We start from the raw sequence: 71,388 nt of genomic DNA, 5'->3' as shown, positions 1-71,388 counted from the left end.
AGCGGGGCCGGGCTCTCCCCTGCCTTTGCCCTTCGGCTGCTGCCAGAGCAGACTCCAAGCTGGGATCCATCCCTGCTCCGGGGGCTATGCAGATCCAATCCGCTGCCCCACCACTCTCCGCCAGGACCCTCTTGCCCCCCCTGAGCGCACCCCCAAGAAACTGCAGCCGCGGGGTCTTCCCCCCAGCTCTCTGCTGAGATCTTCCCTCCTCCTTCCTGGTGGGTTCCCCCACCCGCCCATGTCTTAAGGACCAGCTCAGAGACAGCAGTGACAGTACAGAGGCAGGTAGGGAAAAGCAAGGAGATGAGCAAAGCGGGAGCAAAGCTGGGCAGGAAAGTTGCAGGGGCCCATTGCAGCCTGTGGATGCCCTGGTTTGACTGTTTAGGGGAAAGCCAGGAGCAGGGATGCACTAAAGCAGTGGTTCTCAACTGTTTTTGTACTCTCGACCCATTTGTAAACCTCCATGACCAGTCCCACCCAGTAAATAGTTTAAGTTGAAAACACACAAGTATTTTGGCCCCAAAATACATATAACACAGATACACAGGAGACCCAGGTGCAATTCCTGGATACTTATACAAATACAGGCATGAAGGCACCAAACCTAGACTCAGTCTGGCCTTTGGATTCTGTCTCAGTGGCCTAAAGCGGGGATGGAGGGTCTGGGCAGCCTCCACCCCTGCAAAAACCCCTGCCCAGGCATATGCACTGCAGATCTGGGTGACCTCTCATGCGTACACCATGATCTGGAAGGATCAATGGTTGACAGACTTATTACACACTACAAGTTAAAGCAGTTCAATAGTCTTAATTTTAAAGACAGAAATCCATATCAACAGAAAAAAATTAACAGCATTATCAACATGTGGCCCTACATTACTCCTAAGTGACATTTACATTTTTCCATGTTTTTCTGTGATTGTTCACGATCCTTTCATATATTCTGATCAGAGACAACTGTAACAGGGTGCAGGGTGCGGGGCAAATCAGTCTGTGTGTGGCCCAGAAGTGGTGGCAGCAGGGGGGTGGCAAGTGGTTAGACGCGAAGCCAGCTTGGCTCCACAGGGCCTCCCAAAGCACAGGGCCCAGGACAGTTGCCCTGATCCCCACCCCCCCCGGGATGGCCCTGCTTGTGACCCCAACTTGGGTTGCAACCCACAGATTGAGAAATGCTGCGCTAGAACAGTGGTTTTCACCCTGTGGTTTGCAGTCCCCTGGGGGACCACAGACTGTCTAAGGGGTCCATGAAAGTTGACTGTGATCAATCAAAAGTATGTAAATACCCACACTCACAATTCAAAGGGGTCTGCATCTCCATTTGAGATTGTTTAGGGGTCCACAAATATAAAAAAATTTGGAAAACACTGCCCTAGAGGCATAAATTCAGTAATAAACCAGTGAGAAGCAAGAGTTTCTGGGGGGTTTTTGGTGCTATCTTTTATTGGACCAATGGTTGCACTTAGAAACTGAATGTCTAAGCTAGTACTTTATGAATTGACACAACACTTGGTTGATGAATAGCACAATGACTTGCTTTAGTAACTACCAACAAGTTACAAAACTAAATGACAGAAAAGGCTCTTTCCCAATATAAAATAAGCTATTAGTCCTTAGTATTATCTTAGCTGCACTGAGATCTTTACCCAATGCAGGAAACAGTTTTGTACAGCCTCAACATGTGGGTCCTTCACTTCTTGGCTGGGTGACAGGATGGCTTCTGGTCTGGACTGCACACACCTTTTTGACAAATCTGTTTAGTTCTTATACTGTTTCTTCAAAGCATGTTCCTTGATGGTTGGGCAATTAAAGTCCAAACAAAACAGGGAGGAAAAGGTTGATCATAATATCACGACTGTTAATTGCCTGGCTCCTGTTCTTGATTGTCTAGGTGTAAGGACTGTGTGCTTCTGCAGCTTCTGCAATTATAGGTCAATCACAGATGTTGGGCCTTGAGTGTCAGACAGGATACTTAGAGATGTCACCACCAAACCTGTTTTGGGGTGTTTGTTTATCAATGGGGAGCTTATACTGGTGATGGTCTATTTACAGAAGTCCAGACATACAGTGAATGGTTCAGGGGTGTACTTGGTAGCCGTGTTGGGCTGAGACAAAAAGACGTACAAAAAAACTAGAACTCTTGGTTCCAAAATCATACCTTTTATTTGACCAACTGGAAAATGACAAGAAAATTGTCCTTTTCTGCAAGCTTTCGGGATCAAAGTCCCTTTGTCAGGCTCTGGGAAAAGTGTAGATGGTACAAGATGGTAAAAAGTCCCCATAGGTAGAAAATAAACTTCATTTTTGCACAGAGAGAGCTGAAGATGGAAGTCTGTCCCTCTGGGCCCATGAGTGTCTTTGTGAACTGTGTTGAGTAGCTCTTTAATGCGTTGATCAGGTAGAATGGTTCAGATATTTATAACACCTTAGAGTGACATTGGATGCCTGGTTTGAGAAATGTGAGGATGTCACATGCAGAATATCCTCCCTACATTAAGCCCACCTTTTACAGGTTTCTTTTGAGATGCATATATAGCCTTTTGGTTTTTTTAGCAGCTAGGTCACTTGAAATGCATATATAGTTTCCTTGCCTTTGCTGGCTCAGCTGTTCTTTAAAGGGCTTTCTTAGGTACACACACATGATAAGGCCTCTGCCAACAATTTTAACCACTTTTATTATTTGATGGCATGGGTCTGGTATTGGATACCGCAAACACTCCACTGTCTCAATGCCTAATAGGTTGCAAGCCATTAGCAGAGTTTGGTTTTCTTGTGGCAGTGTTGTTACCACAACCCAGTCTTGCCCCAGCCACTGTCCTTCATTTTTATGCAAGAGACACTGTCCAGGCTTTATGCAGCACCAACTATATCAGTCAGTTCTGATTCTGCACTACCTTTGGGGCACCTTTGAGGTAGCACTAACTTTCCTCCATTCTCTCCAGTCTTTTGCAATCCTTGTAAAATCAGTATCTGAATCCCATCCAGGCTTTGATGTTGGTGGTCCCACTCATCTTAGATCTTCCTCCTCTCCTTCATCTGTCCACAGCACCCTGCAGGATGGTGTTGGTAAACTTGCGGGGCCTTCTTGTTAGATGTCCAACCGCTGAAGTGACTTGGACCAACTATATACTTGTGAGAAACGCTGGATAAGCTTTCAAGCATAAAAACCCTTGCTTTTATTTCTAGGTGAGAAAAGGTCCAAGAACTTGTCTAACATCTCTCCCAGCTTTACAGTTGCTCCCATAAGTGATATCACCAAATCAACCCTTGCTTCTGACATGCTTCCTGCAGTCATGCCTACAAAAAGACTCCAACTCTACAAACCAGGAAAGGCAGAATTAAAGGATCTGCAAACCCAGCCTCAGAGAAGTGGTAATAACTGCTCTGCCTGCTGCTAACACGCACTCTTTCTGGGGCTTGCTGTGTTAAGCAGAGCTGTACTGAATGGTGAGGGAACTGGATGGAGCAGCCCGGTAGGACTGTGGTTGTGATATAAGACAAGGATCTTGGGTTGCCCTGTCTCACTGGCTAGGCCCCAAACCCTGCCTCAATGAATGGGAACAAGTAAAAAAGATGCATGGAAGGGAGCTGATAGGTCTCATTTCAGAGCTGTTCTGTAGTGTGTCACCAGCGGGGCACAAGGGTTTCTCACCATGGGGACTGTCAGCAGTGAGCCAAGAGTGACAGTGGTCTGTGGGTTTGGCAATAGATAAGTGAAAATATACCCTGGCATTAGGGGGAGATGGAAAAGGGTATTGTGAAGTTCAGGGACTGCCAGGGCTATTTCTGGGGAGCAGGCTCACGGTTTGAGCATAAAACAAACAGCTGCTGCTGTGTACTGAACACCCAAGCACACATTTTCCCTCAGGAAAGAATGGGCTTTAGATCAACCCCCAGCAAAAGTGCCGAAGTGTGGCACTCAAAGGCATTTTCCTTGGCATGTGTGCCTCTGGGTAAATGGCAGGGAAGGGGGCAGGGGTACACAACAAGGATCAGGCCCCTTGTGGCTCCCCCATAGATTTATAGATTGCAGAGTCGGAAGGGACCACAATGGATCATCGTGTCCGACCCCCTGCCCCTGGCAGGAAAGAGGACGGAGGTCAGATGACCCCAGCCAGGTGACTATCTAGCCTCCTCTTGAAGACCTCCAAGCTAGGTGATAGCACCACCTCTCTTGGAAGCCCATTCCAGATCCTGGCCACCCTTACTGTGAAAAGTTTCTTCCTAACATCTAACCTAAATCCACTCTCAACTAGTTTACACCTGTTATTCCAAGTCACTCCCTGGGGCGCCTTAGTAAACACCGTGTCCCCTATTCCCCGTTGACCTCCCCTAATAAATTTATAGGCAGCCACAAGATCTCCCCTCAGCCATCTCTTGTGAAGGCTGGAGAGATTAAGCTCTCTCAACCTCCCCCCGTAGGGTCTATAATGAAGGCCACTAATCATGCGAGTGGCCCTCCTCTGGACCCTCTCGAGATTCCCCGCGTCCCTCTTGAAGTGCGGCGCCCAAAACTGGACACAGTACTCCAACTGCGACCTGACCAGTGCCGCATAGAGGGGGAGCATCACCTCCTTTGAGCTATTAGTCATGCACCTGCTAATGCACGACAAGGTGCGATTGGCCTTGTTGATGGCCTCATTACACTGCCGGCTCATGTTCATCTTGGAGTCAATTATGACTCCAAGATCCCTCTCTGCCTCTGAGCTGCTGAGAAGGACACTCCCCAACCTATAGGTGTGCTGGGGGTTCCTCCTTCCCAGGTGGAGTACCTTACATTTATCTTTATTAAATTGCATCCTATTTCTCTCTGCCCATTGATCCAACCCGTCCAGGTTGGCCTGAATCTGCTCCCTGCCCTCTGGTGTACTAACTTTACCCCATAACTTGGTTTCATCAGTGAACTTGGAGAGGGTGCTCTCCATGCCCTCGTCCAAATCGCTGATGAAGATATTGAATAATATCGGTCTGAGGACCAAACCCCACGATACCCCACTGCCCACCTCCCTCCAGGCCAAGAACGAACCATGCACCACCACTCTCTGGGTGCGGTCCCTAAGCCTGTTGGCCACCCACCTGACCGTGTAGGCATCTACTCCACAGTCTGCTAGCTTCCCAACGAGGATAGGGTGCAACACTGTGTCAAAGGCCTTCCTAAAGTCCAGGAAGATGACATCGGCCTCAGCTCCCGTGTCCAGGCAGTGTGTGACCTGGTCATAGAAGGCTACAAGGTTTACCGGGCAGGAGCTACCTGTGACAAACCCGTGCTGGTTTCCCATCAGCATCATTTCCCCTGCTGGGCCTGTACAAATGTGTTCTTTGATTATTTTCTCTAGCATTTTCCCAGGAATAGAGGTAAGACTGACTGGTCTAAAGTTACCCAGCTCATCCCTTCTCCCTTTCTTGAATATGGGCACCACATTGGCCCTTCTCCAGTCCTCAGGGACCTGGCCAGAGCACCACGAGTGCTCGAACAGCTGTGCCAGCGGCTCAGCTATGACACTGGCCAATTCTTTCAGCAGCCGTGGATGGAGGTCATCTGGGCCTGCTGACTTGTACCCATCCAGCTCCTCCAGGAGCTCCTTAACTATTTCAGAACTAACCGTAGGAGGACTGGTGCCATGTGGACATCTGTCAATGATCGAGGTGGGGGAATCGGCTTGGTCGGTACTTAGAAATACTGAAGCGAAGAACTCATTGAAGATCTCTGCTTTTTTCCCTGCGTCAACCACCATCCGCCCCTGGCACACCAGCCTCTTACAGGTTGAAATTGGGGGTGTTTTTGGCACTCTGCCCCAAAATGTTCCCAACCCCTGCTTTAGATGATGTCCTGCTATGGTCCTGCACTCTGATTTGTGTGGGTGTGTTATGGGCATCTTTGGTCATGACCCCCGGGGGACGGTTACAGTTGTGTAAGTGTATCCCCTAACTCTGTATCCCCTGGACTCCAGAAATGTACAGCTGAAACAGATTAAAAAGTCCTCTCCTGATCAATAGAGCCTCTAGTGTTACTGGACTCTGCTTTCTAGATTAGAAGGCCATGAAATAGCCATTTCCTCTGTCCCCATAGACTCAGTCTGTCCACTAAGTACATGCCTTTCTTGATGATAGCAGGACTTCTACCTGAATTTATTTCCCTCTACCACATGCCAGGGATCATGTATGCTCCCCAAATCCCCTCCCAGGCTCCTTGTGGCAAAGCATGCTACACTTTGCATGCCTCGAACCCTTCAGTCCCCACCTTTCCTTCCAGCCTGCTCATGTCTTTTGCTCTTTCTCCCCTGAAGGACATCTGCAGGCACATAGCACATTACCAAGACAGAGAAATGCTATCAGGTGGCCTGATTTCCCTTTACCCAGCCAGCACAAGCTTTCAAGGCAGAGCATGGCCCTGGGGGAAGAAGGTCTGGTCATTCCAAATTGGCTCTTTTTTGACTCTGTCTGATGATTGTTAGGGGAAGGAAGGGCAGATTTCTTTCTTTCGTTTTTTTTTTAAATGTGTTTCAGGCCAAATCAACCAAATCAATTATGAATTCTAACAACTGCGCAGTTGTCCAAGTCTGTGTGGTGCTACCACCAGCAAGGATCCTTCCTCCCAGACTCTTCCGCCTGGAGCTTCAGATGCCTCCAAATCCATGGCAGGCATCCTGCATGCAAGCCCCTAGCCTGGAGGCCTTGGACTTCAGATGCACCCTGGTCTTGCTTGCCCCTAGATAAAATGCTGAAGGAGCAAAAAGAGCAATCCCCCCTCACCATAATTTGTGCAGCCCAGATCCTTACATTTGGAGGCATTTGTACACTCTTGCAGCCAGGGTCAACCTGCCCACAGTGGAAGGGACAGGCCTCCACCCTCTAACAACACCAAGTCATTCAAGGCTGAGAAGAAGGGGGTCTCCCCTGCCAGGTAAGGCAGGGTAGATATGCACCTTGATAGACTAAGATTTATAGAGAGCATAAGCTTTCCTGAGCTCCTTCACTTCCATCAGGTTCTGTAGGTTAGGGGGGATCTAATCAGGTGGTTAGGGGGGAGCTACCAATGCAAGGGAAAGGACCTGGGGATGAGAAAAGAGCTTTAATATCATACCTATCCTCCTCCCCCCAGTTTACAATGAAGCTATTCAGCCTTTATCTGACAGCTCTTTCACAATTGAAATGACAGTGTCCCAGTTCAGCCCCTTATCAGCTCCTTATCCCCAGGCCCTTCTCCCTGGGGAATCAGATAGTCTGCTTACAATATAGCTGGCCCATCCCTCTGCTTATTCAGCAACTAATGGCCTGAGACAAGATTACTCCAAATGTCTGAGATAATGCTCATTCTCTGCCTTATTCTTTCTGTAACCACTACAGACCTGATTAGTTTGATGCTCAGTGTTTTATACACCAGAGAGAGAGGGAGTTGGGGGCCAGGATTATTTGCTTTTTTTAAAAAAAAGAAATATGCCCATCAAATTCCTCCTGTGCCCCATAAATGTACCTCTGTCTAACTTTGATGCTTCTAATAACAGTTGCTGGTAAAATAGAAGATGGGTGTCAGGCTTTCAGCTTATCCCTCTCTTGCCAGTGCTTTTAACTGTGACGTTTCAAATACAAAATTTCAAGGCTTTGGGTACAATAAAAAACCCATAAAGTCCCAGCAACATTTAGTCATCACACGGACAGAACATACTAGACTCCTTCCTCTGGAAAACACACCTCCATCCTCTCCAACAGCACAGCATGTATTGGCAAAGTCACCAAATTCCAGGCATTTTGAACAAAATATAGAGCTCTCGGAACAATCTGCCACCCACTTGTTCCCATTTCTCTTGAAGATAGTCCAATCCAGGCACCCTTGCTGGCTGTATCTATATCACTGGCACAGGGAGAGAGGAATCCTTCAAGGTAGGACAGCCGTCTAGCAAAGCAAGACATTTAAAGAAGTGATTTTTTTTCCTTCCCGTGATGGGAAATGAAACAGTTCCCATGGCATCGCTGCAGAACTGCCAAGTCTTGAGCAGTGCTAAGTGCAATATTTATCATCATCACCACTGAGATGGAGTCAATAATCTCCCCAGCTCTAGGGTCCTGGGTCCCAGAAGCATGGTGGGAATAGACTCATAGGAAGTTAGGGTTGAAGGGACCTCAGGAGCTCACATCTAGTCCAACCCCCTGCTCAAAGCAGGACCAGCCCCAACTACATCATCCCAGCCAGGACTCCAAGTCCTGCCCCAGGACAGATCTCAGTCCTGTCTCTGCCCAAAAGTCCCCTGCCTCGATGGGCATGAAATTCCTCAACATCCACGACAGGCAAATGACCATGTAGCCTCCCTCCAAGGTAGAGGGAATAGGTAATCTAGCAAGAATAGAGTCTGCATTAACACTGGACACTCCCCTTGCAAAGAGAGTAGGACTAGAAATGAGACTCCAGGAACCCCTATAGAGAGGGAGCTCCGTAGAGAGCTGGGATCGTCACGGGAGGGTCTCTGTGCCCACCTGACTGTAGACAGATCTTCATTAAAGCCCCTCTGTATCCAGCCCAGGAGGGACTTTCTCCAGGGTCCAGAAATCCAGCCCCACACCAACTCTTTTGCTGTAGACTCCAGGTGATCGAGAGAGGCCTTGGGAAAGTGCTTGAGACAGGCAGGACAGGGACTCTGCGCATGTGGCTCTGGGAGCCTCAGATCTGGCAATCCCTAGGGACCTGTTCCATGGTGGGGAATGTGTCTGAAAGAGGGGTCACATTTGTGCTAATAAGTAGTCACTGCTTGGTTTTGCCTGGGAACTCCTCCAAAGGCCAGCTTAGGGAAGCCAGGAGAGACAGGGGAGGGAGAAGTTTCCAGGGGACCATGAACAGGCCCCTGCACCCTTTGTGCTTCTGGAGATGGACTGTCAGGAAACGGACTGGGAAAAATAAGACAAATGTTGAGGGAAAAGGAGTAAGGGCAGGGGAGAAGGTGCATATCCATGGGTGACTGGTGCCACCTTAGTCGGGAGGGGCACATGCCCCCCCAGTGACCAGTCAGCGACCGGGAAGGGGGGTCCCCCACGGCCAATCTCGCCAACTGGGAAGTGGCCACAGCGCTTCATCTGGCGCACCCATCGCCTGGGCAGCACTTGTACCTCCATGCACACCTTGTGTGTCGCCACTGTGCATATCCATTTAAGAAGTACTGTTTTCTACCTGTGGGGTCCTTTTGAATTTCACAGCAGTGACAACATGAGTCTGGCACTGCTCAATTCTGAGTGCAGGATTTTGCAACATTAAAGTCATTTTTTTTACTGTCATATTTGTGAATAAAATCCCCTCTACTTCTGCTGCTCTTCCACATAATTCTCTAATATAATGCAGATATAATCCTTTTTCACCTTGCCCCCTTTTCTCTTCAGCAATAAAACATGACTGTATAATCCCTGATTTGTCCATTTATGCATTTTTGGATTTTTATGTAAAACCCCCTCTTTTTACCCAATGTATTTATCAACAAACATTTTCAGTATATATACTGCTTATTTTTGCTTCTTCTAAACAGCCATGATTCCTCTAAAAATCCTCCCATTTTTCCTTTTTCTGACTTGACAGCCAGATTGCGTAAATCTTTTAATATTTTTCTTCATTTTATCTCTTGCTTAATAAATATTTGACTAACTTCTTTCAAAGTGCATCATCATTTCCCCCTTCCACTTACTGAATGATTCATGATATTAATACTGTAAGTCTCAGTTCCAGAGGAATATGATTGCCTGAAGCTCTTAGCCCAGTTGAGGCCAAGGAGACATCATGAATTAAATTTCAGAATTTAATGACACCTGAGTTGAAAATCACTGGTCTAGCGCCTCCTTCCCTCCACCCTCTTGTGATACTTCATTTGGGTTCCATCGCTTTTTTTCTGTTTTTTAATTTCTACCCAGGTGTCTTCTTTGGTCAACATGAACATTGATTTGTGCAATTTTACCAAATCATATTTTATTGCATCTTGACACTCTGTTCTATCTTTTAAAAACTAGATGGGCTTTTTTTAGATTTGTCCTCTCTGTTTCTTGGTTTATAAATCTCTTGTATTGTAACACCTCTTGTGTTATAAATCATATCACATATTCTTCACGTTGCTGGTTTTACTTTTCTTATGTTGCATTTAGTCTCTTAAATATTCCAGAAGATCATTGTGCCTGATTCTTTAGAGACTCCCTATGCCTGAAGAAGGGCGATTGTGCCCAAAAGCTTGCTAAGAACATTTCCCCAACTACTCAGTAGGTCTAATAAAAGTTATCACACCTACTCAAAGACCCTTGCCTGCCTATGTCCTTAGAACATGGGTACGCAGCATTTTTTGGCCAGAGTGCCGAAAAAACCACAATGTCTACCTTGGAAGGTGCCAGAGTGCTGGCATGCCAAAAAAACAAAAGGTGGGGGGAGGGGTACATCCTCCCAGATGGAGAGAGCCAGACACACACACACGCACACAGAGAACCACGTGCACAAACACAGAGAACCAGAATGCACCCAGAACAGATACATGCACATACACATCCAGAATCAGACATATGTGCGTGCACACAGACACACAGAACCAGACAGTGGCAGACAAACACACAGAACCAGATGTGCAGGCGCAGGGAGTTGGGCTCCTGGGCAACTGGACAAAGTCTGACTCAATGATGCCCTGGTCCCACCAGAGCCCCTGTGGTTCGCTGGGGAGCCAGCCCCTGGGCTGCAGCACAGCTGGCTGAGACCCTGGCACAGAGCCTGCCCAGCAGCCCAACCACCCACCCACCCTGCACAACTAAGCCCGCAAAAGGTGCAGTGCTCCTGGAAAGGGGCAGTGCCAGCCTCATCCCAGTGTGGGGGCTGGGCTGGGACTGGTCTTGGAGCGGGTGGGAGTCAGGCAGACTCAGCTACAAGCCCTCCTGCAAGCAGCCTGGGCTCCATGGTTGGCAGCAGCTACCTGAGCCTGGGCTGGCTGCAGCTGGGAGGCTGCAAACAGCTGCTCCAGGCTCTGGCATCAGCTCCATACTGGCGGGTGCATGCATGCCTCAGAGCGGATGGTGGGGATAGCGCCTGAGGCAGCACAGCCCTCCCGCTGTCCGCTCTGAGGTGCACGTGCAGTCGCTGCCAGCATGGAGCTGATGCTGGGGCTGTGGAGTCTGGTGCAGCTGCCCAGAGCCCAGGCTGGCTACAAACAGCTGCACCGGGCTCTGGAGCCCAGTCATCAGCTCTGTGCCAGCAGCCGGGGAGAGGCCAGAGTTGCGCTGCCTCAGGGCCCTCCCCCACTGCCTGCTCCGAGGCGCACATGCACCTGCTGGTATGAAGCTGATGCCAGAGCCCGGAGCAGATATTTGCAGGCTCCTGGCTGCAACCGGCCCAGGCTCTGGGTGGCTGTGGCCAACCACGGAGCATGGTCAGCTTCCTGCAGGGCTTGCAGCCACCCAGCCACCTGCAGGGAGCAGCCTGGGCTACGTGGCTGGCAGCAGCTGCCTAAAGCCCAGGCTGGCGGTGGCGTGCCGAACAAAATGGCCTTGCATGCTGTGCTTGGTACACTTGCCGGGGGTTGCTGACCTCTGCCTTAGACCAATACAGCTACAACCAAAAACCCAGTTTACTCAACCAAGTCATTCTCAGCGTTGACTTCTTTTACTGCATGTATCCAGTTTTACTACATTAAGCTGCAAGAAAGTAGTAACGTTTCCTATACTGCTTTCCTTTTCCTGGGAAAAAAGCAAGGAAAACATGATGCTTCCTAGTCAGAAGGACATCATTAGAAGCTTTAGAAATGCCTTTTAGCAGCATTCAAACTGAATTGTATGACTACATTTTAAAAAAATATATATAATTTGTCTCCAAGGCCAAATTAGCCAAAACTAATTCCAAATCCAAGAGTCCAGAACCATAAGTGGCCCTACTACCAGCAAACATCCTCCACACACACCTAGGGGTTCAGATGTTTCCAAAACCTTTGGCGGGCATCCTACCTGCTGGCTCAAGCCTGGAGGCTTGGGGTTTGGATGCCCCCAAGTTTTGCTTGCCCTAAGCCATAAGGCCCTCACAGCAAGCAAGGGAGGAGAAATGTATGACTAAATAAGATGGAATCTAGTTGGTAGGTAAGGGTAGGGGGAGCAGGACCTCAACTGGCACTTTCTGCCCCCTCCTTGCCCGTCCTCTGTACCTGAGAGGTGAGCATGCCCCCCGAAGCCGCCTGTCCTTAGAGGTCTTCCTCCCAGCCCCAGGAGCATGGGAGGAGTTGAGAATGAGCTGGACTGAAAAGTGTGGCCCTGCAGTCAGTCCCGTGTCTGGCCATGCCCTTGAGGCAAAGTATGCTGCCCAGAGTGCAGGGTGGCCAGTGCAGGGGCTGTTAGAGGGAGAATTGCTGAAGAATTGCTCTATTATTTTTATGAAGTCAAAAAAATGAGTGAAAGCTAAGAGCTGGCATTTTCTGAGGGCTGTCGTTAGACTAATGAGGGGTGCCTTGGGGATAAAAAGGTTGAGAACCACTGAGCTATAACATGGCATTTAGAAAGCTATACTGCTGTGAGTTAGTACATCACATGATGGAAATCTTTCACGGCCTTGATGATTTGTTCCGGTGCTCAATTATGACGTCAAGATTCTTGTCCTATTTTTTGTCTGAATTTTTCTAGCATTGGCCACCGATTGTTGCATTATTCTGCCTCCTTGGGCTAGAATAAAAGGTTCTTCACTGTCTGTAATCTCTTCCTTAATTAGTTCTTACGTGCTTTGATCAAGTCACCTCTACTGAATAAACTCAGTAGGCTGGGTGCTCTAAACCTCTCACTCTGAGGGAGGTTTTCCAGGCATCTAATTCATTTGGTAGCTCTTATCTGAACCTTTTCTGCTGGTAATGTCTGCTCCATTGGTGACACATAGGGGGTGCATGTGGGTGCACGTGCACCCCCTGAGATCAGCTGTGCACCCCCTGGAAGCGCCAGCCACAAAACCAGAAGTCTACTGGCTCGGTGATCGGCTGCTGGGAGACCCCCACTCACTCCCCTGTCGGCAATCTGGTGCCCCACCAGACTCGGGAGGCACCAGCCGCCCATGGTCTGCTCCCTTCTTTCAGATCCTCTGCTTGGGCGTCGTTTCAGAGTGCTGCTCACTCCTGTGTTTCCAGCTGTACTGGAGTGATTTCATTGAGAAGAGGCAGAGCCAATGTTTCGGTGATGGTTAGGAAGGTCAGGTGGGTTATACGAGTGGGAAGGACAACTGAAAGACAACCTCTGGGAGACCTAGTTGGAGGAAAAGAGCCATTTTATCTGGGAAAAAATGCCGCGTTGTATAGACACCAGTGAAGAAAACCTCCCCAGGAACAGGCGAAGTACTGAGCAAGAGAATGGCAGTACTGTACCTACCCATCTGGTTCTGGACCTGGAGGATGGGGCAGTCATGGAAACCAAGGTGCTAATCGAATCTCAGCCCCTATGATCCAGCTATACTCAAAGGGGAGACCCAAACCATGGAGGGGCCTGCTTCTGGAAAGTATTGCATAGTATTTTGTAAAGCCTAATGGGAAAGAAAGCGCTTCTACAGATCTTCCACCAGATCCTCAACAGTACATAGATGCCTAATTGGCACCCAAATGTGTGGGCGTTAACTTCCTTTACACCCTTGAGTCTCCTGAACTTAAGGTGCCGTAAGGACACCACCATATTTTCACAGAATCTCTATACCCCCCGGACTTTTACATATCCTTACCCAAAATGATAGTCATACCAGAGAAGATAACCCCCCCCCCCCCCCTTGCACTGTCTTTATATGTTAACACTGAGCCACTATGATCTTGCTGGGTTCTTCCCCCTCCCCAGCTTTATTGTACTGTTTGTTTGTGTCTGTATCCTTTTACCTGAGCTAGGCCACATTGCTACACCTTATGGTAACAGCACCGCGTATGCTTAAATGGAGGAGTTTTAAAGTAAGGTACTACTATTGAAGTGACACATACATAAGTCAAGAAACACTTAATATAATGTATGACACCGTTTCACTAATGCCCTCTGCTTTTAGCCAACATGAGCTCTGGGGTAGATCAGAAGAGGTCTGGCTCATCAATATTGCAAAATGATGGTTAATGTTAGACACTGTAAAGTGTTTAACTCATGACATGCAAAAAAAACAAAGCAAAGTTTGCTTTTAGATCATAGAACCCTGTTTCATTCATATTCTCTGCCCTGAGGCAGCATGCCATGTCTATGAAGTAAGTCATCCAAAGCAGGCTACACAAGCATTTCCCAAAAGAAAGGGATTTTAAGGCAACACACGTCCCCTCATTTGGGTTACTGAAGATGTCTCTGTTTTTCAGTGCTTTTTGTCCTGATCAAAAAGGATTGTTATAAAAAGAGTGGTGATAAATTGTGCTCTGTGTCTACAGGGGACAGGGCAAGTAAGAGGCTTATACTGAAATAAAGAAGATTTAGGTTAGATACTAGGAAGAACTTTCTAACGACAAGGGTGTAACACTTTACCTAGAACATCTGTGGACTCGCTGACATTGGAAGCTTTGAAGAGCTGGTTAAGCAGATAGTTGGTGAGTTTTAACTTTATCAGGGATGGATTAGAGAGGACCTCTTGAAGTCCTTTCCAGCCTCATTTCTCTGAAGTTATGGCTGTTTTGTTTCTCTCCCAAGAGCAGCAGAGGTTTTGCTTTGCATGCTTCTCCATCAGGTTTTTTTCCTGATGGCCTGATGCACTTTGCCACCTGCCCAGGGCTCTGGGAAGCTTTCCCCCTGGAGTCTCCCCAGAGCAACCCACGTGCTTTCACTTCCAGTGGCTGATTCTACATCCGCAGCCCTGCTGTCTGTTGAAATAACAGTCTCAGACTCATACCTGAATCATTCGTTGTGTCGGAGGGAGGGAGCAATTCCCAGAAAACAAGAACGGAAGTAGTAGTCATCATAGTACGATCTCAGATTAGATGCTAAGTTCCCCAGAGCAGAGTGGCAGGTCTGCTTCTGCTTAGCTTTTGTACCCACAGGAAGGAACGTGGCAGAAAAGGCGTATTGGCATGTTAGTCTGGTAGGAAGGGAAGCTGTGAGGATGCCCCCTCTGCTAGGATCATCCCAACCTGAGTAAGATGGGATAGAAGTGGAGGAAGCACCTGGGGCTTCAGTTGAAATCACATCTGTTCCCTTCACTGGCCCATACTTCTCCAAGTGCTGGTGCCTTTTAGGGTCTCTCTCTCTCTCTCTTTTGCCTCCAAGCTGCCTATTTCTTTTCCTTGGTCCAGGGAAGAGATCTGGAGTGGAAATAGCCCCAGGTTACATGACGTGATGGCTAATGATGCACTGAATGAGCTTATATGCATGCATATGATGCACTGAATAAGCTCATATGCATGCATATAAGCATATACCATTTTTACTGCTATGACACAGGAAAGCCATCATTAAAAGCAACGAGTGAAGCTGAGTGAAGCATGCTATTCTCCAAAGGAAATGAAACTTTAGTTTGCTCTCTAGTCATGGCTGCAGTGGCAGCACAGCTCAGTACATGGTGCCAGATGAGAGCTGGTTGGCCTAGGGCACCGTTTCTCAAACTGCTGTATACATACCTCTGGAGGCATGTGGTGAACTTCTGGAGGGTTTGGAAGGAAGGACTGGGAAAGCAAAAGAAAAGAAAGAGAAATGCAAAGCTATGAAGAAGAAAAAAAAGCAAAGAGCAATGATCCAATGTCCCTTAGGTCAGGGTCAGTTTTTATTAAAACCATAGCTTCTGACCCAGTCACTTCTATAGACCACCAATCTCTTCCAGCCACCCGCGTGGCCTTGTTTTGTGCAGAAGGCTGCTCTCTCACCCCCATAATGCAGCCTCCACTGGAAAAAGTGCTGCTGAAAAGCATGGCGAGTCTGAATTGCAAAGGCTGCTCTCTCCCCCTTCACAGCAGCCTCTGCTTATGGTTGCTGCCAAATTAGCCTTCTGCACAGAGCAGGGACAGCTGGATGGCAGGAGGGGATCGGCAGCCTGCAGTGTGACTGAGTTACAAGCTGCAGGCCTGTCAGTACAATGTTCCTCCCCCCCGATGCAAAGGACAGGGCTAGGATTCAAAATGCAACTGGAAAATAAATCTGAAATAAAGAGGAGTTCTGGAAGGACCCTGCAATGTATTATAGGATCACCTGCACGAATTTGAACTGGGGATTAACTGGAAAGGCTGCAATGCTGCAGAATGGGACTGGGGGTTATAGTGGCATGCAAGCTGCGCATGTCACCAGTGTTATCTTGTTGCAATAGCACACTGTATTGTAATACACGCTGTATATTAGTATACTTGAGACTAGAAAAGGAGGGCCTCCAATGTGGTGTGTGGGACAGAGCTCCTCTCCTCTCTCTGCTCCAGGACATCAGAAGCACCTTGAGCAGTTGCATGGCCCCTTCTCAATCCTCCTAGTTGTCCCTGAAGCAGGGAAGGGGCTTGGGCAAGAGCATGGAAGTCTCCTCCTGAGCTTTCCTGTTTCCCTCCATCCCCACAGTCCTGGGGCTGCCGCTGTTTCCCCTGAGCCCAGGCTAAAGGGATGGGATTCGCCTGCAGGTGGGAACTGAGTGCTTGTCCCAGCTTTTCCACTGTGCCTGGCTGGACAGTCAGCAGTCAGGTAATGCTTTGTGCCTGATGCCTGTCACCTTGAAGACACTGAAAGGTTAGAGCAGGGTTGTCCAGCTCCTAGGTGGCTGGGGACCACAGCAGGCTGCACGTTAGCACCTCGGGGGATGGATGTGACCCATGGGCCACCAGTTGGGCACCAGTACTGGGTTAGAGGACTCAAAGGTCAACACATTGTATGAGTGACAATTCAGATGCTTCCCGAGACTGCGCCAGTTTACCGGCCGGAGCTGGGAGCTAACCTCGTGCTTCTAATTTTGCTGACACTGCTTTTTAATTGGAGTCACTGAAATGATGCCAGTGGGGGTACTCCTGATTTACACCAGGGGGAGAGAGGAGGAGCCACCCAAGACCCTTTCTAGTCATCATTACTCATCCTGTGTGCTCAACCCCAGTGGGTGGGCAGATGAAGGGAAAGGACAAATGGGGGAAAAAAGGAGTGAGGAAAAGAATGGAAATGACTCACTTGGGGCTGGGCGAGGCCACAAGATGGCAGCAGACCCCAAGACACGGAAGGTGGCAGCTGTTGTGCATGCCCAGACTGGCTGGGAATGGAAGTGCACAGATCTCCAGCATACAGGCTGAGATTGTGTGTTGGTTGGCTGCTAAGCTGTATATGGATGACTGCTAAATGGCAGAGGGGGGTGATTACTACTGGTATATGTTGACTGGCTCTGAATGGCATGGAGCTGCTACCCTGTTGACTGCCCTACTGTATGGACTGGCTCTACAAGGCTCCGAGCTAGTCTATTTGGTGACTTGGCTTGAAGAGGAAATGATCATAGTGTATACAGACTACCTGCAAGTGACCCTGGGGTTTGCTTTGTATGGACTGCCTTTCTGGTCCTTCTCTGGGAACCATGGGAGGGCTTGGCAGCTGCAGAAAGGCTGGGGTGGAGATATTGGGGTAGGGACAGGGGGTGCACTTGAGTCAGGGGCTTTGTGGGAAAGCTTCTCCCAGGCGTTAGAGCATGCTGCACTGTAAACTTCACTTCTGCTTCTGGGAATGGTATTGCTAACTCCTCCAATCCATAGTCAACTTTTCTGTCTCTGATGCTGCCCGGGCTTCCCCAGGGTCAAGTTCTGCCAACTCAGCTGCATTTGGAGTAACGCTACAACTCTACGGTTGGCCCCACAGCGAACATGACTCTGGCCCTAGCCGTGGCTCAGTCCTGATTTGTCATGGCTGGGAAAAGCCACAAAACAGGAACATCTTGAACATCTGGAACATGCTCTGCCCAGCATCCCCAGTTTCCATGACAGGTTGGGATTCAAGTGCTCAGTCATACAATACTAGGGCTGGAGGGGATCTTGGATCATTTAATCCAACCCCTGCACTGATGCAAGATGGGCTTTTCCCAAACCATCCCAGATGCCACGCATCCTCTTCTTGACAACCTCTAACGAAGGAGATTTCACAGCTTCCCATAGCAGGTGGTTACTTTGCCTCTGCAGGGGCAGCTTACTCAGTATCTCCAAAGTACCCGGTACAATGGGCCCCTGATTTCACCTGGGAAGTTTATGTATGATGATAACACAGTCTCTCTTTATACCCACTAAGGGTCTGTCCCAGAAACAGATTATATGGAACAGAGGAAACGTTGTGGTGCAAAGCACAGGGTGAAATACCAGACCCAGATTCACCTACTAGATGCCAGACACATCTGGTTCTACTCTGCTGCTGGACTGCAGTGTTAACATGGGCAAGGGAAAGCTCTGTTTCCGTCTGCTCAGCTTCCCTGTCTGTACAGCTGAGACAAAAACGCAGCAGCCTTTGAAATGGGCTGCCGAGGCCTAGTCATTGCTTTCTGGTAGTGGGTTTTGAAATTCTCAGACAGAGAAGGCATTTGAGACACGTAAAGGACTATTTATTATTGTACAGCTACACTCAGACTTACCTGCCCCTCTGCCAATTGGCAGCATAATAGCAGCATAACCCTCCCCCCCCCCCCCCCCCCAACCAAACCAGCTGGGGATTGGCTGTCCTTTGATTTGCGCAGCAGCCCAGAACCAAATGCAGTCTGCACGTCTGGCTGCATTAAAATACAAATGTAAAACAGCGCGGACAGGTCCAGCCTTCAACCACAGAACTCCAAGCCAGGCCGGAATAGAAGTTATCTATGGGCGCTAATCTGCAAGGATTTATTTAGATGCCTCTGTAGATATGATTTCACTGAACCAATTTCTTACACAGATACCTACCTTTTGGGGTTAGGCAAAAAAAAGGTTGTGATGTCTTTTCTCAGAGTTGCAATGAAAATAACTTGGACACCCATCCACCTTCCTCTCTCTCCTATGGGTAAGGTGGGTTTAAGGGTCCATAGGACAGGGCTTGCTGAACTAGTCTAGAGGGACCACTCCCCCAGCAGAGGCAAGATTATTTTAAGTGGCTACTGATGAAGTTCAACATTTCTACACAGATCTTTTCCAGGGCTGTGGCTGTGACTTTGGGTTTTCTGCACCTACTGTGTTGCGCTAATATGACTGCACCTGCCTGACTCGGATGCTGATGCCAGCTCCAACGAGGGAAGTGGGAGCAGGGCAGGTGTTTGTTGACCTGAACTGTGCTGTCTTTCAGTCGAGGAAGGACCAGCCAATTTAGTTGCACAGATGTAATTACATGATGACATCCACAAAGAGCTGTTGTGATGGCACCATGTGGCAGCCCAACACCTCGGTTGCGGGTAGGACGTAACCACCTCTTACAAAACAGTTGCTGTTGATACATCCCCTGTGGCATCAAGCCCTCATAACCTTGTCAAGAATTTGATGAGACAGGATCAAGCATGCTTCTTTCTGCTGTGAGTCAGAGGGTACAGAAGCAACTAAGGCAGCATAGTTTATAGGACAGGAACATTAGATGCTACCTGCTTTCTCCTCCTAGCCTTCAGCTATTCAGAATAGAAGTTATTTGGGACAGAGTCTGGCAACAGAAGGTCCTGAGAGGTGATGTGCAAGAGCACCTTTTGTACCTCTCCATTATAAAAGGATGGGCTCAGATCTAGAACAAATCTTCCCCTCATATTACAAATGTTCCCTTCACTGCTGTCCTTTTTAGAGCAGTGTGAAAAGGGACCTGAAGAATGGTTTGCATTCAAAAGCTTGTCTAACTGCATCCCAATTGTGCAGTTGGCCCAATAAAAAATATTGCCCAAATAAATCTTTGCCTCTTCTATTACTGTCTCTGGGCATTTTTCACATCACAGTCACCCAGCCCTGCTTCTTCTTGCATGTTACAGCAGAGGTACCAGCAACCATGAACCATTGCAGTCCCTGGCTCCTCCTCTATCGAGTAGGGCTGCCGCAAGATCAAACCAAGAGAACAAATTCCCTCTGATCAGCTCCATTCCAACCATACGTGACACTGCTCCCTGTTGGAGCACAATTCATCTCTGTGTCCAGGGTTTTTGCCTGTGCTCGATTTTAACGTTTAATCATTGACTGGCTCTCTTCTGCTCTTCCCCAGGCTCGGGCAGGGATGAAAAGGGATCCCACCACAGAAGACGCTGAGCGATGGTGCTTCAAGTTGGGGGGATGTTTAGAGCATGACATGGACTACTAGCTGTGCAACAGTGTGCTTTCTCATGAAACAATTCCCTCTAACTCTATTGTTTGGGATGTTAAACGTGGGTATCAGGGGAAATGCATATGAACACAATCCAAAGCAGAGACCAAAGACATGTTGAGACGGAAAAGATCCGGCTTTTATTTTATTTTGGAAAATAACTTCTGCAGCTTAAAGTTTTCTTTTGCAGAATGAAGTTTTGGACATAAAAACAGCCTCTCTCCCCCTCCCCCCCACCCCCCGGTTATCCCCTTCCAAAATTCCTTCCTCTCCTCCCCTCCCTCTTTGTTCCACTTGGAATGGCTTCTTAACAAAAGTGTAAAAAGATACCGGGATGAACTTGGCACTGGGTGATCCTGAACTGGCCCAAGCATGTGGCTCCCCTGGTAGCCTGGGAGCATCACCAAGAGCCTATCCCCCTCCACCAGAAAACAGAAAGCTGCTGGAAAGTCATCCCAGACTAACTGAAAGGCCATGAGATGGGGCAAGCATGTGGTGTAGAAAAGAAAAACGCAAGCAGGTTTCTATCGCCATCACCACAACAAAGGAAGGGTTTCAAACTCTACTTCCCTCAGCAGCAAACTTTCCTGTATGGGTAAAGGGAGCTGCTGGCTTCCTAAATACCTGCAGTCTTTGGTTGGGGGGCATGAGAAGGGACTGGAGTCATCTCCTCACTTGAGAAGAGACACCCAGCTGGTGACACCTATTCCATTCCTGCAAAGGGGCAGTCAAGTTTGGAGGAAGTGCTAGGCCACCTTACCCTTACTTGTGTGGGGGAAAAAAAAGGTGTGCAGATCTGGTAAAGGCAGGGAAGCGAACGCTTTTCCCCCTCTGCTGGACTGGTGAAAGGGAACACCCACTGTTTGGTGCTTCATTGTGCATGATAATCCCCCTGCCTTAAAGCCAGGGTTGAAGGCCTCTCTGCATCATGGAAGAGAAGTGCCACCAGGAAGCCATGTTGGGCAAGGGTGGCACAGCTCGCAATGAAGTCATGTGCAAAACAAACAGGGGTGGAGGGGAAGGTGTCAAAGTGCCAGGCAGGATGTAATGGAACAATTCACACAACTCCCTCTTCATGTCCAGGACTCTGATTTCACCGTGGTGGATTTTTGGAGATCCCTCCTCCAAAAGGATCTCCTCAAGATAGATCTCCACAATAACATGCAAGGAGAAGGGGCGGGGAGAATACAAAACACACCGCACCACTCTGGATGGAGCTCATAGGAGCTGGAAGAAAAAGGGCAATCTGCTGACCCATCTGCTCACTTGTCAGGTGATCCCGTCCACCAGACATTGCCCCCACCAGCTGGAGTAGGGGAGCTCCTGTGCCACCTACCCTTTGCCAAACTTGCTGCAGAATGCTAAGGAATTCAACCAGTAACTGGACTGGATCAGCAACTGGTTTCATATTTCTCCTTTTCCTTTGGGGGAAGATGCAAGGAGATTTAAACAAAAAGGGAACAAAACAGTACAACCAAACAAACAGGAAAGCAAAAAACAAAGTGTTACCCTTTGGTGTGGTCTACATTTTGGCCAAATGAGGTTTGAATCCCTACTCCCCTTTTCCAAAAGTGACTCTTGAATCGCTTAGCAGAACCTCACCCCCCCTCCCCGAGGCCAAAATGGGGGGCCAGAGAGCCTCTTCCCCTGTATTCCATCACTTCCTGGTGTTCTCCTCCATGGCCAGGTCTCATGTCTCACCCACCCCATTACTACACCATTTCCCCTCTGCTATAGCAACAGAGGATCAATTATGATCTCTCAGGGGACACAGGGTGGAAGCCCATGCAGGAGCGATGAGCCAACTTTGAGCAAAAACCTGACTACGGAGAAGAAAGAAATTCCCAATGAGGATTAAGGCAGTCTGCAGTTTGAGACTCCCCTTTCTTCCCTAGGGAAAATAACAAGCTGGGTCTTTATGCCCTGGCTTCGCAACAAGCCTCCTCCATACTATGGGATTACATGGGGAAAGAGACAACCGCTGTGGAATACCCATTGTGAAGAGAGGAATGGCTGCGCATAAGGAGAGAGAGGGGGTTCACTTGGTGGAGACAGCTCAAGATGACCAACACACCCCAGAACCGCAGGGCAACTGGAACCCACTGAGGAGGTCAAAAGGCATGGGGCTCTTGATGCTCCATTCCTGCCACCAACTGTTAGATGAGGCCCAACAAAGAAGAGATTTAAAGTGCAAGATGTCCCTGCATCGCTGCTGCACCATGGAGCTAGAGAAGGTTACAGGATGACCAATGTGGGAGGGAGGAAAGAAAATCAAAGGATAAGTGGTTTCTTATCACTCCATCCAAGACAGCACTGGTGATATGGAGCATCAAGAGGGTTGTGATGGACAAGACAGCCCCTGACCTCTACACAATGCCCCGCTATAAAAAAGATAGCTCTGGCAGGACCACCTGGAGGTCCTGTTATCTCTGCTGTTCCACTCCCACTATGGATTGCCAAAGCTGATCCCTCAAGGAGGTCCCTGCCTATATACACTGAGCCCCCAACCAAGGATGGCCATGGGAAAATTAATCAAAAGATGTTAAAAGGGTTCTGTTCTTCCATTAGTCTATCCCAACTTCTGGAGTCACCTTCATGCTACCCCCCACCCTGTTGCTCCTCTGATGGATAATACCTATGCTGGAAGGAAGCCACTGGTTGTCCAGTTTGGTTCAGCTCTATCAAACCCTAGCTTGCCCCTGGTAGGTTATCCATTTTTGGGCATGATTGAGCATTCTGAATGCAGCCCACGGAGAAGCCACCAGGGATGTAGTAGAGGGGAGATTACCAAGCCAGAGAAAGGAGAGACACTGGGGCAGAGGGCTGTGGAGAGTATCCTAGCCCATGCCAACCAGCTCCGCCTTCAATGGGGTTCACAACAATTCCTGTCTCCCCACTCCCTTACCCTAGTTTTAAGTGCACAAACACGCCTGTCCTGACCCGGAATGCACTCGAATGCCACGCATAAAACAAAAATACAAAGTTTGTGTGCCCCCTCCTCATTCTGGAGCACGCACGCACACACACTCGCGCACACAGACACACATGCACACACATAGACACACATCCTCCCCATCTCGTAGGGTCCCAACATGCTGAAGGGTCAATGTCCCAGGAGAGACTGTGCTAACTCCAGGTAGGGTCATAGCCTGTCCAGTCAGAGGGGGGGGCCAGGTAGACACGCCGGCCACGGTAGAGAAAGCTGACAATGCCACGGTAACCAGCACGGGGCACGCCTGACTTGAGGTCGTCCATAACACCCAGGGCCTTGGCAAAGGCCTTGAAGGAGTCACGGCTGGTGTACTGCACCCGAACAGTGCCCAGCTCCTGGCGCTTGTTTCCCTGAAGCTCCTCAACTCGCAGCTCGGGGGCACTATAGACCTTGGGCAGGAACGAGTGCTCGTACTCCTCCTTCTTGAGGTAGGAGAGGTCCATCTGGGTGAAAGGCACGAAGCGGTCGTTGAGCTTGATGAACTTCAGGTACTGATCAAAGAACTGCCCGTGGCTTACGCCCTTGCGGCCAAAGGTCATGGTGCGCGAGACCTCGGGCCTTACGCAGGAGCGGTCCCGCCGCTGCTCCGGCTGCCTCATCCAGTCGTCCCAAAAGGCCCTAGGCCACTTGGGCTCCAGTTCGTCCCACAGCTCTGAGAGCAGTAACCAGCCTAAGCCAGGGAAGAAGTCCGTGCGGTAGAGCAGCTCTGCCTGCCTTGCATCCACCATCTGCTCCTTGCCATTGTCATTCCAGGCAGAGATGCACCACAGGCTGGGGTCAGCCAGCAGCAGTGGGAAGGTTGCTTGGAAGTACTCAAAGAAGTCTGGTGCCACCTCCAGGTCATCCTCCACTACAATGACCGCCTGGTACTGGAAGGTGCGAAAGACTTGGCTCAAGGCCCAGCGGTAGTGCCGGGCAATCTTGTAATAGCCTTGGAACTTGCGGTGGTCGGTGGGCACATTAATGTCGCTCAGGTCCGGCTGCTTGATGTGCATGACTGCATCGCCGTAAGAAGCAATGACCCGCGCCGTCTCCTCATGCCCACAGTCCTGGCTTACAAGGATGGGGAAGCGCTCCCGGGAAGGCCGGTAGTGCAGCAGCTTGTCCAGGCACCGGCGCACTGTGCTCCGGTCACAGGCAATCACTAGCACGGGCAGGATGGCATCTGGCGAGATCCGCGGGCGGTGCGGAACCGTACCTGTTGCGGGCACAGCCCCAGCATTGGAGGGAGCGGCTGGAGGAACCCGACCCATTTCCTCTGCCTTTTTCCTCTTCTTGCTCCAAAGGGCACTGTAGTGGTGGATCTGCCTCAGCAAGTCTTTCTGGCGCTCCAGCTCCTGCTCAGCGTCCTGGGCCAGCCTGATGACCTCCTCAGTCAAATGGCTATGGTCATCAGAGGAAGCCGGAGGCCGGGTCCACAGGAAGAAGAGGAGAAGGGCGTTCCAGGCCACGAAGAGCACCACGCCCCAGAGGACCAGGCTGCTCTTCTTCAGCATCCTTCACAGGCAGAGACCCCCTGTCCACTTGTGCTTTCACTCACTGTTCCTCAGGCGTTACTCCACAGCCATGGACCTGCAAGATGGACAGGAGAAGGGGAGTCAGTGAAGGACAAGCAATGGCCCAAGACTGGATTCTGGATTCTTTTCCTGTCATTTACACTTTGTTACCCCATATTTCACTTCACTTCATTGCTCCCAGTGATAACTCTTGACCTCTGTCCCAGCTCACCACCCTCCTGTGCTGTAACTTCTTCAGGTACCTTCACCAAACAGCAAAAAAGCTCATGGTTACCACTTGGCCAAGCCAATTTATCCGATCCAATGGCTGGTCAGCATTTAGGCAGTGGGTGCAGGTGGGGTAGAGGAAAAGGAAAGATCAATATCCTCAATTTCCAATGCCAGCATTTATTTAATTATCCTACAGTTCAGGTTTCTCTGGATTCCATTATTCAAGCGAGAACAGGGGCAAGAGAAAAGTGCTCGTGGATGATGCCCACTTCTGGACAGACACTGGATTTTGATTGCTCCTCCTACACTAGCTGTGGCTCAGCACTGTGCTGCCTTATATTCCTGCTGGAAGCAAATCTCTTGCCCTCACCTGGCTGCACTACACCAGACCCCTCAAATCACAGCACTGACATCTGCCCAGATCCTACTGGTTCCAGAGGCATTAGACATATGCAGCAATGCTGAAGCCCATAATCTTCCTTGTTTAGTTGCTGCATCAGTAACTTCATTAATCCTCCTCCACCTAGTCCTATATTTAACCCAACAGACCTGCATGCATGTAATCAGTTAGGGTTTAGGTGTGGTGAAATGCTATCAGCCTTGTGCACAAAGGAGATGGTCACTGTCAAGGCTTGAGTCCTCATTTTGACTCCTTGCCTCTAGGATGTTTCAGTAGTTTACAGCTAGATCAACGCTACTGGGTCAGGTAGCCATCCCTTCTCCTCAATATTGATGCAATGCCTTTGGTGTAGCCTGTGTGTGTGTATGTGGTGCGGAGGGGCAAGCGGTATGTTTAACAGCCATACACCAACATTGTATAGGCAGCGCGGAGATGCTGCTACCTCTTGCATACAGCAGTTGGGTAAACAGCCACAGTGTAACACTGTATAGCAATCACTCACCTTGTACTGAAATTTGGGGGGGGCTGTCAGCCAATTGACAGCTGTGGAGCAACAGTTTAGGACCCATTAAAAAGAGTAAAGAGAGACTGTTTTTGTCCCTAAAACTGCTGGGCTCAGGTCAACACTTGGAGAGAAGAGCACCTCTCTATTGAGTCTGCACCCCCCCCTTTCCCACCATACTGAGAAAGAGGGGTCAGCACCAATTCAGAGGAAACCATGTTACTTCTTGAACCACCCTCACAGATTTTCCTCCAAAAACACACCTCTCCCATTGGAAAATTTAGGCAGAAGAGTAGGAAGAACTCTCTCACTAAGGAGGTGGGCAAACATTGGAACAAGCTAGTTAGAGAGGTGGTAATGGACACCTGTCTGGGATGGTTTAGACAGAGAAGATCCCATCTTGAGCTGAAGGCTGGACCTGAATCCTTAGTACCCTTCCAGGCCTATTTTGCTATTTGCTATGGTGCTTTCCCTGCAGTGACCCAGCCCAATCCTGCTTAGCTCAAGCCTTGGGCTGAGGTGCCACAGGAAGATTCTTGAGTTTTGTCTGAAAAGGAGAGCTTGAAAACAGCTTAGAATAATGGCTGCAAGGCCCGCCTGCCAAAGCAGGGAAGTCATGGGGTGAGGACCCAGGCCCAGCTGAGATCCCTTGGTGCTCAAAGGGATGCAGGCAGGACATCCATCTGGGTCTGATCAGCAGGCCCCCTGAGAGATTAGCTTCTTAAGTCAAAGGACCAGTTGGATTTGTTCAAGCACGTGTCTAGGATCCTAGGGGAAGAGGTGAGAAGGGCATGGCCAAGACTCACTGACATTCAGACTGGGTGTTATGGAATCCCAACAGAGGAAAAGTAATGGGGGCTTGCTGGGGAAGTGCTGGAGAGGTCTAAGGGATGGGCCGTGTTGGCTGAGCACACAGAGAGAGGGAAGTCAACCAAGGCCAGAAAGAGGAACTGAGAAAAAATAAATGAGGAACTGAAACTGTGGAACTGCTTTGGGGTTCCACTGACCAACCAATCTGAATATCTCTAGCACGGGTATCGGATAAGGCACAGGACGAAAGTAGCAGGATTGAGGGGCCCTCGGGTGGGATAAAAGGAGGCAAAGGATACCAACCTAAACAGGCCCCACACCACTCCAATTACATTTTTCCTGCAGCCTGTTCAGGTGAGCAAGCTTTTTATAATGCAGCATCTGAGCTCAAGGAAGCAACTCCAGTTTCTCTTCGGAGTAGAAAGACACATTCTTCCTGCCTCGCACAGAGAAAGCTGCACCTGCCGACTCTGCTGAGAAACCCCTTCTTCTGCCCCTTCCTTCCAACTATCTTCCTCAAACCCCGAGAGGGCTTAAGCTCCTTCCCTGGACATACAAGTATAGACAGTCTTGGAGCAACAGGTGGCTGGAGGAAGCAGGAAAGAAGCAAGCAGAATTGCAGGACGGCCAGGGAAAATTGTGGCTTCTGACACTACAAGCAACAGGATAGATCTGCTAGGTTTTGAGACGGACAAATTTTTCTTCCCAATGTCAGAATGCAGATATGGGAGAGCAGGGAGACTACGTGGGGCTGCAGGGCTAGAAGTCCAATCCAACGAAGTGGAGGCGGGGGGAGAAGAGGAGAAACAGGCATCCAAAGCAGTAGTATTCAAAACTGAATGCCCCAGGGCTACCGGGCACTTGAGTGTTTGTGGGGTGAAAGTGCCCCCCTAGTACCCAAATGAGGGAGGATGCTGACCCCACTGGCTGTTGCACAGTGATCCTTAACTAGAATAAAGGTGGGGTACATTTCATGTTAGACCAGCGGTTTTCAATCTGTGGTCATGGGCCCCTGGGGGTCTGCAGACTCTGTCTAAGGGGTCTGTGTAAGATGATTATGATCAAAAGTACATGAATACCCACACTTACTATTCAAAGGGGTCTGCACCTCCATTCAATGTTTTTTAGGGGTCTGCAAGTGAAGAAAATGGTGGAAAACCACTGTGTTAGACAACAGTCAGAAACACAGTATGTGCCGTGGCTGGGTTTAGGAGGATGGAAGCTTCTGCCCCCATAAGGGCAATTCGCAGCTACAGCCTACCCTGGCCCAGGTGTGGGGGCAAAGAAAGGGAAATTAAAGAGGGCAGCCCCTTACAGATAAGGTGTGGGGAAAAGAGTACTAGTGTTATGCGGTGCTGGACCCTGGCTCTGTAGGTCCCACTCAGCCACAAGCCCAGCTAATTGTGTTTGCGTATCTGAGGCTCATTTACTAACGGGCTAAAAGTCACATTGGGAATTTGGCAACAAGCTGAAAAATTCAGACAACAGCCCCTAGCTCCAGGATTGTTTTAGGAGTGGAGCCAAGGACAGGGGGAGTGCTGCATTGTGGGTAGGCTGCCTAACTTCTGGGTCACTCCAACTTGGATTTCACAACCTGCAAACACAGTGAGCCACCTCTCAGCCAAGGCCCCATCAGCCTCATTGAATGTAACCCTTTTAACTCTTTCCGTGACTACCAGAGAAATCTTGCCATCCATCTGTGCAGAAGAGAGTCCTCTTCCTCTCTCAGACACCGGGTACCATCTCCTCTCCTTCTCTGACACCAGGTACTATTGCCTCCACCTGGGATTCACTAACAACTGCAGCTCCCCAACACTCAGATGAAGATTCAAAGCAGAGAGGCAGCTCAGCATTAACATTCAAGGGGATCTTTCTGTCTAGTGGAGCTGACTTCTGGTAGGTGGATGGGAAAGGTAACAGGAGAGTAGTTCAGACAGCTCCAGCCATTCAACAGAACAAAAGCAAGGCCTGATACAGCAGTAAAAAAGGCACTGAAGAAGTTGGATGTTTCAGATTTATCATCCCGGATAAAAGTTTGATCACTACCCAACCTGCCTCAGATAACCTAGGTCCCCTTGCACTTCAAGGGGTGACAGTTTTCAAGGTTATAGCCAAATAAGTTTGGTCAGAGACACCAAGTTGGTTAAAGAGGTGGGTGAAATGTGGATGGAGAGGAGTCACATCCAAGCTGGTTTCAGTCCTCTCCTTCCAATAGCATCCCCAGAGGCCTCATGAGCGAAACACTGAGGAAGCAGCAAATGGGTCATTTTGGCAAGGATTAACATTCAACCTACAGCTGGTGGGATGCATCTGGCAGGGGGAAGGTGGTGTGTTGAAAATGGTGGCATGGAGATGTGTTGCGCCACCCATCTCTCCCACAGTGACTGCATCTACAAAAGTGATGGACTGTGCAGTAGCTGACATTACTGCACAGTATCATCGCCGCATGGTTATTTTTAGGTGCTACTGTGTGGTAGCTCACTATGACTGCACTATAGTGTCTCCTGTAGACGTGCCCAGTATTCCTCTCTGGTGCAGAGCCTGCTGTGTCTGCTTTTACCCTTGCTGCAGAGGGGTTGAGAATCCGTGACGAGCATAACCACAGGCAGCTGACCACACTGGCAAGATTGCTGATCCTGGAGTTAGCCTAAAGGACCGACTCATTTATCTGCCAAAATGCCTCTGCTGAGCAACCAGGCAGCAGCGTGACACCATATCAGCTTGGGGAAGGCAGTGAAGAGATATAATGACAGTGTGCGGGAGAGCTGGATTTAAAGGAAGCAGAAATACGTGTGTCAGAAAGAAAGCAGGGACACAGACGTCAGAATCAAGAACTTCCCAAATGTGATATGGGTCAGGATGCCACAGTTCACACTGACTCAGGGGGTCTTTAGTAATCCCCCAAGCTAAGGGTCTTGGAATTAAATCCCAGTTGAAGCATGGAGGTTTGTGTGGAGCCGAGTCAGACAGGCCAGTGACAGGAAGGCCTGCTGGATTTCCTCTGGATTCTCAGTTCCTCTCTAGATTTCTCCACTGCTCAGCAAAAACCACTGCAGGAGTTGCCACAGCTGGAAAAAGTAAAGCCAAAAAAAGGCAGGCAATCCTGCTGTTCCCCTCACCATCTGACTTGCCTCCCCTACTGCCAGAAGTCCTCCCAGCTCTCCATCCCCACACAAGCTAGCACACTCTGTGGTCATGCACCCTTCTCCCTGATACCAGCTTCTAGCCCCAGACCCAACCTTTGGTGGATCAAAGCAGGGATGCACCAAGATTATGCAGCCAGATGGGAGAAGTAGCAACCGAAGGGTCACACACATCAAGGGGATGGAGCTAGAAAGAAGAACTCCTTCCAAGAAACAGCCAAGTCTTTGTGGCCCCACTGTCAGGAAAAAGCGTTGTTCCTTTACTGCCTCTCAGCATTCAGAGAGTTAACACAGTTGCGCCTCCTCAGTGCTGGGCTCCAAACACTCCTGTCCCAGAGATCTGTGCTGCACAGGGATGGGAAGGGTTTGCTCAAATAAAAACCACGTGTATTAACTGGCTGTGGTTCAAAGAGTTAAAAAAAAAAAAGGAGAGAGAGAGCGAGAATGTGCAAGCAAGAATTCCCTTTACGGTTTATTCAAATTAAGTACAGATCCGGGAAGGGTGTGGGTGGTTGAGGCACGACTTGGGCTCAGCGCTGCACAGGGGCTGGGCTTTCTTGCAGTACTCACAATGAGACGGATCAAGTCTGGGGCCCTGTGCACTGAGAGCACAGCTGTGCTGACCCCACTCCTGCCCCTGCAGCTTGATGAGATCAGCTCTTTGCATCAGGGAATGTCTTTTCAGAGAATCATAGAAAAATGAGGGTTGGAAGGGACCTCAGGCAGTCACATCTAGTCCAACCCCCAGTTCAAAACAGGACCAGCCCCAACTACATCATCCCAAACAAGGCTTTGTCTACCTGGATCTTAAAAACCTCTAAGGATGGAGTCTACCAGCTCTCTGGGTAACCTGTTCCAGTGTTTTACTACCCTCCTAGTGAGAAAATTCTTCCTAATACCTAACCTAAACTTCCCTTGCTGCACCTTGAGCCCATTGCTCCTTGTTCTGTCATCTGTCACCACTGAGAACAGTCCAGCTCCATCCTTGTCCGACACCCCGCTTCAGGGAGTTGAAAGCTACTATTAAATCCCCTCTCAGTCTTCTCTTTTCCAGACTAAATAAGCCCCCCTCGAAAGTCATGTCTCTCAGCCCCCAACTATTTTCATTGCCCTCTGTTGAACTCTTGTCAATTTGTCCACATCCTTTCTGTAGTGGGGAACCCAAAACTGGGCATAGTACTCCAGATGTGGCCTCACCAGTGCTAAATAAGGGAGGCGATTCTTCCCCTCTAATCTGCTGGCAACACGCCTACCAGTGAGACCCAGGATGCCGTTAGCCTTCTTGGCAACAAGGGCACACTGCCAGCTTACATTCAACTTACTGTCCACTATAACCCCCAGGTCCTTTTCTCAGAGCTGCTACCCAGCCAGTCAGCCCCCAGCCTGTACTGGTGCATAGGACTGTCCTGTCCTAAGTGCAGGACTTTGTACTTGTCCTTATCAGACCTCATGAGATTGTGTGCTTATAGAGCACCTGGCACCACAGGACCTCAAGTCTAGGTCAGGGGCTTCTAGATGCTCTTGATAAATACACTGAACAACATTTGGGTCCCTCTGCCTCTCCCCCTACCCTGGCGCACCACTGTTAAGCATGCTACAAGCTCTCACCTCTTCTGTGTGCGTCAAATCCTGGAAATGAGGCAATGTAGGTGTACAGGACTCATGCCAACAAACAAGTCCAAGTCAAAGAACCTGAGAGTGGTGCTGGGCACATGCTCAAGGTCACTTTGAGGCAGCTTTGCTGCCTCGTTTTAAGGAGAGGGGACGTGTAGAGAGCGAGTTAAAAATGCTTTGTAGCAGTGCTCCCCAGCACAGTTTGGAGGCAGTATAGACGCCATATACAATTCAACCAAGAGAGTCTGTGAAAGAGCAGGGAATTAAACCCCCATCTGCTACGTCAGTCTTTTTAACTGTAAGATTATCTTAGTGAAACTATTCAGTTCCCCCATGAAACTATTCCCTGAAAGTCTGCCCAAGCTGCTCAGGTCTCCCAGTTCTTCACAGGCAGTCTCCCAACCTCTTCATTAGCATACAGTAGGCTGGTGGACTTCCCCTTTGGGGCAGAGCAACCCCATGCTGGGAGGGAAAAAGTTTGTTGGACTGGTTTGTAATTTGTCTGAGACAGCAAGAAAGAAGAATGGAGCCCCCAGGCTACGTCATAAACCAGGTTACACCCACCAAGAAGGCAGTTAAGGTAAGTCAAAGCCCTGAGCAAGATGGCAAAAAGCCAGAAGAACTATAAAGAACCTCAAACCTTGCTGGAATTTACATTGACACCTTTATCTACAAGTTTAGATGGCAAGTAATGCTGGTGAAAAAAATCCTCTTGAGAGAATAAGAACAGAGGGGACTTGTGATCATTTATCATAGGCCTGATAATCAGTCATCTAGGGAGTTGCATTCCTCATACACTCACCTTAGCAGTTTAAACACAGCTGTGTCCAGCCAAAGCACCACCACCACTACATACGCCACGGCAGCACCAGGCACAGAAGAGAGGGTGGCACTGAAGAGACCCCGAGGCAGCGCTGGGACTGAAGGATGGGCAGAGTACAAGCCCAGCCAGACTTCAACAGCACCCGGACTAGCCACGTAGCGAGGCAGACCCACGTATCGACTATACTGTCATTTGAATCTTAATCTGCAGCTGCTTTTCACAGCCTTGACTAGCTTTCCAGAGCCCTAAGCTTTTCCTCCTGGTGCCAAATCTTCCCGGGATAGGAAAAGCACCAACCAGAGAGGTAGGAGGGAAAACACTCCATATTGTGACCCTAATACTTCTCAGGAAGAAGCAATGATTTAGTTTCTCCCTCATCTATTTACATGGGAAGTGCCAAAGGGTTAGAGACTGCAGTGTGAGGCTGGTAAACGGGGCCCTAATCTCAGCTAGGGCAAGGACTTCTCTCTGTGGGTCTGTGCAGCACCCGACACAACGGAGCCGTGTTTAACAGTCCAAACTGAGAACAACGCCACTGTACGAACGACAGTACAACCTAATCGCAGGCACAGGGACGTTATCACAATTGCACAGGAACAGACATGACCTTGCACACACACAGGCACATTTTTTAAGCAACCAAAGGCTACAAGTCCTTCAGACCTCCCAGTATGCCCCTGACGTTCTTGGCTCTCCTCTCCTGTACAGGGAAAAAGTTAGGTGTACTTAGAAAGTTTCCTCCATACCAAAGTTGCCGTCCTCTCTCCATCATGACAACATGTTGAGACGGGGGTACCGCGTTCCCCCACGTGGGTCCCGTTTTGTCGGGTATCAAGGCAGGTGGTCGTCTGGATTCCAGATGAGCCGAGTGGGTCTCCCTCTCTCAACCTCTCTCTGTCCTCAGCTGAATGTCAAGCCCGGCTTCCAACTTCAGTTTGAGAGACAGTCTCTTTCTGTGCCCGTGATACAAGTCTGGTCGGAGGACCCCGCTGTCAGACACTTGGGCTCTGTCCCGGTTCTCCCACCTCCCTTCCTTGCCTCTCTTGGTGCCAGTCACTGTTCAACAAGGCGAATGACCCAAGTCCAGCATTATAAACTCTTCTCTCTCCAATGGCTCTAATCGCTTGAGTCTCTCTCCCTGGTATCCGATTTCCAGCCGCAGGGGAAGGCGGGAGGGAGGGGGGAATAGCAGGAGTTCTCCAGAGCTCAGCTCTAGGCAAGTCAGGAGGGCAGGGTGGAGGGGACGGGGACAGGCAGAAAAGCCAGCCTCTGTGTCCTGCTGAAGTTTTAATACAAAGCAGCCTCCCCAGAGCTCAGACCAGCCCAGTCATGTTTCGCTGCCTTAGTGGTTTCAGGAAACGTGGCCCTCCCATGTAGGCTAGAAAGGAAGGAAGGCAGGGTCAGAGGTTGCTATGGGGCGGCTCTCGATCAGGAAGTCAGCCCCCCCCCCCAGCCTGAAACGGAGCAGACTTTAACCCTTGCACACCCAGAGCTGCAAGAAAGATGAAAAGGAAGGGGAAAATAAAGAAATGAAAAAAAGCTGACATGATTTTGGGGGGGGGGGGAGGAAGAGGAGGAGGAGGGAGATGAAGAGAGCAGATTCAGCTCTCAGTCACCTTGGTATAACTCCACCCAGGTTTGAGATCAGAGGGGCCTCTCCTCACCCGCCCAAAAGGCAGAGAGCAAAGTATGGCCCAAGTGCAAGAACCAGAAGGGCACATAACAGCGGGTCACAGGCTCAAAGTGGAACTTCATTGAGGAAGGGTTGGAAACTGTCACTGGGGAGAGAAAAAACTTTCCAGATGATCAGAGGAAAAGGAAAACCCCATAGCTCCAAGGAGTGGATTTTTAATGCCACGTTTCTTTACATATGAGTGTTAATTATTAACAGTGACTCCTACCAGAGACCATAAGGACGGAGAAGGTCCAGAAGGCAAATGAGATACCGGGACTTCGACCTCCAGGGAATCGATTTAATCTGATACTGTGCTGGGTCAGAACTGGATGGCTCGGGGATGATGGCTTTTCCCTAATAGGAAGCACAGGCTTCAGTCCATACCAGGTTTGGGAATGGGTGTTAGAGGTTAGGCACAAAGGATCTCCCATATCCATGCTTTGTTAAGGTTTTCATAGCATTTGAAAATTATCTGGGAATTTCTGATACAGGCTGGGCTACCATGTTTTTCCTCCAGACTCCTGGATGGAAAAGGGTAAGAGAGTGGGGTTCAGATGCTAACCTCAAAAACATGCTCTCAGCCAATTACCCTGGCCCTGCCCAAGCCAAGACAGATCCCTTTATATCACAGCCTGTGAAAAGCCAGGGCATGGAGAAACAATTCAAGATGGGTGTATCCAACCTGCCTTAACACTCCTCCTCGTCCCACAAACCCAGATCTCAGCTCAGATTTGGAAATTCAGAGGTGTGTGCACCAAACTTAAGAGGCAAACTTTGATTACAGTTTCACCACCTCAGAGCCAGGATTCTGAGTTAAACTGGGTCAGGCCAGGTCAATTTGGAAAGGAAGCCTCCAGGAAAGGCTGCATGCTTTGGAGGAAGGGTGCCAGCATAAGGCATTCCCCTACCCTCTTAAATCAGTGCTAACTTCAGTGGCCCAGAAGGTGCTCTCCCTTTCAAATGAGACCAGAAATGTCTGCTTGTCTCCTCAAGTGAGCGCTAAAGGTACACAGGATCCCCCCCCAACACACACACCCAATGTCCTGCCTAGGTTTCAGTGCCTCCCTTGAACTCACCCACCTCACTGCAAGTCAGCTGGTCCCGATGCATTTTCCCACATGGGTGTACGAGGCTATCAGCCTCTGGAGGATGAGAGTCAGAAACTGGTGGAGTATCCAGATGGTGGAGTTGAGGATGCAAACCTATCCACTGTACTGTGGGCATGCACCCCTATGAGAATCTACTATAGTCTCCCAATGGGAGGATTTTTGGCTTCACAATTTATGATGATGCGGGACTGCTCTAAGGCTTTCCCTCTAACTTGTCCCTAGCTAAAAGGCCATAGGAGCAAGCAAGACAAGGGGGGCATCTGATCTCCAAGGCCTCTGGGTTGGGGGCTTACACATAGGATGCCTGCCATGGATTTGGGAGTATCTGAAGCTTGAGGCTGAAAAATCTGGGAGGCAGGATACTTGCCAGGGGCAGCGCCATACAGACCTGAATGACTGAGCTCTGCTCAGCTTATATCTATATCTGTACACATACCTCATTGTTTCAACTAGGATTCCCCTGTTTTTCTGGTCCTGTTTCCTTACCCATTTGCAGTGGTTACTATGCCCTGCCTCTGAAGTGGCTGCATTTCAATGTGGAAGAAGCAATTTTTGTGCAGTCACCTCTGGGGCAAGGTATTTCAGTGCTAGGTGAGAGATTTCTGTTAAAAGGGAAAAATAAGATGGTGGAGGGAGATTTGGGGACCCTTCAAGATGAAACGTAAGAGGCGCACAGAAGCCTGTATCAGCAATCCTGATCATGGTGGCACAACAGCTGAATAGGCAAGCTGGATCCCACTCAGGCTTATGCCTCAGTGCCAGAATGAGCTCGAACCAGACAGGATGGTACAGAGAGCAATGGGGGTCATTGCCCATCTCCCCATATCAGGGGTTTATATCAGGTCTGTTCAGCATCCCACATCTCACTCCTGAAGATGGATGGATATGTAAAGCAAGCTGGAGGATCTCTGGTGGCTCTACCCTGCTATGGGCCGCAAAGCTCTGTTCCCTGGAGCACCCAAGCCGCCTGTGCTCACACTTGCTGCTGATTTCCAGCCTCTACGCAGCAAGAGTAAGTACAGGCACAAGAGAATATCAGGGTGGGCTGTGGATGGGATAGACAGCATGGCATAGCTGCGAGCTACACTGGATATTCACAGGCCAGATCCAACCTCTTTGTGGGCTGAAGGTTGCTGACCCTTACCATAAAGATTTGGGACTCTGCTCCATGCTGATGAAATTGTTAAGCAAAGGCAACAACAGCTTATGCTTTCACAGTTCTCATTCTCTGCTGAACTAGCTCAGGCTCTGCCACTCTTTTCCTTTTGTGTTCTCATTCAACTTCAACACTGCTCCCAAACCAGGCTAGATGGCCCAGACGGGAATACAAGATAGAATTTGGGCTCTATTTTCACTTCATCCTTTGGCGGGTACAGAAAACAATTTAAATAACTCAACTGCTGAGAGCTCAGTGCTTTATGGTGATTTCCCCTTGTATGCCGAGACAGACCAACAAGCTCTCTTGTGATACTTTGGGAAAGAAGCAAAGCAACTGAGTTTGCCCAAGCAGAAAGCCCCACAAGATACACCCTCCAACCCACACAATGATGCTGAGGGTACAGCAATTTGAGTAGCATTTTGCAATATGCCTGCTCACACCTAAGCAAGGTTGATCCTAATGCCTGGGCTCACACGGCCAAAGTCCCTCTGCAACGAAGAGGGACTCTGATCTAGTTTTCACACATTGTTCTCACCTGAGTGGCTCATGGTGCTGGCAGAAACAAAGGAGCACATGCTCTTTCCCCTGCACTGGGTCCTCCTCCAGGGCAAAGGCTGGTTGATTAGCAAGGGCCCATGCACAGAGTTTTGCTATATCTGTACCAAGGCTGAGAATGGCACAGAACCCTCCAGGCAGTAGATCTAATCGTCTTTGGAAAAGTAGACTGAGGCTGGAGACAAACATGAAAGAAAATCAGCTGCACCCGAAGAACCACCTGCCCCATGCCCAAGAGACATTGTGTGTTGCGCGGGGTGGGGAAGAGATGCAAAAAGTGAGCAAAGATGAAAACAGGAAACCAGTGAGCACAGTAGGTCTCTATGATAAGGGGAAGGTGTTTCCTGTGTTCAGATCAACAGTCAAAGGGACCCAGATGGGAGACTTTGAAAGATTCAGACCAGGGAGGGGAACTAACACTGGAGATGACAAGAACCTGCACAAATGATAAGCTCAGCAGGAGCTTCAGAAAGCAAAGGGCCTTCTGGATTACTGGTCTAGTGCCCTGTGTTTATAGGTAGTTGGTAACTCACAGGATTACCAAATTGCCACTTTGAGCCCTCACCCACAACTGGAAGGAACAATAACTGAAACACCAGAAACATACTACATAACATGCCACAGATAAAAACTGCAGAAACAAGAGCATTGGCAATGTCCTGCCACTGCAACAACAAGAAGATAATTAGATTTTTTGAACATACACGAACCTAAGAAAAAGACTACACCCCATGCTACAGAGGAAGGCCCAAAACCCTATAGTTTCTGCCAGTCTGACATAAGGGAACAATGGGAGAGGTATAACTAGTAGTTAAAGCAGGGTGGATTTAAGAGCAAGGGCATCAAGGGTGTATCTGTGGCTCTGCCACTTACCCACTGGGGGACCGGGAAAGCCACACCCTGAATCACACCTTGTTTTGTTCACCTGAAAAGAACGCTAATTGTTCATTAGCACAGGTTTCTCCAGACCATCATAAATGCCTTTAGTATAGGGGCAGGCAAAGGCCCGTGGTGGACTCCACTTCCCAGCAGCCACTGCAGTGGCTGATTTCCATGGAGACCCCAGGAGTGACGGGGCTGTGACAGCGCGGGGACAGGGTTTCCATGGAGACTGGCCCAAGCAGTGCTGGTAGGGCACTGCTGCTCCTGGGGGTTCTGTGGAAACCAGCTGCAGTGGCATGGGCAGGTGCTGCTGGGGCTGCCAGCTGGATCTGCCATTTTGCCCACTCATGCTTTAGTGGCTTCTCCAGTGGTGGAGCATAGGGTGGATAAAAATCAATGATTTAAAAAAAAAAAATCAAAAAAAAAATCAATAAATAAAAAGAATCAGATTTTTTATTTCAATCATCTTTTTTTGATTCAATCATATCTTTTGATTTTTTAAGATGTTTTAAAAAAAACACTTTATATAAAGATAGTTTTAATTTAATATATGTTAAAGCTTAAAGATATCATCATGGAATAGCGATCATAACTTCTAATCATATACTATTTGAGACAATATATTCATGTAACCTTTTTAGAAGTTTTATAAATAGGTCACAACAGGCCATAGACTATATTAGGGGCCCAATCTTATGGGGTTCCCAGAAGCCCAGCTATAGGTTAGAAAACGTTAAAGAAAAACCACTCTACCCAATGGGACTCAGTGCTCAGTCTAGATCCAATTAAGCATCTCTGTGATGCTTAGTTTTAGTTCTCAAATGCTGGATTTGTGCCTCCAGGTATCACAGGCAGACGAGGTTTTTTGGGTAGATGTGATATCTTTTATTAGATCAGCTAAATAGTTGGAAAAGTTGTTCACAAGCTTTTGGGCACAAGCACCCTTCTTCAGGCCTAAGCTAGAGATAACATCTTGTTAACAGCAGTATATGGATATGAGAGAGAGCAGACCCGATTATTACCCACCCATCAGCCCTATTGTTTCTTTGCAAATTTGTGTACACACAATCAAGCCCTGGCCTCTAAAAGTGCAAAGTGTAAGAAGTTAAATGAATAAAGGATATTAAACAACAAGAATGCACTTTTGATAGGAAAGAATGATTAAATTGAGGCTTCCTGACACATGATTTAAATAATGATTTAAATCAATTTGATTTAAATCAAATCCACCTTGGTGGAGCACAGCAAGTACAAGGTCCCCCAAGGAGGAAAGGCACATCAACTCACCCTATACGTGGCGAGCTGGAAGCCTGAATGCCTCTTCCTGCCCTCTTCTCCATTACACTCATTTTAATCCAGGCCAATCCCCAACAAGAATAAACCCCTTCAAGAGAAGAACACAGTCAGGAGCACAGCCTAGGATCTTATGCTGGGTTAGTACTAATCTTCTGGGAAGGGCAGTGGCAATAACTCCCCTCTTGCACAGACACATCCCAGGTCCTTTGGGCTGATAATTAGGTGCTCTTACCCAGCCTAGGCCTGCTGCTGCAGACTGGTAGCTGCTGCTTACACAGAAGAGGAACAGACACCAGGATCTGGCTAGTTTAAGAGGGTAGGGGACCTTCCCCTCTATCCAGCCCCAGACTGGGGGCACTGGCTGGCACATGGGGCCACTCCAACCCAGCCACACACACACAGTGCCTAGGAGCTATTCTGCACATGAAAGCAGTTTGTGGATTTCAGCCAAGGTTAGAGCACACAGGTATGAACCTGGAAGAGGCAGCCAGAGATAAATAGCCCATAAGATACACATTCCTGGTCTGCGAGAGTGGGAAACAGATGAGAGAGGGGCTAGTGCCTTTTGGCTCCTGTTCCCAGTTGGGGGCTTCTGGCACGGTCCCCCTCCCCATCTTGTTGTGTTGGTACCCAGAAAAGGGGCTGCTGAAGCTGGGAACTGCCCTAGTATTTCAGGATGCGGGTTTCCTTGTGAGACTATTTTTTAAAGCAGCAGACTGGTTTATAAGTGGTATGGGCAGAGGGAGAAACTGGGGAGCCAGGGAAGCTGCCGTGTCAACATGGCTCATGACACTTATACCCTGACACATGTCCTGACATGACTAGGCAGCTTGAACAGGGCCAGCACGATCCAGAAACCTCCTTCATAGCTGCTCACCATTCCAGGGGAATCTGATACCTCATTTTCTTCCCATCACTTGTAGTTTCGCTGCCCAAGCGATTCACTAATAGGCTAATCAGAAGGCAGTGAATGGTAGTACAGTGAAAGCCGAGTTATCCAGCACCTTACAAGCCGGCATGCTCTGTTAACTGGGATGCCAGCTTGTAAGGGGAAAGTGAAACCAGAAGTTCCCACCTTGGCAAATCTGGTTTTGCAGAGCCCCCACAGCATGGGGGAAAGCAGCCTGTGCTGCCAAGCCCCCACGGCCCAGGGCATAGCCACCTGTGCAGGTCTCCCCTCTCTGTCCCTTGGGGCCTACAGGAGGGGCGACGGCCCAAACGGGCAAAGACGCCTGTTCAGTCTGCTCCGTTAACTAGCATATTTTGTTATCTGGCACCCTCCATTCCCTGTGGGTGCCAGATAACAAAGCTTTTACTGTACCTTGGCTGGGTAGAGGCTCTAAAATATCATCCCTCCCTGCCTGACTTCAGACTAACAAAGTTAACTACCTCTGTCTACTATCAACCAAAGAGCAGATAAGGGAGCCATCCTGACCATCATGTATATTAGGGTCTGGAATCTCCCCTGCTCAACTGCCTCAAGGTGCCACAGATAGAAAGAGACTATACTAGCTATTAAACATGCAAAGCAATCAGGCGCTGTGCCCAATTCTAACAGGGAAAGACATAAAACACAGTATATTGCTAAATTCTGGGAAGATCCAGGCAACTTCCCCATGGCGCCTCAGTTGGAAGACATGCTTGCTTTAATTGATTCTTTCTGGGATATTTTCCTGAGCTCGATGGAAGGAAGAGCCACCATCTGGGCTACACATACAACAGTAGGAGAGGCTTAGTCTTCACATACAAATACCTTGGTGGCCAACTGACCACAGCAAGAGGTTCCTGTGCCAGCTTATGCCACTGGTGTGAGACAACACACCACTCCTGCCTCCAAGAGCCGCTCTAATTAAAGCGCTGCATCGTCTCATGTATCACTGTCCCCCCGCCTCAAAAGAGTGGTGGAGACACTTGAACTAAAGTTTGTTCAATGAACTTTAGTTCAAGTGACCCTGCTGCCATTGTGAAGTACAGGGACGCTGATACACGAGACATGGAGGCTGGCTGGAGTGCAGTAATTACTATGCTCCAGCAGACTCAATTAATCAAGTCTTGTCCAATGCAGTGTAAGGGCAGCCTCCAATTCCCAGCAATCCCAACATTAACCTAGTACACTCGGCAGACTTGACCCAGATCACCTTCCCAATGCAGTTCTTTGTAGGGCAGAGAGGAGCATCACTTACATGGTTTAAAGTTGACAATGCCCCCAAGGCTGGAGAGCCTGGCTCTTGGCCCTTTCCCTATCCTTTGTGCACTGGACAAAGAATTCCCCTGGATGCACCTTGTTGCAGACCAGGAACAAGCTGACAACATCACTGCAAAAGCAGCAAGAAAGGATCCCTCTCTGTCTTGGCCTGCCACTCCTGGGAAAGAGAAGAGACTAGAAGACTAGAGAAGATAAGACTGAGAGGGGAATTAATAGCAACCTTCAGCTACCTGAAGGGGGGTTCGGAAGAGGATGGAGCTGGACTGTTCTTAGCGGTGACAGAACAAGAAGCAACAGTCTCAAGTTGCAGCAAAGGAAGCTTAATTAGATATTAGGAAGAATTTTTTCACTGGAAGGGTAGAAAAACACAGGACCATATTACACAGAGAGGTGCTGGCATCTCCATCTTTTTAAGACCAGGCTAGACAAGGCCGTGGCTGGGATGATCTAGTTAGGGCTGGTCCTGCTTTGAGCAGGGGGCTGGACTAGATGCGACCTCCTGAGGTCCCTTCCAGCCCTTATTTTCTATGATTCTCTGAAAGAGGAAAGCCATGGCCCAAGGAGGTAGGTGTTAATGTATCTGGGGAGAAAAAGAGGAAATAAGAGAAAAAGAGAGCGAGACATTAACTAAAGGACTGAGGGGGTTCTGCAGAGTTGTGTGAGGCGAGGAACGGAGCTGAGATAGCAAGGAGGTTGCATGTCAGGATTGGGGGGCTTTGGGAGAGCTGTATTGTAGGGTAGGCTGGGATAGCAGGACACTGTTGGAGAGGTTTAGGGGACATCAGCAGAGCTGGGTGTGCAGGGAACATAATGCTAGAAAAAGCAGTAGAGACTGCAGACTAGGATTGAAGAGATTGACAGAGCTAATGTTTTTGAAGCCCTCGTCATTCAGCACTTTCCCTTGCCTATTGCAGGTGTGAGAAACTTCCCCTCTTCACCTCCCACCACCCGGAACAGCCTCCTTGGAGTTCTCTGTCACGCCAACTCGCCATTTGTTAGCAAACCTTGCCTGAAACCCCGCCCCTTCACCTCTTAATAACAGATGGAGGCACATTAAATCACTAAAGCCTTTCGAGATAATAATTTAAGCTAATTTTGCTTGCTGTGGTCATGATACACTTAGCACACCCAGCTGCCAAAGCATTTAGAAATGACAAACATACAATTCTGGAGCAATCAAGTCTTTTAGACCCAACACTGTAAAGTTACTAATGCAGAGGAGGTGGCTGATCTTGTAGTAGTAAACACTGGCCAGTCTAGTCAGGAAATCAGGATCAGTTCTCAGCTTTGTCCCAGATTCCTTGTGAGAGTATGGGCAAGTCAGTGAATCGCTTCCTTGCTGCCCCCCACTGTAAAAATGGGAAGAATGACCCTTCCTTCCCTACAAGTCTGTGATATTTAGGCCAAGATATCTGCAGGGCAGTGATTGGTCCAGGGGCGGGCAATTATTTTGGGCAGAGGGCCGCTTACTGAGTTTTGGCAAGCCATCAAGGGCTACATGACAGGCAGCCCAGGGCAGATAAATATTAATTTTCTGAATTTTTTAGGGGGCCCGTGGGCTGGATAGAATGGTCTGACAGGCTGCATCCAGCCCCCAGGCCACATTTTGCCCACCCCTGGACTGGTCCTCAATTGCTTTGTAAAGGCTGTACCCAGGATATAAGAGCCTGTAGGTCAGCGGTTCCCAAACTGTGCATTGTGATCGCAAATGTAGTTGCATCATCAGCAGATGGGGTCATGGTAAACACATATCTGGGTTTTCCAGAGTGAAAAAAACGCAGGAAAATGTGGGTTTCCCTTTGTAGACTGGCAGAGTTCCAGCCTGCAAGTGGCTGCTTGGGGCTGGGGGGAGCAGGGGAGGGCCACTGGAGGCAGGGGGTGCCACATGCATGTGTGTGCTCAGTGGGCAGGACCTGGCGCAGGAGGGAGTGCCGTGCCGTGCCATCACGGCCGCCAAAGTGAGGCACAACAGCAACAGTGGTGTGGAGTTGTGCCCCCCCTCCACTGCTACTGGGTGGGCAGGGGGCGCCTCACCTTGGCGACCACAGCGGCATGATGCTCCCTCCCATGCTGGGGCCTGCCTGCTGAGCAGCGAAGCCCCCGGAGGGAGGGCAGCAAGGCAGGGAGCCCCAAGCCCGCAGCAAGCAGTATGCACCCCACTCCCCCTCTGCCCAATGGGGTCTGCTCCGGCCATGCCACCCATGGGTGGGGGGAGCCACGCTTTGCACTCTATTCTGGCTGCAGCTGCCACTGCCTCCCACAGGCAGCAGCCAGGGGTCGGGTGCTATTGGGGGGTGGACAGGGGGCTGCGGGCCCTGGCCCTGGAGCACCTGGGGGGTGGGGGACTGTAGGTTGGGAGTATGAGGCCATGCTGAGGAAATGGGGTTATACTGAGGAAAAGTTTGAGAAGCACTGCTGTAGGTCCTGCCATGCATACAGAATCCCATCTTGTATTTATAGAGTACTCTTCCATCCTAAAGCTATCCCAGCCATGCCATCATGTGCAGGCCAAATTATTCCAGCACTTAGAACCCCCAAAGTGCCATCATACAGCACTGCTGCCTGAACAACCACTAAGTAACTACTAGCTAGGGCAAGTGAATTAAAAAAAATATATATATACACATACAGACAGACAGACACACACACACACAAAATACAAAATATATGCAGTCTAAATCTGCCACTGCTTTTGAATAAATCCATCCATATCCACCATCCCCCAAACACCCCCCCCCCCTTCATAAATTAATTTTACAAAATGAGAGACGTTTGAGACTACTGGAACAGAATATTCTCTTAGACATGTTCTAGGGCTAGTGACATGAAAAAACAGCATTAGCATTAAAGAAATTCATAGATGGATTTGAAAACACATCTCTTGCTCCCATGGTAAGGTTTAATAGCCTAACTTTCAAGATCTACAAGCACTCTCAGCTCCTGTTAAAGCATGGAGGTAATCAGAAGCAGAAGTGATAAGTAGAAAAGGAGAACAAGCTTTGACTGAACACATTATTTAGTGCTGCCTCCCTATTTCTGTAAAGAAAGACTCTTACTTTGTTATCAACACTGTGCGGGGTTCAAATTTGAAGCCCACTACACAAAATACCCTCTTTGGTTTTTATTCTATTACTGTTATTATTAGGTACTGAGAAAGAGAAAAGCCTGGGGAATGTGCGTACTCCTAGCCACCCCCCCCAAATAATCTCCCAGTAAACTATTTCCATCTCGGGCAAGATAAAGCTCAAAGACAATCAGATCTCAGCAGCCCCCACACACTGTAGGATGGACGAGCCTTATTACATGGGATATCAACTGCAATACAACCTCAGGGAAGGGGGCATGCATGGGCAGAGAAATGGGGTATAGAGCTTTTCCCTACACTATTGCTCTAATTAACATTATTTCCATCTGATACTCAGTCACTTGTTCATGAAACAAGCAGGTATGGCCTCAATTTAGATCCTAACAGGGATGCACTCTACAGTAGCTTGCACTATTGTCATTTTCAGCAATCAAATCAAAGGTTCAACAAATGACCTTGAAATTTCTTCTCATCAATATAGTACACCAATTCAAAGGGCTGGGGATATCAGTGTGCACAGATGTAGTTGGCAGTATTGTTACCCAAGATGTATCCAAAGTGGAGAGGAAGACAGACAGAAGCCTTTTTATGCAAGACAAGCGACATCCAATGACAGAAAAGATGACATATTTTGATTGCACAGTGCAAAGCAGGGGGGAATTAAACCTGTCACTGTTCTTCTCCAGCAAAACCACCCTTGAGGCCATTCCTTCACAAGTTAGCTGCAACATGGTGCTGGATTCTCTAGTGAGGCATATCCCAGACAAGAGACAACTTTAAGTCAGCCAGGCAGGCTGGGTGGGTGGGGATGGGGTCATTAGCAGGCTGGGGAACAAAACCAGAGCCCAAAGTGCCCACTGATGGGATATTTCAGCAAAGAAGATTGTAAGACTGTGCCTCCTTGGAACAAACCACTGGGCCCATCCCCTTCAAGTGCTCCAGGACCTCATGTGAGCAAAATGGAACTATCTAGAGCAGTGGTTCTCAACCTTTTTAGATTTGAGGCACCCCTCAGGAAATGCCAGCTCTTGCCTTTCACTTGTTTTTTAGCTACAGAAAAATAATAGAGCAATTCTTCTGTTGCAAGTAAATCAGAAAGACCCAAACAGGTCAGAATGTTCTCAACACTATGGATTCCTATGTGAAATCTGTGGGTTTATATCTTGTGAATCAAGTTTGTACACCTTACAGTGCTAATATTATGTGGCAACCCATGGCACCCTTGAAAGGATCTTAAGGCCAGGGTACCAAAGAAACCCAGTTGAGAATCCTGATCTAAAGAAATAGAAGCATCCACTCCCATTTGTCCAGCAGTGAATACACCAGGGGAAAGCACAACACATCACACACCTAGCTGTGCAATATAATTCCATGGCAGGACAGCAGTCAATCATCTTATGCCTCAAACCCCAGAGGGGCCTATTGCTGATGTGTCTTAGAAATGCTTTGCTTATTCCTAGAAACATCTCCAATCTTTCAATTTACAAAGCCACTGGCCTCGAAATCCTGCAGCAGCAGCAACATCCATCGATTACCCATCCAAATAGGTTCCTTTAAAAGGCAACACATCATCGTTTCCCAGATCTTTTGCCAAGAGTCTCTATTGCAGGCTAAAGGACAAGAGATTGGAAACAGCAGGAAGAAAAAACTTAGCATCTTTCCTAAGTTAGAAAGTACATCATAAACAAGCCTCACCTGATCTGTTCTGGCTCGGGGGATTGGTGTATAAGTGTCTGGCTCTCTCCTGGGGGAGGGGGGTCTCCGGGTTCCCCCCTCCCCCTTCCAGAGCCCTGTGTGAAGACTCAATGCAGGAGAAGAGAAGGAACAGGTCTCTCCAGCCACTGAATAACTTGTTTGGCTCCCCGTTTTCCAGCCTGAAGCAAACACTCACACTGCAAGCTTTCCCCCTTGCAAGAGACAGGCGAGTTTTGTACTTGTCTCCCCAGCCCAGAGGGAACTTCAAGCACCTTCCAAGAAATATCAAGACATTGTGGCCTTGTGGGTCTCTGGGGAGGAGGACAGAAGTGTAGGTGTGCGCCTGGCTTTTACTGTTCCCCGCCGATGCCACTCCAGGTTGCCTGCAGGCCAGGCTGCACCACTGCCATAATTGTTCAGTTGCTCTACTTGTCCTCACACATCTGTGTCTCCAGAAAGCGGTTGCTTGCAGGCCACAAGTCAGTGTCCCTCCATGCACCACTGTTTTCAGGCGCAAGCCAAGCTCCTGATGTCCTGTCTTGTAAGAGCCCTTCAGCTCCTGGTCATCTACTCCTGCCACTGGGAAGCAGGTCTGGTGTTGTGTCCTTGTCTCTGTTCACGTCCTCTTTAGCTAGGGTCTTGGCTCTGTATAACACATACACTTGTATTAGAAAAAGGCTCATGTCCCCAGCTGTTCCCCATGAAAACTGACAAGCTCACCTCACCTTCCCATTGATAACAGAAGATGAGTGCCACCTAGACCCGCTCCCCTTGGTCCTGCTCCTCTCCCTGCCACACGCACACAGAAGCCCAAGTCTAGCTGGAAGTCATCTTTCTGCTCTCTATTCCCACCCGAGTCCCAGCTACTCTCTCGCAGCCAGGGCCGACCAGAGTCACGCTCTCAACAGCTTTCCCTCCTGGGGTCCATGCAGGACATGTCCCTTCCTCTCCCCTCTTTTCCCTGGGTCAAACTGCACTGCACCCCTCTCTGTAAAGGTACCTCCACCCCGTATCTCCCCCAACCCACTGCTCCTACGCCACATGCACCCAGCCTCCCCCTCCCCCTCCCCCAAGTGGCCCATTCAACCCAGTGTCTCCCTCCACATGCACTCTTGTTCCTGTTGCCACAAGACCCCCCGGCACCCCGCACCGCACTCCCAAACCCCAAGCAGATTGCCGCCCCCACAGCACCCTCCCCCCCGGGCAAGCCTCTCTCCTTCCTCACCGCGGGGACCCCCCGCCAGGCCCCTCCCGGCCTCTGCCAGTCCCCGCCGCTCTTGCCTGTCTGCTGCGTCTGCCAGGAGCGGGAGGGGAGCCTTCCTCCTCGCCCCTGCCTGTGGGGGAAGGGGCATCTCCTCCCGTCCCGTCCCGCCGGGATCCCGCGGCGGCGGCAGCGGCTCCCCCACCCCAACCCGACCCGCAGCAGCCACCAGGTTCCAGCCACTTCCGCCTGCCGCCGCCGGAAGCGAACCCATAGCAACCGAACGTCCCGCCCCGCGCCCCCCGCCGGACCCCGCCCCCCGCTCCTCCTCCTCTGGCTGCACTCGCGATGGAGCGAACCATTCGGGATGCGGGGGGGGAGCGGGAACCCTGCTTGCAGAAGAGACGCTAGTTTGACTTCAAATTGATTGGCTGAGCCGCTTTCTATTCCGTTGCGGGCCTTTGCCCTAAAGCATTCCTCTCGCTTTGACCTTTTGACAGTTATTTGATGCGCCCTCTCCTTCCCCCCTTTAAGTGGAATGGGCTCTTCCGCCTCCCAGTCAAGAGCGGGGGCTGGACCGTCCAATTCTGTCCCTGATGGGGGGGCTGTACATTCACTTCATGTCTCCGATAGCAATGAGAAGCTATTCCTCCTCCCCGCGCTGTGACGTGCCCCGCCCCTTTCACCATATCAACGCAGGCGGGAGACGGAGGCTTTCATCATTTCTTCCCCCATCACCCCCCCCCCTCCCCGCTGGTGGAAATAGTCTGACCCTGAGGGCCGGAGAGATGCGAGGGAGGAAAGCCCCGACTCCACCTCCGCAGCTCTGACCACGCCCCCTCATGCTAACCCCGCCCCCTTTCCAGGACTCCTAGCTCATTTCTGACTTCACTCCGCACTGGCTTGCTCTGCTGTTCGTTCCCCTTCCTTCACCGCCTTTCCCTGCACCTAGCCCCCGGCAGCCTTGCATGTGATATGGTTGTGCCTGCATAGGTGTGTACATGTGCATGTGCATAGCTTCAGTGGGGACAGGGGCAGGGCCCTAAGCCAAATCCCATAGTACTGTCCACTGGACCCAAAGAGCATTGCCAGTCTCCAAATGCCTGCCACCAGGTTGGCCAGGTGGGCTTCTAGCTGCCCAGTCCTATGTCTCTGCCCGGTCAGGTGCTTTGCTGTATTAGTATTGTTACCATTATTGTTGTAACTGTTATCATATTGCAATCTATTGTTTTTGTTACACACACACACACACACACACACTTCCCAGTGTGAACATGCACGTGCAGACATGCCTTTCTAGTGTTAAGACCAGAACACACACCCACTCACTCCCCAGTGTTAAGACCAGAGCTCAGGAGGCCTGACTCTCAGCCAGTGTTGTCAACTCTGCTTATAATAAGTGGAATTGGGCCTGGTTTTTTTTCTGTTTTTTTAAAGTTGCTTTAATTTTTTGAGAATTGCAGCACCTCCACATTCCCCTTTCTTTCAAATGGGTTGGGTTTGTTTTTAAAGGCAGTGTCGCCTTTTTTTCTTGCAAGACTTGGCAACACTGCCTTCAGCTCTTCCGTGTGCTCTAACCATTACATCTCCTTCCTGTCATAGACCTACAGATAGCACCCGAGAATCCTCCCAGTGCCATTGCTCCAGCCCAGTGGTTCTCAAACTTTTTTTTCATAGATCCATAGATTCATAGATGTTAGGGTTGGAAGGGACCTCACTAGATCATCGAGTCCGACCCCCTGCATAGGCAGGAACGAGTGCTGGGTCTAGATGACCCCAGCTAGATACTCATCTAACCTCCTCTTGAAGACCCCCAGGGTAGGGGGGAGCACCACCTCCCTTGGGAACCCGTTCCAGACCTTGGCCACTCGAACTGTGAAGAAGTTCTTCCTAATGTCCAGTCTAAATTTTTGTATCATGACCCATTTGTAAACATCAATGACCAGTCCCAACCCAGTGCCCCTCGTTCCCAACCAGCTTCCCGCCAGGCCCCCAGGGTGTGGGGCAGGGGCTGAGTGTGTGGGGTGGCGCGGTGTGGGGCATGGGGGGGAGGCCCAAGCAGCCCCTCGCAGGATGGAACGCTGCCAGCCTGCGGGGGAAAAGCCACAGTTTCCCATGGTTTCCCTCTTTTAAAGGAGAATCCATTTTTAAAGTTTGTTTGCAACCCTTTCATGTATTGTTGCGACACACTTTTGTGTGATGACCCACAGGTTGAAAAATATTGGTATAGCGATTATGGTTATTGTCTTGTAACTGCTCTCATATTGTAATATATGATTTTAGTTAATGGGAATTAAATGCAACCTCCCCCCAACTTCCCAGTATTAAGACCAGAACCCAGGAGGCTTGATTCTTAGGTTTTCTACTTGCTCTAACCATTACAGCTCCTTCTGTCATAGACCTAAGGACAGAACCCAGGAATCCTCTCTCCCAGTGCCATTCCTTTAGCCATTTCACCTGCTTCCTCTGCTACCTTTCAGATGCATACAAGGAGCAATTCCCTGCTAAGCAAGCCTAACCATCCCAAAGTAATCTGCAGGTCCTTTTCCAAATAATGCAAAGGTCACACACTAGACAAAAAAGCCTTTGCTAAGCACTTTCTCAGGCATGGACTTTGTTTTCTCCTAAACTGGAATGTAAATAAGATTATTCAGGCAAATTCTAAAAGTCACAGTAGCAAGGGATCACAAGTTTCCATGCACCTGCATATTTCTCCATGTGCCTCGGAGATTATTGTCCAGCCCTGGCAAAAAGCTGGTTCTAGGCTTCTAGGGCATTTTTAAAGAGCTAGACTGATTTGCAGCACGGACCCAGCATCTGGCAGAGAATTTCATTTCTATTCCTTTTAGCTCTGCATTTATTCTGCATGTATCTCCATGCATGTGTGTTTGCTGTAGTGCATGTTTGCTGCATATACAGTATTTACCAAATTTATGGCATCTGTTCGCTGAACGTGCATATCTTATCTGAAGGATGTACAATCCTGCTTGCTGCTTGCATAGCACATGTGCTACATCACGCGGCAGGGAGGCTGCAGACATAGTATATGTTTATTATCCCTATACTCTATGTTAGTTGAATGAACCATTCTTGCCAAATGTGTACATGGTCTGCTCACTGTATACATAAGGCCTTTCCTTGACAAATGGAGTACCTCCTATTTGCAATATCACTATATATATTTACTATGAATAATGTCATTTGCAGACATTATCCGTGTTTGTTATTTTTATGTGCCGCTTCCTCAAATGGTTCATGTTATCTACCTGCAGAGTGCGTGTTTGCAGCTTTGTGCAGCAATGGAGAGAGGCCCCTGGGCTGCCAGATGGATGACCCCATTGTAGACCATTACAAGAGGGATCCAGAACCCTCTGCAACACACTCCAGGACAATCCGGAGAGCATGACACAGAAAGCAAATAAAGGTCTTCCCTAGCTTGGGCATCCTGTCAACTTAGATCTCTTCAATAAACCATTGCTTTGATCATGGGTACTGGCTGCTTTGCAGCTTCAAGAGCTGGGAGCTCTTTCTGCAGGCTCCAAACCGCAAGAAAATAAGGCAGTTCTTACCCACTGCTTGGTTCTCCACTAGTGCTCAAAAGGACTCACGCCTCCTTCAAACAGAAGAAGGAGCCATGCTCCTTTTGCCAGGAGAAAGCCATTTTCTTGCAGTTACATAATGGCTTTGTGTGCAGTGCAAGGCTCTGATGTCTACATGCAATGGAAGGATGCCCAGCTCTCTGCCATGACTCATCCATGTGGGCCGTCATGCTTCCTCCAGAAAAACAAATACAGGGCAGTTGACAGCTTAGTAACTGGAATGCCAAAGGTTGGCTCAGGCTAGTACACACATACTCCCACATAAAAGACCTTTTCTTGAGTATAAAAAAAGAAAAAAAATCCTGAACTGTAATAAACTTCTAATACTTAAGAACTCATTGTCTACGTAAGTCCAGATTTTGTAGAAAAGCTGCTTCTCAGTCACAAACCTAGCCTGTCACTGCTTAGGGCAATGTCACCGGTCAGCTTTACAAGGGGAACCAACATTAGGCTTATAAAGCAAATTTAAATGGAACCTTAACAGTGGTGAATCACTCTCACAGTACTTTGGATAGACCCAAAAGGCCTGTTCTCCAGATGGGATGAGCACCCGCAGCTTCTATTGGCATCAGATGGAGTTGCAATTATTCAGCATGCTACAACCAAGACATTCAATTCTCTTTTCTTGGATACCAGTGATTTCTAAAACGGTCATCAGCTCCAGGGACTGAGCCTGGAAATTTCTGTTTGGGACCTGGCCAAATACATGGAAGACTGAAATATCTATGCCTAATGACACCGACAAGCATAAGGCTGTGAAGTCCCTTATTTATAAGGGGCAAATCTGCCCTGTCTTCTGCCTAGCTTCAGATTATGTGGCTAACTATCTCTTGCTGACAAACATTGCATAGATGGGGTTGACTGGAGGGAAGCGAGGCAGCCCGAGTTAGTTTTGTTTGGGGGAAAGAAAGGGCAGCTTAGAGGGCAGAAGCACTAGGGCGGCCCTTGCTCTGAAGCCATGTAAAGGTTGAATTCCAGTGAATGCCAGAGCCAGGCAGTATTTGGAAATCCTATTGAAGGTTTTGCTGAAACAAACTCTCATAAGCAGCTGCAAAGAGCTTTAAAGCTTAGAAGGGATCTTGGACCCTTTTCATCATGTGAACCTAGAAGTGAATGTGTTAATGTCTCTTTTTAGTGTCAGAACAGTTAAGCTAATGAAATCTGGCTAGAGATTCTTCATTCATTTGATGTACCTGCTTTAAATTAAATCTGCAATATGTCACAATTTCTCAGCTACTGGAAATCAGCCTAGGTCTGTATATGGCATTCAAGTATGTTTGTCAGTTTATACCTGCTGAGAACCAGCCCCATGTGAGGCATAAGCTTCATCTCTATTATTAATGAAAGATGAGACTTAAGGAACACAGAAATGGCAATGTAAGGTAGACTGTAAAGAAGGCAGCTTGCTTCTGCACTATTTATGTTATCTTAAAGCAATTTCAATAGATGAAATGTCACTTTAAACACTCCAAGAAAAAGCAAAAGCTCAAAAACCTTAACTTTGGCTCAGAAGACAGCTTTCAGTGAACATGCTACTTCTCTTTCTGAGTTCTGTAATCTTACTACTGAAATACTGAGAACATTAGAGCTGGTGTAACTTTTATTTGCAAATACTATTAAGTGATTTTAGGTCACTACTTATTAATTATAGAGAAAATGGGCATACCTGCAGGGATTATATATGACTGTTTGATAATTTATGCGAAAAATGGCAAAAATTAGGGGCAAAGTTAGTCTCAGAGAATTTAATAGCTCCATTTACCTCTTACATAATCTGAAGAGAGGATTCAGAACAGTTTTTTTTTTTTCTCTGCAAAAAATCAAGAAGAGGCTCAAGTTTGAATAGAACTAGCAAAAATCCAGAAACTTAGGGAACTTTTTATCTACATTCAAATTAAATAGAGATGGAATACCATTTTGGGGTTTAGATCAATACTGAATACTGAGAGTAATATCTGAAAGATTGTGTACCTGTGTGTGTGTGTGTGTGTGTGTGTGTGTGTGTGTTACTCTTGCTTGATGGATATCAGTGCTGGGGGATGACTTCCAAAAGCTCCCGTCTCCTTCGTGCAAAATCAGCTTCCTGTGTGGGCAGAACCTTAAAGGCTGCACATTATCTGCCTGGCCTGCCTTGGCCTTCCTGTCTCCTAAGATTCATAACTGCAGAGGTGGGTGACCCCTATTTTTCCCAGTTCCAGGGCAGGGGGCGGGGAGATTGCACAGTATCTGGACCATGGTCCCAGGATGGCTGTGGCTGGTGGTCAGAAGAGGGCAAACAGCTGCACCTGGGTCCATGGAGCCCCGGCACAGCCTGTTGTATGCACACACTTGCTGCTGGCAATGAGCTTTGCTGGGGGTCTGTGGACCTCAGTGCAGTTGCTTGCAGCTTTCCGGCTGCCTGCCACAGCCAGCCCGGGACCATGGTCCAGCTTGGGGATGGCCCAAAACCATGGCTTAATTACCTTGGGAAGTCCGGGAAGCCATTAATCCATGCCTAATAATGTCCAAATTAATGGTTTCCCCAGGCTTAATCAGGGTAATTTAGCTGTGGTTTTTGGGCCATCTGGAAAAATGCGTGGAGGGGTGAGACTGCGGGGACCCCTTGGTCAATCAGAGGCGGGGACGGGATGGTTCAGCCAGTGAAAGTGGCAGCTGGCTCCAGGATCTGCTCACAAAATCAGCTGGCCAGACACTCTTGCAGCAGCCAGGCAGCAGCAGTGAGCTACCATGGGGTGAAGCCAGCAAGCCTAATCAGAAAGCAGCTGTGGGCAGCTGGGGAGGTTACCTGACTGGGAACAGGAAGGGTCTGAGATACATAGGCCCAGGACTGAACCACAGTGGTTATTTTGGCCCTGTTGGAGAGGAAAGAGCTCTGAAGCTGGAAGTCTGCAGAAATCTGCCAGGAGGTCTCTGGAGCTGATGGGGGACCTGCAGGTATGGCAGGGATGTATACGAACAGAGTGGAGTAGTTTGTGTTGCAGCTGTTCGGCTTATGATTTTTGTTTATAGCTTAAACCGGTGGACCAGGTGGGACTCAAAAGACGGGATATGGAGGTCCCAGAGGGCCACAGAGGCATGAGCTTGCTGGAGCTGGGTGCAAGCTTCAGTTTTGCCAAGAGGGCAAGACTCAGGGCCAATGGCCGACCAGTAGAGAAAGCAACAGAGATAGACAGGGCCAAGGACCCAGTGCCTATGAGATGCAAACTTGGGGTCAAGGACCCACAGTTCATGATGGGCAGAGAAAGGGCTAGAGAGCCACAGCCCAGAGAGGCAGAGTTTGGAGGCCAGAGGGAGCATGAACCTGTGAAGGGTGGAGATACAAGCCCAAGAGGGTGAGACAAGGGTTGGAGCCTGAGAAGTCAGGCCTGGTGCAGTGGGTCAAGGCCAAAGGGACCAGCCAGAGAAGTGGGGCTGGAAGCTGAGAAGGCCAAGGACCCAACAAGGGAGTGGAGGTCTAAGGCAGCCTGGTGGCATGGGGCAAGGTGCTCACTTAAGTATGGCTGGAAACACCCTCAAGGCATGGGCATGGCTGTAGGGGAGGTTTGGAGGCTGTGATTAGCCCCTAAGGCAATCAATTTCCTAGGGGACATGTATGAGCCTGGTTGGCCTATTAAGTGTGAAGTTTGCAGTGAGTCCCAAAGGATCTGAGGAGATCTGCTGGCAGGGGACCAGCATGAAGCTTGCTTTAGGGCCCTGGGACAGCCTCCCTTCCCAAATTTTATTAAGAGCATCAAGGCATGGCAGGATAGAGCAGAGGCGATGCATAGTGTGGTGGTGCATCCCCTACCAAAAGGCACTGTTGGCAACACCTGCAGGTGGTTGCCGCTTCCCAACCTTGCTGCCCACACTGCCGGCAGCATCTGTGGGAAGTCTGTGATCCCTGCTGGCCACCACTGATGCTGCTGGCGGTGTCTGCGGGAGGTTGCCAACCTCTGGTTAGCCTTTGCTCCCTTCCACCCCCCACCCCGAACTCCACCGCCGACAATGCTGGCGGCATCTGTGGGAGCTCCCCTGCTTACCACCGCCAGGCTTCCGCCACTAGGAAAGCCGACTTTGACAAGCTCAGGAGGCTTGTCAGTGAGGCCCTAAGGGACTGTGACCACAGGGAGAGGGGAGTTCAAGAAGAGTGGTTGCTCCTCAAGGGAGCGATCCTCAATGCACAAACTAAGTCTATTCCATCTCGGAGGAAAGGCAGCAAGAGGGCACAGCAGCCCCCCTGGCTCTCCAGGGACCTAGCAGACCTCCTGAGGCTAAAAAGAAAGGCCTACAAAGGATGGAGGATGGGAGTCACCTCCAAGGAGGATTATTCTGCACTGGTCCGGTCCTGTAGGGAGCAGACCAGGAAAGCCAAGGCTGCAGCTGAACTCCAGCTAGCTTTGAGCATCAAGGACAATAAAAAGTCCTTTTTCAGATATGTGGGGAGCCGGAGGAAAAGCAGGGGCAACGTTGGACCCCTGCTGAACCAGATGGGGCAACTGACAACTGACGCCCAGGAAAAAGCCAACCTATTAAATAGGTACTTTGCGTCGGTCTTTCATCAGCCCCATGGGACGCCCATGCCCGCTACAGGGCCGGGAAGTCCGGGTGAGGGTGATCCCCTGCCCTCCATTAATGCTGACTTTGTGAAGGAACATCTTGAGAAGCTGGATACCTTCAAGTCAGCCGGCCCTGACAAGCTTCACCCCAGGGTACTTAAGGAGCAGGCGAGCATCGTAGCCCAGCCTCTAGCGCGGATCTTTGAAAACTCTTGGTGCTCTGGTGTAGTGCCCGAAGACTGGAAGAAGGCCAACGTGGTGCCTATCTTCAAGAAAGGGAGGAAAGTGGATCCGGCTAACTATAGGCCCATCAGCCTGACTTCTATCCTGGGGAAGATCTTAGAAAAGTTTATTAAGGAGGCCATCCTTAATGGACTGGCCGACACCAACATCTTAAGGGATAGCCAGCACGGGTTTGTTGCAGGTAGGTCTTGCTTGACCAATCTCATTTCCTTCTACGACCAGGTGACCTATCACCTGGACAAGGGAGATGAGATTGATGTCATATATCTTGACTTCAAAAAAGCCTTCAATCTGGTGTCCCATGATCGTCTCTTGGAGAAACTGGCCAATTGTCGCCTTGGGTCCCCCACGATCCACTGGCTGGAAAATTGGCTCCGGGGTCGGACCCAGAGGGTAGTAATTGATGGAAGTCACTCATCATGGTGTCCTGTGACCAGTGGTGTCCCCCAGGGCTCTGTCCTTGGACCCATACTGTTCAACATCTTCATTAATGATGTGGACACTGGAGTCAGAAGCGGACTGGCCAAGTTCGCCGATGACACCAAACTTTGGGGCAAAGCATCCACACCAGAAGACAGGCGGATGATCCAGGCTGACCTGGACAGGCTCAGCAAGTGGGCGGACGAGAATCTGATGGTGTTCAACGCCGATAAATGCAAGGTTCTCCACCTTGGGAAAAAAAACCCGCAGCATCCTTATAGGCTCGGCAGTGCTATGTTGGTTAGCACTATGGAAGAAAGAGACTTGGGGGTCATCATTGACCACAAGATGAACATGAGCCTGCAATGCGATGCTGCCGCTAGTAAAGCGACCAAAACGCTGGCTTGCATCCATAGATGCTTCTCAAGCAAATCCTGGGACGTCATTCTCCCCCTGTACTCGGCCTTAGTGAGGCCGCAGCTGGAGTACTGCGTCCAGTTTTGGGCTCCACAATTCAAAAGGGATGTGGAGAAGCTTGAGAGAGTCCAGAGAAGAGCCACGCGCATGATCAGAGGTCAGGGAAGCAGACCCTACGATGACAGGCTGAAAGCCCTGGGGCTCTTTAGCCTGGAAAAGTGCAGGCTCAGGGGTGATCTGATGGCCACCTACAAGTTTATCAGGGGTGACCACCAGTATCTAGGGGAACGTTTGTTCACCAGAGTGCCCCAAGGGATGACAAGGACGAATGGTCACAAACTACTACAAGATCATTTCAGGCTGGACATAAGGAAGAATTTCTTTACTGTCCGAGCCCCCAAGGTCTGGAACAGCCTGCCACCGGAGGTCGTTCAAGCGCCTTCATTGAACACCTTCAAGATGAAACTGGATGCTTATCTTGCTGGGATCCTATGACCCCAGCTGACGTCCTGCCCTTTGGGCGGGGGGCTGGACTCGATGATCTTCCGAGGTCCCTTCCAGCCCTAATGCCTATGAAACTATGAAACCTATGAAACCACCGTGCCCTGCCAAGTGCCAAGGTCACATGTCATTCATGGGCAAGAGTAGATGGGGGTATCTAAAGCCACATCAGGAGAGGAGCAGAGAGTGACCATGAAGCGGGTAGCACAGCCGCAGCTGGGGCACCTATCCTGTTACATCATGTCACCATAACTTCATTGATACTTGATTCCAAGATAAATTAAAGCTAGCTTTTGTGTGTACAACGAGGATATACCCTGAAAGATGGAGGAATTCAGGAAGATATTTTCAAAAATATATAGGCATACAAGATTGTTAGCAGTATTTACAATATCACCTATGCAATTTAAATGTGTACAGCTCCCACTAAAAATCATACTAAATGGCTATCTGAATTAGCTGCCAACCTGTCTTGAAAATCTACCTCCTAACCCCTGTCACAACCCAAAGCTGTGATTTGTTGTTTGTGTATGCGTCAGCAATGCTAAATTATGTTCCCGCCTAAATTACAGTTTCTTTGCACGGTGGAGTTCTCTGCTGTGGAGGAGAACCCTGGGTGCAAAAGGCTTTCCCGCCGTTTTGTAGCTTCTTTGCAGGGTGCATTTCTTTGCTGCATACTAGTGATGCACGTTGCAAAGGAGTTCCTACCATTTGTATTTAGATTCGCGCCACATTATTGGCCGGTTCTAAATGTAGGCACACGTGGCGGCTAGCTATTGGCTTGCTAGCCGTACAAAAGGTTTGGGTAGTTTCCGCCCAAGTTGGAGAGAGAGGAAAACTGGAGGACTTTACTAACCCCAGGAGGAGGAGACTTCGCACTGTGTGAAGATCTCTAAGCGATGTGGACCCTTGCTGACCCAACGCACCTCTCTTAAGCAGGCAATAGAGGCTTAATAACCGAACCCACGGAGCTTTAATAACTCCGGAGGGGGGAACAAAAGAACGAACCGCCTCTAGCCTCTCCCCGTCGCCGAGCGCAATCCTAGACGTATTCCTTTCCTGTAAACCCAATTTTCGAACCCACGGAGTCTTAACAACTCCGAGGGACCAGGGAACTGAACCCAATTTTCTAAACCACGGAGCTTAAACAACTCCGGGGCCTGGGAACCGGACGGCCCACGGAGCTTCGACAACTCCGTGGGAAAGAATTGCTGAACCCGCGGAGCCTAAACAACTCCGTGGGAAAGAACTTGTCGTAATCCTCCAACGAGGATTTAAGCGGAGCTGCACCTGGAAAGCTGTCCAGCCTACACCACTACCATCTTTGGGTGTAAATAAATAATCTTTTAATCAACCACTACGCGTTTGTGACTAATTCTAGCTCACCACCGGTTTTCTCCGACCCTGCGTGCCCAGGCTGCTGGCCACAGCCCGCGTGCACAAAGACGGGCCGCGGATCGCCCCCCCTGACTCACACTTGGCGGCGGGACCGGAGCCTGGCCCGCACAACCCCCTTAACCTACATCAATGCTCTTCCACCTCCAGCACGGTGTTCACCCTCATTGATTTGGAGCATCCATGCATTCCTTCACAAAGAGGCTTCTTCCATAGCTCCTCACTAGAGACCCACACACAAATCCCCCTCTCAGACGCACTCTGACTCTACACTTAACAAGACCCAAAGCTCCCAATTTAGATCATAGCCTCGTTCTGCCAGATGCTTCACAAACACGGGAAGAGACATTCCCTGCATCGAGCTGAGATCAGAGCCTCCCTGTACTGGGTGCTGCATAGAGACATATGAGACTGCCCATAAAGAGCACTGTACGCTGGCAAAGGATGAAAGGCACAGAAAGGGAGGGGTGTGATTTACATTAAGTCATGAAGGAGGTCAAGAGCTGTACTTCCTCTTCCTAGCCCTGACACTAACTCTTACTCAAATTGTCCTAGCTCCCTTGGCTCGGGCTTCATTGGAGGGTGGCACTTATGCGTGCACACAGAGCCTCTAGCGCGGTGGAGAGAATGGCAGCCCCTCGTGTGGGTGGGAGAAGTACACAGAAGTGTAAGCTGTGAGATCTTGGTATGGGGTTGCAGGGCATCCTGACACACAGGGGGATGGAAGGATGGAAGAGGCCCCTGGCATGTCATACTCATTCATGCTACAAAAGCAATAATGTGTGGGACTCTGTTTTTTATCCAGTGGATAACTTAAGTACTTACCATATGTACATTTTCCACATACCTGTGCTCTTTCTTTTTCTTTTTTCATTCCCAATGCTTTTCGCCTTACTGCCAAACAAAAAAATGACACGGACCACATAGATAAAATGACAGAGAGCAGAAGCAGGGCAAAGGTGGCTCATTTATTCTATGATATGGGCAAACTAGTTGGGGTTTTTATTTCATCAGTAAATGTGACCAGAGATAATTTTCAGTTTTATGTTTCTGCCAAAAGATGGCAGTAAGAGCAGCTATGTTTGCTAAGCCTGCAGCTGAAATGGACTGGAGGTAGACCTGCTTTCCCAGAGTACAGAGCAGTGATTCTCAACCAGGGTGCCCTGAGAACCCTTCAAGGCTGCCATGGGGTGCCCCACATTGTTAGGCATATTAGGTGTGCAAATATGATTGCAAAATAAACGCAGAGATCTTAAATCCTGAATCCATAATCTCATAACACCCTGACCCATTACTGTCTTTCTGAATTCTTTGCAATTGAGAATTGCTCTATTATTTTTCTATAGTAAAAAAGTGAGTGAAAACTAAGTGCTAACATTTTCAGAGGGACATCACCAGTCTGTCAAGGGGTGCCTTGAGTGCAGAAAAAATTGGACAAGTCTGTTATAATAGTTTAAATCTGCCTGGAATGGTTCAAAAGTGTACCTGGGAAATAAGGCAGACAAGGTTCTTTGGTAGGTGTGATATCTTCTGTTAGACCAACTAAACAGTTCATAGATTTCATAGACATTAGGGCTGGAAGGGACCTTGGGAGATCATTGAGTTCAGTCCCCAGCCCTAAGGGCAGGAAGTCAGCTAGGGTCAAAGGATCCCAGCAAGATAAGCATCCAAATGTTTCTTAAGAGTCCAGAGTAGGTGCTTGCACCACCTCAGGAGGGAGTCTATTCCAGGCCTTGGGGGCTCGAAGAGTAAAGAAGTTTTTCCTTATGTCCAGCCTGAAACGGTCTTGGAGGAGTTTGTGACCATTGGACCTTGTCATCCCTTGGGGCGCTCTGGTGAACAGGCATTCCTCCAGATCCTGATGTATACCCCTTATGTACTTACAGGCAGCCACTAGGTCCCCCCGAGCCTGTACTTTTCCAGGCTGAAAAGTCTCATGGCTCTCAGCCTCTCATCATAAGGCCTGTTCTCCTGCCCTCTGATCATGCGCGTGGCTCTCCTCTGGACTCTCTCAAGCTTCTCCACATCCTTTTAAAATTGTGGAGCCCAGAATTGATGCAGTACTCCAGCTGCAGCCTCACCAAGGCTGAGTACAGCGGGAGGACGACATCCTGAGTTTTACTTGAGAAGCATCTATGGGTGCAAGCCAGAGTTTTGTTTGCTTTACCAGCTGCGACATTGCATTGGTGGATCATGTTCATCTTGTGGTTAATCATGACCCCCAAGTCCCTTTTGGCCGTGGTGCTAGTGAGCGTAACACTGCTGAGCCTATAAGTGTGATGCGGGTTTTTTTTCCCGAGGTGGAGTACCTTGCATTTTTCTGTATTAAATGTCATCAGGTTTTTATCCACCCATTTTCTAAGCTTGTCAAGGTCGGCCTGGATCACCAGCCTATCCTCTGGTGTAGACGCTTTACCCCAAAGTTTGGTGTCATTGGTGAACTTGGCTAGTCCACTTCTGAGACAGTTGGAATTGGAAAAATGTTCTTTGCAAGTTTTCAAGCCCAAACATGCATCTTCAGGCATAGGAAGAGTCTGTTGGTGATTTGTGAGACTCTTCCTATGTCAGGAGAGGGGTGTTTGTGCTCGGAAACTTGCAAAGAACATTTTTCCCAATTATTTAGTTGGTGTAACAAAAGATATCACACTTACCCAAAGAACCTTGTTGGCCTATGGCTGTAGACCAACATGGTGACAACCACCCTGGAAAATAAAGTACTCTTGAACCAGTTCCCTGTGAATGGGATCAGTGATGCGCTGACACCAAATGTTCCCTGCAGTGGGTCTGGCCAGTCCTCTGGGCATCTCCTATGGCATTGCTTCTCCCCCTTCCTACTGTAGGGGCGCTTACAGAAGTTATTGATCATGCTGTAACTTTAAGCACTTTACACAAAGCATTTAAAGTTACAGTGTCATGGGAAGTCAACAGATGTTCATTGTTTGGTGGGGGCTCTGAGCCTTCATGCACTAGCTGAGGCCAGGAGGCAGGCAGCTCTGTAACCTGCTCTGGGAGGTTGATAGCGGGGCCAGGTGGTGTCTCTGGGCTTGGTTCCCTGCCCGCCTGAGGCACCAGCAGCTGGTTGGGCTCCCAGAGTCTGTTTCAGGGAGAGGACTCGTTGAGCGATGCCATCAGGCACTGGGGACCCTCTCCCTGGGGTGCGGATGCTGGCCAGGGCCTCCCCCGGCTGTGCTCTTCCCTTCCTTCTACAGTGGCACAAGGAGGAGACTCTACCTCCTCCCTGTGGCAAACCAGGGCCATGACATGTAACCCTCGCAGCAATAAAAGTTCCCTATGGCAGTCTAATTTAGAATCCCTTCACTTATTACCTGATTGAACAAGTTACTTTTCCATGCAATTGGCCATTTTAAAAGCACTCTGCAGCTGTGCACGTGCATTATGACATAGCTGCAGAGCACTTTCAGGGGCCAGACTGCATGAAAATGTTACTTCTCTCTGCACATTAACTGGCTGCTCTGGTATATGACCAGAACTCGACCGCCGTTCCCCACCACACTTTTGCTGACACTAGTTATCAATGAGCTCCCTTGCACTGTTTATTCAGTAAAATCTGTCTTTCTAACAACCAGCTGTGTTCTCATTGCTTAAAACTCCATCCCCTCATCACCCCCCCCCCCCCCCCTCCCAGTCTCTGGGAACCCAAAAGTATGTTTCCAAGCACATACACGCATGCACCCAAGTCAGACAAGCACACTGCAGAGTTTGGCCAAGTGCAGGCTACTGACCCTTACTGAACTTATATTTAGGAGAGAAGGGAAAGCAAAAAAAAATGAAAATGCTCCCAGTCACAGGTGACCTACCTCTGAAACTCCTAATGCATGAGTGCAAACACTCCCTGACACACTTGTCCACTGCAAGACATGCTGGATGGGTACTCACTTGCACCCCCTCTGAAAAAGATGTCAGCTGCAGCAGCCTCCTGGGGATACTGGGGTTGACCCTCCACTGAGCTTATTTCTATTCAGACACACATCAACTTGCAGACAGTAAAAACTGGCAGGCACTACTGAGCTGGGCTGAAAATAATGACCTAGAGAAGAAAACACAAGTTTCTCATTCTTCAGTCCGCCTCACTTTGGACCAGGTTGGAACCATTCCTCAACTGGAGAAGGCTCTCTATCCCATTTCCATGTAACTCAAGCCAGGCAGTCCCATTTCCTTTTTCTGGTTTATGTCCTCTGCATCCAGAACTGCTTTCCTATTATTCTCCTTAGGGCCCCATGCACGTCCTTGTTCCTCAGCGTATAGATCAGGGGGTTCAGCATTGGGGTGATGAGACCATAGCAAAGTGAAACCAACTTGCTCTGGTTACGGGGTTTGTGGAATGGGGGCTGCATGTACATATAGGTGGCTGTGCCATAGAAAAGTGATACCACCATTAAATGGGAAGTGCAGGTATTAAAGGCCTTGCGCCTGCCCTCAGCTGAGCGGATCTTCATTACAGCAGCTCCAATATAGCCATAGGAGACTAGGATAAGGCCCAGAGGCATTGGTAACAACACCACAGAGGCGACAAGCCGCCCAATCTCATTGGTGGAGGTATCGGCACAGGCCAGTTCGAGAAGAGCTGGCACCTCACAAAAGAAGTGGTCAACCCGGTTCCGTCCACATAAGGGCACGCGCAGCAACAGGCTAGTCTGCACAAGGGAATTGGTGATGCCACTTAGCCAGGAGGCAGATGCCATCAGCCAGCAGAGGCGGTGGTTCATGATGCTTGTGTAGCGCAGGGGCTGGCAGACGGCTGCATATCGGTCATAGGCCATGACTGCCAGCAGGACACACTCGATGGACCCCAGGCCAAGGAAGATGAAGAGCTGCGCCACGCAGCCGGCCCAAGAGATGGTCTTGAGGGTGCTCCGGAAGTTAACCAGCATCTGAGGCACAGTGCTGGTGGTGTAACAGATATCCAGGAGAGAGAGATTGCTGAGGAAGAAGTACATGGGCGTATGGAGACTAGGATCCAAGCGTGAAACCACAATAATGGCCAGGTTCCCCAGCAAAGTCACGATGTAGGTTATCAGAAAGACCACAAAGAGCAACTTCTCCAGGTATGGCTTGTCAGAAAGCCCCAGTAGGATGAACACTCCCTGGGAGCTCCCATTGCCTCTTTCTTCCTGCTGGGAGAAAGGACAAAGGTAAGGTTGAAAGGAGCAGCTGTAGAGAGGAAGGGAAATATTCACCGACAGCTCTGTGTTTACTCAGAAGGGATCATTCCCACTTGTGGAGTTTTACAGACTATCAGGCCCAGTTGGTGCGAGCAGTGAGATCTCTGCATTTTGTTACAGAAAAGTGGATCACAGAATAAGAGTTGTCACAGATCTCAGGGGTCATCTACAGGACATACCACATTGACTCACATTTAAGATGAGGTGCCCACCCCCAATTCAGCATGGAGAGAAAAACTTCTTGTCTTAGACTCAAGTACAAGCCAGGCAAACTGCTGTGGCTGTGGACAGAGTCAGCATGGCTCATGTGGCAGGTAGGGGGTGCATGGGAGAGCGTGGGGAAGGGGTGTATGATGTGTGTGGGCGTGAGTGGAGATAAGAGTGGCAGGGGGCCAGGCATGGAGGGGATATGAGGGGACAAGGGGCGTGGGGCAGGCTGCTTGTCCCTTAGTCACTGCTTCCGCTGCCACTGCTGTTCTCTGTGACAGTGGTGGGAGGGATGAATTTAAGAGGACCCTCCATAATTAGATTCTAGCCAAGAAAATTAAAAGAAATTTATAATTTTCCATGTCTACAATCTAATAATTGGGGGGGCATCTTAAATTCAGGGCTGTCTTAGATTCAAGTAAATATAATAATAGGAAAATGGGATCTATATGCCTGGCAGTGGATAGCTCATAGATAAATGAATCTGCTTTTATTGGTGGTAGACTAGGACACACATGCTGAAAAAGGAATTTCATAGATGCTAGGTTCATAGATTCATAGATGGTAGGGTTGGAAGGGACCTCAATAGATCATCGAGTCCGATCCCCTGTGTAGGCAGGAAAGAGTGCTGGGGTCAGATGACCCCAGCCAGATGCCTATCTCAATTCTATGAATTTGTCATAGAAATATGGATACTTACACTTTACACTGTTTGGGAAAGGGGCTCTTTTGCATAGATCCTAACAGACTGCCTAACAGACTGAGATTATTAGAAGTCTCAGCCCTAAACCACAATTATAACAACAAGTGTCAATGACTGAGTTTCTCAAAGGCGAACAAGCCCAGAGTGTCAGAGGCATCTTGGCATTGTAGAGCCTAATCCCTAGGCTCCTTGCCTCACAGGAGAGTCCTTAATTTGTTTGTACTATTTATATGCTGTCCTTCCCAACAAAGGCTCAGGGTGGTATACAGTAGTGGTTTTCAACCTTTTTTTATAAGTGTACCCCTGGCGGCGGGGGAAGGGGGGAATGAGGGAGAGGGTGGCAGCTGCCACATGCAGAGCATCAGCAGCATGGGGTGGTGTGTGGTGGTGACAGCTGCCGCATGCTAGCTTCCCCCCACATCCATCTGGTTGCTGCCCTTGCCCCTTGGCTCTGCTCCTGGGAGGTGGCAGTACACTGTCCCTGCCCACCTGCACTTACCCCCTTGGGCCTTCCCAGGTATACCCAGGGGTATGCATACCCTGGTTGACAACCCCTGGTATACAGCAAGAGGAATAGAAACTTAAAAAGGCAACTAGAATAAATAAAAATATAAAATAAAGTGGAGACCTACTGAACAACATGTTAGGCATGTTTGGTTGCTAAATGCCTGCCTACAGAGAAGGGTCTTGTAGCTCTTCCAAAAAATGTCTAGGCTCCAGCTCTGTAAGGCCTCAAGAGGAAGAGATTTCCAAAGCTGAGGAGCGACTGCTGAGACTGACCTTTCACTTGCTTTCAGCAAGTGGATTTGGTGTACTGATGACACTTGCAGAAGGTTGCTTTCAGCTGACCTTGGGGATAGTAATGAGGTACTGGGGAGAAGGTATACCCTTACGTATGTAAGTCCCAGGCCGTTTAGGGTTTTATAGATGAAAACTAGCACATTCAATTGTTTCTTGAAAGCTGCTGGAAACTCATATGGGTTGCACTGATGTCACCCTGGTCCAAGGCCCATTCCAACACGTACTAGGCCATGGGGCAATGGCATCACCTTGCAGACCACCTCTTGGAGATCTTTAAGAGAAACTGACCTGGCATCCACTCTTATCTGCGTCAGTCTGCCAAACAGGAACTGTCCACTGACAATAGATCCAGCCTGGACTGCCTCACTGGGTCATTCAGAAACAACGGCTCATATGCCTCAGTTCTTTCCAACTTTGTTTGCTTTGATCTCTACTCATTTTGCAACTCCTTCAGTACTGAATACCTCCTTCAGTTTTTTCCAGTCAACTTTAGGATTAATGTTGCCAATACACATAATGGACCCAAGTCCAATAGGCTGCCAGTTACTGACAACCAGGATCCTGGTTTTCCCTGATAAAACATTGCAAATTCTCTGATAAAAATCCCAGTGTCCGTGTTTAAAATTAAAGGCCCTGCCACAGCCCCTCTGGCCCTGCTGGTTCCCCTCACTCCCCACCCATAGCCCCCCAGGCCCTGCTTGTGCTTCTCACTCCCCTCCATAGCCCCCCAGCCCTGCTGGTGCCCCTTGTCCCCCACCCACAGCCCCTGCCCCCCCAGCCCTGGTGGAGGGACCCTCAGCTGCCAGGGCTATGGGGCCTGGGTCCACAGCCCCATGTCTCTGACACAAGGCAGAGGCTGCTGCAGCGCTGCAGAGCACAGAGGCGGCTCCCTGCTACTGCCTGCAGTGGGGTTGTGTAGATGGGCCCAGCTCCCTGATGCGGCGCATACTCCTGGGAGGAAGGGGGGACCCATGCCCCCCAGATCTGTGCATGGGGTGGGGGTGGGGGTGGGTGCATGCTCAGGGCTCTGGTTCCTGTCCTGCTACCCTCATTTGGGGTCTCCACGGCCTGGGGGGTGTGACCCAGTGTTATAGGGCAGAGCACAGCTGCTCAGGAAAGTTGCTTGCTGCTGCGAGCTCCATGATGCCCTGGTGACACATCTCCCGCATGCACGGCAGCAATGAGGGCCAGAACCCCACACTGCTGCCTGCAGTGCTCCTGTGTGTGCAGGGGACACGTCTCCAAGGAAGTGCGGCGCTCGCAGCGGCAAGCACCTTTCCTGTGTGGCCCTGTGTTCTAACTCATGGCACTTTCTATGAATCGCCATGAGTTAGCTCTGGGAGCTGCACTTCTGTCCAGACCCAGGGGCTGTCTGGGGATGGGTAAGGGGTGCAGGGGGTAGAAGCAGTACCTGTAGCCCTCAGAGGACCAGTCACAGGTACCGCTGGAGTAGCTGGAGCTGGCACAGGGTGCCAAACAGTGGAGGACAGCATTTACCCGTAATGAGATTTCATGGTGCACTTTTCTTGCGTTTTTGGCTCTCACCCTTTGTGAATCACTGAGCTATACCAACATTATTCTCACTTGACAACGCATGGTCATTCCCAGCTAATGCACTAAATGTACTGGTGCCTCTGCCTCCCAGGTGGCTCAGTTGTCTTCTGATGGCCAACCCAAGGCCTATTTCACACTGGTTCACCAAGACACTTGCCTGTATTCACTTGCTACATCTTGATCTTGATAATAAATTTGGCATACAGCCCCCAGAATACCAACGTGATACTTTAAGGTGTTTGTACATGTGATGGGGGTTTATTCCTCAGGGTTTTATTCTTACAGTCTACAGTCTATTGTTTCAACTTTTCAGTAATGTTATGGTGAGGGACCCAATCCTTTTTTATTTTTCCCTGCTTGGGCAGCCTGCTAGCAGCTCAGAGGCAGCATCCAGCCCAATTTGAGCTGGGGCAGCACCTGGCCCACTAGGAGCCCATCTGGGCCTCCCCAGGGGGCGCTGCTGCTGTGGAGGGAAGGGCTGCTCACACCACTGGCTGCTTGCCCTGCAGCCACGGGACAGGTGGATAGGCTCCTCCTCCAGAAAAGAAAAAAAGGATCAGGCCCCTCACCACTTCTGCCTTCAGCAGGTTTCTATGGGTGGCAGAATGTGTGGGGCTGCCTGAGAATGGGGGGGCTTGCCCAGGGGGCAGCACAGGGAGGTGGCAGGAGGGCAGCTGGCTGTGCTGGCAACCAGAGAAGGCATCGGGGATGGTGCATGAGGTGCTGGATGCCTGGATGGGCTATTAGCTAGCTGGGTGCTGCCCTAGCTCAGGGGTGCCCAATCTAATGCTTCCTTGAGCCCACCCAGACTTCATCATGTACATTGTCCCTGCCATGTTCTCTGGCTGGCAGCACACCTAGTCACTCTCCTGCTGCCTCCTTGCACTGCCCCAGGGGCCAGCTGGGTATGCTGGCACCTGGAGAAGGCAAATGGACCACAGGGTGCTAAAAGTCTGAGTGGGCTTGGGGAAGCATTGGATTGGGCACCTCTGAGCTAGGGCAGCACCCAACCAGCTAGTAGCCTGCTCAGGTGGTCCCGTGCCCCATCCCCACCACCTTCTCCAGCCTCCAGCACACTCAGCTACCCTCCTGCCACCTTCTTGCACTGCCCCAGCATCAAGCCTGGGTGGCCCCAGGCATCCTGCTTGCCGCAAGAGCCTGCTGAAGGCAGAAGCGGTGAGGGGCCCGATCCTTTTATTCTGTGGAGCATGCCTGCCTCTCCTGTAGCTGGGAGGTGAGCAGACAGCTGCATCGTAATTTGTAATGTTGCAAACTAAACTATGTTGGGATGTAGTTGCAACCAAGCAGACACATCTAAAACCCCCAAACTGGTGCACGTGTAATGTGTGCCACCATTAAGTCAAACAAATGATATGTTCATCACATGTACATCGTGATGACTGTCACATGTACAAGCGCCCTTACGTGCCTATTTATCATTGAGCCACCTCTATGGGACCTGGTCTTTGTTAAAGTCTGACTGTTTGGAGAATGTCTCTTCCCTCAAATAGGCTGAGCCCCTCTCCTTTGCATCTTGCCACTGAGCAAACTTAGTCTCTCTCCCGCACTTTCATCCTGCTTTAGGCTTAGCCCCTAGGCCAGGTGTCTTACCTCTGAGCAACCTCTATTTCTTTGTGTCTAGGACCTGTCAGTCCACAGATGAATAGAAGACATATAGCACCCTATGCCAGGTGCACAGAGTGGCCTTTGTACTCCCCTACTCCACCCCTTGCCTCATGGTTAAAAAACAAAACCATCAATGAAATATACTCACAACCTGACTAAAACCAATATTAACCTTCAGGGATGCCTTTCTTCAGGCCTTTTCCTTTCCATTGCTGGCTAAAACCAGCCTCAGCCCCTCTCACCTTGCTCATTGTAGCATGCATCCTTCAGGGAGTTGCACTTGGTTCCCCTGCCATGGCCAGGTTGACCCTCTCTGACACACAGCTGGGTTAAGATCCCTCTTGAGCTCTGCTTCATCTGGTCACCCCACTCCCTTATCCCCTAATCGGACACAGGGGTTATGTGATCTACAGCCTACACCCTGCACTCTCCTCAGTAACAGGGCTTAGGGGTCCCTGTTACAGGTGTAATAAAATTGACGATGATCAGGCAGATACCCTGCTTCTTACGTATTTCCTGAATTATCACAGCTACAGCAACACTTCTATGCTACTCTTATTCAGGCAGCTAGACACTGGCTTATGTGCAGATATTTGAATAGCCTAGTAATATAAATGCATATGGTAACTTGCAATACATATTTTCAGTACAATAAAAATGATTAACTTAGAGCATTGACACTCAAGCTTCTGGCCCTGGGGACCAGGTTGCAGAGGCAGGGTGGATCCACAGGCCAGATCCTGTGTGGGGTCGGCATGCTGGATCCAGCTGTGAGGTGACCCATTGGCACCAGATCCAACCCTGTGCACAGTGGATGTGGCTGTGGGACAACCCTGCATGTGTCAAATCTGACCCATGTGCTGGAGAAATGCTATGTACCCAAGGTCTGGCCATGTGCCCAGAATGACTCCACACATACCAGATCCGACCCCTCACACTAGAATGACTCTGCATATAGCACCATGTTATCCCACCTGTGGAGCTCCCCACAGCTTTGGATGCTTAATGGCAGGGGAGTGGTGGCAGCTTTAATTACTGTGGCCTCCAGAGCCATGGCGATTTATGCTCCCACTGTTCCCCCACCTACAAATCAACACCCGCAGGCTGGACAACATGGCCCCATGGGCTGCATTCAGCCTATAGGCTACAGGTTGAGCATCACTGATTTAGGGTTAAATCTTGAATGACACATTACCGCACAAACATTAGAACCAAAGAAAATTTGTCACAGGAGCTAATTTCAGTGACCAACAGCTATCTCGAGAGACTCCAGCGGAAACATACATCTCAGTATGTAGCTTCATCCTTTGAGCCTTGAAGATGACATAATTTGTATATCCCCCGAGAATTGTTTAATTACTCATAATTAACTACCATGTATCTCCATAGTAATTTTGGGGGTCATCATAGAAACAATGTATGGCATTAAGGAAGTTTATAGCATACAATAGAGCTGTAGTTCCCTCCCCAAATAGGAAATGGTTTCTAGAATAAATAATTTCTTCTGCCCTCAGTAACATCATGAAGCAATGAGCTCCACACGTTAAAAATATTTTAACATATTTGTATTATATTTGTTGCCTTTAAGCATATTGTTGTCATGCCTGAATTGTCAATCATTCTTAATGACTTATTAATCATTTTTATGGCAGCACCTTAGTGGCCATAGTTTAATGTTGTTTCATGAATTTCAGAGAATTCACTAGCTGTTTTTAGTAACACGCAGAACCAGAATCAAAACCCAAGGACATTTTAGCACTGATATTTCGCAGGTAATTCTTGATGCCAGAGCCAAACTGATTTCAGGGAAAATCCAATTCTATCAATTGCATGTGGATGCTGCATGTTAGTTTGCTCCTCAGCTCTATACAGCAAAATATTATACAAACTGGCAGTTCCTAAGTAGTATTCTTTTACAAGAACCTGTACCCTGGGAACCACTTTGTTCAAATGACACTGCATGACTAACTAAAACAGATCATCACAGCGTGCCCCCAGATCAGCTGCAGGAAGCCCATGGTGCCATGGCCTACCTTTCTTCCCTGGCTGCATTTGCACCCAAACCCCCTGCTGTAGCAGCCTGCTGCCGGGCAGCCCTGGTGTTTGCGGGGAGGGGAGAGTGGTGCACGTCCAGATGTGGAGGGGGGGGACGCCTGACGCTGGCACCTCCCGCCCCACTCGGGGTCAGAGCTGGGAGCTCCGTGCCCACTGGCAGTGGCTCCAGCCCCGCGGGCCCATGTGGAGTGGCTGGGTGTAGCACCTGCCAGAGGGAGTGGGGCCAGGCTTTCCCTCCTGTCCCCCGCAGTGGGGTTCACAGCTCCCAGCACCTGGGGCAGGGCCAAAGCTGGAGCCACCAGGGTGCAGCTGGGATCCACCTGCCTCAGGAGCTATTCCTGTGGCCCAGCTCATCCCACCCAGGGTCAGAGCCAGGAGCCCCATGCCCCCAAGGCAGTGGCTCCAGCCACACTGCCCCAGCCCTGTGCGGCTGCTGCCATCCACCCACCTCCCTGCCCGCCCCCCCATGTCCAGCTGGAAACCTGTGTCTTGGGTAACCAATACAGCAGCACTTTTAGCTTACCAACACCACCTGTTTTTCAGTTCAAATCCCTGTTAACTGGCATGAGCGGGGAATAGACTATTCCCCGCTCATGCCGGTTAACAGGGATTTGAAATGAAAAACAGGTGTAAATCAATAAAAACTGAATGACTTCACAAAAAAAATCAGGGAATTTATCAGCGGAAGTCGGTAAAAACTGAGAATGGTGAACACTACTGATCTTGTAGCAGTATATAACAGCTGGATAATAACAGCTGATGCATGCTCTCCAGCAGTCCAGTCCCCTTCCCCTTTTAAAGTGGTTAAGAGGATGTGTCCATATCCTAAAAGAACTAATGTATCGGTATGTAAGCTGTCTCAATGGGAATGAAGAAGATGATGATTTTTTCTCCCTGACAAGCACCACAGTAAGAGGAGAGAGAAGGCAGGAATAAAAAATCCTGAGTGTAGTAATACCAATAATTTAGAGCCTGATCCTGCAAAACAATAGAGATCTATCTTCCATGGAAATGAAAAATAATTGTGTATCCAAATCCCAATGATTTTCTTTCTAAGGTACTTATGCAACAAATGACAACTACCTGGCTAGACAGGAAGACAGACTGCGTGGTTCCTCATATATAAATTA

The 71,388-nt window shown here is 49.3% G+C and overlaps 2 protein-coding genes across 3 annotated transcripts; both read right to left on the bottom strand.

The window, feature by feature from the left end:
• Window positions 1-20,258: 20,258 nt before the first annotated feature.
• On the bottom strand, window positions 20,259-46,463 carry MGAT1 (alpha-1,3-mannosyl-glycoprotein 2-beta-N-acetylglucosaminyltransferase). Of its 2 annotated transcripts, XM_014604078.3 has the most exons (3): window positions 45,819-46,463; window positions 32,903-33,534; window positions 20,259-24,709 (listed from the first exon to the last, which is right to left on the bottom strand). In XM_014604078.3, exon 3 carries the CDS (start codon window positions 24,631-24,633, stop codon window positions 23,272-23,274), a length of 1,362 nt encoding a protein of 453 aa, XP_014459564.1. In that variant the 5' UTR covers window positions 24,634-24,709; window positions 32,903-33,534; window positions 45,819-46,463; the 3' UTR covers window positions 20,259-23,271. The 2 variants fall into 2 exon arrangements, with proteins under 2 accessions (XP_014459564.1, XP_006263329.1); XM_006263267.4 differs by lacking the exon at window positions 32,903-33,534.
• Window positions 46,464-62,316: 15,853 nt separating this feature from the next.
• LOC102568307 (putative olfactory receptor 2B8) lies at window positions 62,317-65,744 on the bottom strand. The gene is made up of 2 exons (XM_019478766.2): window positions 65,735-65,744; window positions 62,317-63,251 (listed from the first exon to the last, which is right to left on the bottom strand). The coding sequence occupies exons 1-2, from the start codon at window positions 65,742-65,744 to the stop codon at window positions 62,317-62,319; spliced, it is 945 nt and encodes a 314-aa protein (XP_019334311.2).
• Window positions 65,745-71,388: the final 5,644 nt, after the last annotated feature.

The sequence above is a fragment of the Alligator mississippiensis genome, chromosome 11 (genome assembly GCF_030867095.1).
Source record: "Alligator mississippiensis isolate rAllMis1 chromosome 11, rAllMis1, whole genome shotgun sequence".
Taxonomy (NCBI): Eukaryota; Metazoa; Chordata; order Crocodylia; family Alligatoridae; genus Alligator; species Alligator mississippiensis.
This window is presented reverse-complemented; position numbering and strand designations above follow the sequence as displayed.

Bases quoted from the DNA above. Each gene is read 5' to 3' on its own strand.
- MGAT1 (XM_014604078.3), bottom strand. From the start codon at position 24,633: ATGCTGAAGAAGAGCAGCCTGGTCCTCTGGGGCGTGGTGCTCTTCGTG.